Source organism: Heterodontus francisci, chromosome 26 (assembly GCF_036365525.1).
Source record: "Heterodontus francisci isolate sHetFra1 chromosome 26, sHetFra1.hap1, whole genome shotgun sequence".
Lineage (NCBI taxonomy): Eukaryota > Metazoa > Chordata > Chondrichthyes > Heterodontiformes > Heterodontidae > Heterodontus > Heterodontus francisci.
The window spans coordinates 15056609-15128697 of NC_090396.1; the positions used below are offsets into that span (position 1 = coordinate 15056609).

General features: G+C 40.4%; 3 protein-coding genes across 4 annotated transcripts in view; 2 read left to right on the top strand and 1 right to left on the bottom strand.

Annotated features, from left to right (window-relative positions):
- Nucleotides 1-27185: 27185 nt before the first annotated feature.
- LOC137384188 (BTB/POZ domain-containing protein KCTD2-like) lies at nt 27186-45118 on the bottom strand. The gene is made up of 6 exons (XM_068057828.1): nt 44876-45118; nt 42026-42134; nt 36125-36216; nt 30829-30924; nt 28034-28159; nt 27186-27719 (listed from the first exon to the last, which is right to left on the bottom strand). The coding sequence occupies exons 1-6, from the start codon at nt 45074-45076 to the stop codon at nt 27690-27692; spliced, it is 654 nt and encodes a 217-aa protein (XP_067913929.1). The 5' UTR covers nt 45077-45118; the 3' UTR covers nt 27186-27689.
- Nucleotides 45118-54561, top strand: atp5pd (ATP synthase peripheral stalk subunit d). The gene is made up of 6 exons (XM_068057829.1): nt 45118-45222; nt 50147-50277; nt 51296-51392; nt 53420-53491; nt 53609-53671; nt 54355-54561. Exons 2-6 carry the CDS (start codon nt 50156-50158, stop codon nt 54484-54486), a joined length of 486 nt encoding a protein of 161 aa, XP_067913930.1. The 5' UTR covers nt 45118-45222; nt 50147-50155; the 3' UTR covers nt 54487-54561.
- Nucleotides 54562-58594: 4033 nt separating this feature from the next.
- Nucleotides 58595-72089, top strand: part of LOC137384190 (WW domain-binding protein 2-like) — a 118444-nt gene continuing 104949 nt past the window's right edge. The window contains exon 1 of one of the 2 annotated variants that reach the window (XM_068057832.1): nt 58595-58657. In XM_068057832.1, coding sequence (XP_067913933.1) covers nt 58620-58657 — 38 coding nt within the window. In that variant the 5' untranslated portion in view covers nt 58595-58619. Of the gene's footprint in view, nt 58658-65466; nt 65485-72089 lie in introns of those variants that run through there. The other variant, XM_068057834.1, reaches the window with a different exon arrangement.

Genomic DNA, 72089 nt, shown 5'->3' on the forward strand with positions numbered 1-72089 from the left:
AGTAAATATCTGATTAATGTTCAGCCCAGCAATCACCGTAAATATCTGATTAATGTTCAGCCTAGCAATCACCGTAAATATCTGATTAATGTTCAGTCCAATAATCATATGAAATATCTGATTAATGTTCAGTCCAATAATCACCGTAAATATCTGATTAATGTTCAGTCCAATAATCATATTAAATATCTGATTAATGTTCAGTCCAATAATCACAGTAAATATCTGATTAATGTTCAGTCCAATAATCACCGTAAATATCTGATTAATGTTCAGTCCAATAATCATATTAAATATCTGATTAATGTTCAGTCCAATAATCACAGTAAATATCTGATTAATGTCCAGTCCAATAATCACAGTAAATATCTGATTAATGTTCAGCCCAGCAATCACCGTAAATATCTGATTAATGTTCAGCCTAGCAATCACCGTAAATATCTGATTAATGTTCAGTCCAATAATCATATGAAATATCTGATTAATGTTCAGTCCAATAATCACCGTAAATATCTGATTAATGTTCAGCCCAGCAATCACCGTAAATATCTGATTAATGTTCAGTCCAATAATCATATTAAATATCTGATTAATGTTCAGTCCAATAATCACAGTAAATATCTGATTAATGTTCAGCCCAGCAATCACCGTAAATATCTGATTAATGTTCAGTCCAATAATCATATTAAATATCTGATTAATGTTCAGTCCAATAATCACAGTAAATATCTGATTAATGTTCAGCCCAGCAATCACCGTAAATATCTGATTAATGTTCAGTCCAATAATCATATTAAATATCTGATTAATGTTCAGTCCAATAATCACAGTAAATATCTGATTAATGTTCAGCCCAATAATCACAGTAAATATCTGATTAATGTTCAGTCCAATAATCACATTAAATATCTGATTAATGTTCAGTCCAATAATCACAGTAAATATCTGATTAATGTTCAGTCCAATAATCACAGTAAATATCTGATTAATGTTCAGTCCAATAATCACATTAAATATCTGATTAATGTTCAGTCCAATAATCACAGTAAATATCTGATTAATGTTCAGTCCAATAATCATATTAAATATCTGATTAATGTTCAGTCCAATAATCACAGTAAATATCTGATTAATGTTCAGCCCAATAATCACAGCAAATATCTGATTAATGTTCAGCCCAATAATCACAGTAAATATCTGATTAATGTTCAGTCCAATAATCATATTAAATATCTGATTAATGTTCAGCCCAATAATCACAGTAAATATCTGATTAATGTTCAGTCCAATAATCACCGTAAATATCTGATTAATGTTCAGTCCAATAATCACATTAAATATCTGATTAATGTTCAGCCCAGCAATCACCGTAAATATCTGATTAATGTTCAGTCCAATAATCACATTAAATATCTGATTAATGTTCAGCCCAGCAATCACCGTAAATATCTGATTAATGTTCAGTCCAATAATCATATTAAATATCTGATTAATGTTCAGTTCAATAATCACCGTAAATATCTGATTAATGTTCAGTCCAATAATCATATTAAATATCTGATTAATGTTCAGTTCAATAATCACAGTAAATATCTGATTAATGTTCAGTTCAATAATCACAGTAAATATCTGATTAATGTTCAGTCCAATAATCACCGTAAATATCTGATTAATGTTCAGTCCAATAATCACATTAAATATCTGATTAATGTTCAGTCCAATAATCACATTAAATATCTGATTAATGTTCAGTCCAATAATCACAGTAAATATCTGATTAATGTTCAGTCCAATAATCACCGTAAATATCTGATTAATGTTCAGTCCAATAATCACAGTAAATATCTGATTAATGTTCAGTCCAATAATCACCGTAAATATCTGATTAATGTTCAGTCCAATAATCACCGTAAATATCTGATTAATGTTCAGTCCAATAATCACCGTAAATATCTGATTAATGTTCAGTCCAATAATCACCGTAAATATCTGATTAATGTTCAGTTCAATAATCACAGTAAATATCTGATTAATGTTCAGTCCAATAATCACATTAAATATCTGATTAATGTTCATCCCAATAATCACATTAAATATCTGATTAATGTTCATTTCAATAATCACAGTAAATATCTGATTAATGTTCAGTCCAATAATCACCGTAAATATCTGATTAATGTTCAGTCCAATAATCACATTAAATATCTGATTAATGTTCATCCCAATAATCACATTAAATATCTGATTAATGTTCAGTTCAATAATCACAGTAAATATCTGATTAATGTTCAGTCCAATAATCACCGTAAATATCTGATTAATGTTCAGTCCAATAATCACCGTAAATATCTGATTAATGTTCAGTTCAATAATCACAGTAAATATCTGATTAATGTTCAGTCCAATAATCACATTAAATATCTGATTAATGTTCAGCCCAATAATCACAGTAAATATCTGATTAATGTTCAGTCCAATAATCACCGTAAATATCTGATTAATGTTCAGTCCAATAATCACATTAAATATCTGATTAATGTTCATCCCAATAATCACATTAAATATCTGATTAATGTTCAGTCCAATAATCACCGTAAATATCTGATTAATGTTCAGTCCAATAATCATATTAAATATCTGATTAATGTTCAGTCCAATAATCACAGTAAATATCTGATTAATGTTCAGTCCAATAATCATATTAAATATCTGATTAATGTTCAGTTCAATAATCACCGTAAATATCTGATTAATGTTCAGTCCAATAATCATATTAAATATCTGATTAATGTTCAGTTCAATAATCACCGTAAATATCTGATTAATGTTCAGTTCAATAATCACCGTAAATATCTGATTAATGTTCAGTCCAATAATCATATTAAATATCTGATTAATGTTCAGTTCAATAATCACAGTAAATATCTGATTAATGTTCAGTTCAATAATCACAGTAAATATCTGATTAATGTTCAGTCCAATAATCACCGTAAATATCTGATTAATGTTCAGTCCAATAATCACATTAAATATCTGATTAATGTTCAGTCCAATAATCACCGTAAATATCTGATTAATGTTCAGTCCAATAATCACATTAAATATCTGATTAATGTTCAGTCCAATAATCACCGTAAATATCTGATTAATGTTCAGTCCAATAATCACATTAAATATCTGATTAATGTTCAGCCCAGCAATCACCGTAAATATCTGATTAATGTTCAGTCCAATAATCATATTAAATATCTGATTAATGTTCAGTTCAATAATCACCGTAAATATCTGATTAATGTTCAGTCCAATAATCATATTAAATATCTGATTAATGTTCAGTTCAATAATCACAGTAAATATCTGATTAATGTTCAGTTCAATAATCACAGTAAATATCTGATTAATGTTCAGTCCAATAATCACCGTAAATATCTGATTAATGTTCAGTCCAATAATCACATTAAATATCTGATTAATGTTCAGTCCAATAATCACATTAAATATCTGATTAATGTTCAGTCCAATAATCACAGTAAATATCTGATTAATGTTCAGTCCAATAATCACCGTAAATATCTGATTAATGTTCAGTCCAATAATCACATTAAATATCTGATTAATGTTCAGTCCAATAATCACCGTAAATATCTGATTAATGTTCAGTCCAATAATCACCGTAAATATCTGATTAATGTTCAGTCCAATAATCACCGTAAATATCTGATTAATGTTCAGTCCAATAATCACATTAAATATCTGATTAATGTTCAGTCCAATAATCACCGTAAATATCTGATTAATGTTCAGTCCAATAATCACCGTAAATATCTGATTAATGTTCAGTTCAATAATCACAGTAAATATCTGATTAATGTTCAGTCCAATAATCACATTAAATATCTGATTAATGTTCATCCCAATAATCACATTAAATATCTGATTAATGTTCAGTTCAATAATCACAGTAAATATCTGATTAATGTTCAGTCCAATAATCACCGTAAATATCTGATTAATGTTCAGTCCAATAATCACATTAAATATCTGATTAATGTTCATCCCAATAATCACATTAAATATCTGATTAATGTTCAGTTCAATAATCACAGTAAATATCTGATTAATGTTCAGTCCAATAATCACCGTAAATATCTGATTAATGTTCAGTCCAATAATCACAGTAAATATCTGATTAATGTTCAGTCCAATAATCACATTAAATATCTGATTAATGTTCATCCCAATAATCACATTAAATATCTGATTAATGTTCAGTTCAATAATCACAGTAAATATCTGATTAATGTTCAGTCCAATAATCACCGTAAATATCTGATTAATGTTCAGTCCAATAATCACATTAAATATCTGATTAATGTTCATCCCAATAATCACATTAAATATCTGATTTTTGTTCATCCCAATAATCACATTACATATCTGATTAATGTTCAGTTCAATAATCACAGTAAATATCTGATTAATGTTCAGTCCAATAATCACCGTAAATATCTGATTAATGTTCAGTCCAATAATCACATTAAATATCTGATTAATGTTCATCCCAATAATCACATTAAATATCTGATTAATGTTCAGTTCAATAATCACATTAAATATCTGATTAATGTTCAGTCCAATAATCACCGTAAATATCTGATTAATGTTCAGTCCAATAATCATATTAAATATCTGATTAATGTTCAGTTCAATAATCACAGTAAATATCTGATTAATGTTCAGTCCAATAATCACATTAAATATCTGATTAATGTTCAGTCCAATAATCACCTTAAATATCTGATTAATGTTCAGTCCAATAATCACATTAAATATCTGATTAATGTTCAGCCCAGCAATCACCGTAAATATCTGATTAATGTTCAGTCCAATAATCATATTAAATATCTGATTAATGTTCAGTTCAATAATCACCGTAAATATCTGATTAATGTTCAGTCCAATAATCATATTAAATATCTGATTAATGTTCAGTTCAATAATCACAGTAAATATCTGATTAATGTTCAGTTCAATAATCACAGTAAATATCTGATTAATGTTCAGTCCAATAATCACCGTAAATATCTGATTAATGTTCAGTCCAATAATCACATTAAATATCTGATTATTGTTCAGTCCAATAATCACATTAAATATCTGATTAATGTTCAGTCCAATAATCACAGTAAATATCTGATTAATGTTCAGTCCAATAATCACCGTAAATATCTGATTAATGTTCAGTCCAATAATCACCGTAAATATCTGATTAATGTTCAGTCCAATAATCACCGTAAATATCTGATTAATGTTCAGTCCAATAATCACCGTAAATATCTGATTAATGTTCAGTCCAATAATCACCGTAAATATCTGATTAATGTTCAGTCCAATAATCACCGTAAATATCTGATTAATGTTCAGTTCAATAATCACAGTAAATATCTGATTAATGTTCAGTCCAATAATCACATTATATATCTGATTAATGTTCATCCCAATAATCACATTAAATATCTGATTAATGTTCAGTTCAATAATCACAGTAAATATCTGATTAATGTTCAGTCCAATAATCACCGTAAATATCTGATTAATGTTCAGTCCAATAATCACATTAAATATCTGATTAATGTTCATCCCAATAATCACATTAAATATCTGATTAATGTTCAGTTCAATAATCACAGTAAATATCTGATTAATGTTCAGTCCAATAATCACCGTAAATATCTGATTAATGTTCAGTCCAATAATCACCGTAAATATCTGATTAATGTTCAGTCCAATAATCACATTAAATATCTGATTAATGTTCAGCCCAATAATCACAGTAAATATCTGATTAATGTTCAGTCCAATAATCACCGTAAATATCTGATTAATGTTCAGTCCAATAATCACATTAAATATCTGATTAATGTTCATCCCAATAATCACATTAAATATCTGATTAATGTTCAGTCCAATAATCACCGTAAATATCTGATTAATGTTCAGTCCAATAATCATATTAAATATCTGATTAATGTTCAGTCCAATAATCACAGTAAATATCTGATTAATGTTCAGTCCAATAATCATATTAAATATCTGATTAATGTTCAGTTCAATAATCACCGTAAATATCTGATTAATGTTCAGTCCAATAATCATATTAAATATCTGATTAATGTTCAGTTCAATAATCACCGTAAATATCTGATTAATGTTCAGTTCAATAATCACCGTAAATATCTGATTAATGTTCAGTCCAATAATCATATTAAATATCTGATTAATGTTCAGTTCAATAATCACAGTAAATATCTGATTAATGTTCAGCCCAATAATCACAGTAAATATCTGATTAATGTTCAGTCCAATAATCATATTAAATATCTGATTAATGTTCAGCCCAATAATCACAGTAAATATCTGATTAATGTTCAGTCCAATAATCACCGTAAATATCTGATTAATGTTCAGTCCAATAATCATATTAAATATCTGATTAATGTTCAGTCCAATAATCACAGTAAATATCTGATTAATGTCCAGTCCAATAATCACAGTAAATATCTGATTAATGTTCAGTCCAATAATCATATTAAATATCTGATTAATGTTCAGCCCAATAATCACAGTAAATATCTGATTAATGTTCAGTCCAATAATCACCGTAAATATCTGATTAATGTTCAGTCCAATAATCATATTAAATATCTGATTAATGTTCAGTCCAATAATCACAGTAAATATCTGATTAATGTCCAGTCCAATAATCACAGTAAATATCTGATTAATGTTCAGTCCAATAATCATATTAAATATCTGATTAATGTTCAGCCCAATAATCACAGTAAATATCTGATTAATGTTCAGTCCAATAATCACCGTAAATATCTGATTAATGTTCAGTCCAATAATCATATTAAATATCTGATTAATGTTCAGTCCAATAATCACAGTAAATATCTGATTAATGTTCAGCCCAATAATCACAGTAAATATCTGATTAATGTTCAGTCCAATAATCACCGTAAATATCTGATTAATGTTCAGTCCAATAATCATATTAAATATCTGATTAATGTTCAGTCCAATAATCACAGTAAATATCTGATTAATGTTCAGCCCAATAATCACAGTAAATATCTGATTAATGTTCAGTCCAATAATCACCGTAAATATCTGATTAATGTTCAGTCCAATAATCATATTAAATATCTGATTAATGTTCAGTCCAATAATCACAGTAAATATCTGATTAATGTTCAGCCCAATAATCACAGTAAATATCTGAATAATGTTCAGTCCAATAATCATATTAAATATCTGATTAATGTTCAGCCCAATAATCACAGTAAATATCTGATTAATGTTCAGTCCAATAATCATATTAAATATCTGATTAATGTTCAGCCCAGCAATCACCGTAAATATCTGATTAATGTTCAGCCTAGCAATCACCGTAAATATCTGATTAATGTTCAGTCCAATAATCATATTAAATATCTGATTAATGTTCAGTCCAATAATCACCGTAAATATCTGATTAATGTTCAGCCCAGCAATCACCGTAAATATCTGATTAATGTTCAGTCCAATAATCATATTAAATATCTGATTAATGTTCAGTCCAATAATCACAGTAAATATCTGATTAATGTTCAGCCCAGCAATCACCGTAAATATCTGATTAATGTTCAGTCCAATAATCATATTAAATATCTGATTAATGTTCAGTCCAATAATCACAGTAAATATCTGATTAATGTTCAGCCCAGCAATCACCGTAAATATCTGATTAATGTTCAGTCCAATAATCATATTAAATATCTGATTAATGTTCAGTCCAATAATCACAGTAAATATCTGATTAATGTTCAGCCCAATAATCACAGTAAATATCTGATTAATGTTCAGTCCAATAATCACATTAAATATCTGATTAATGTTCAGTCCAATAATCACAGTAAATATCTGATTAATGTTCAGTCCAATAATCACAGTAAATATCTGATTAATGTTCAGTCCAATAATCACATTAAATATCTGATTAATGTTCAGTCCAATAATCACAGTAAATATCTGATTAATGTTCAGTCCAATAATCATATTAAATATCTGATTAATGTTCAGTCCAATAATCACAGTAAATATCTGATTAATGTTCAGCCCAATAATCACAGCAAATATCTGATTAATGTTCAGCCCAATAATCACAGTAAATATCTGATTAATGTTCAGTCCAATAATCATATTAAATATCTGATTAATGTTCAGCCCAATAATCACAGTAAATATCTGATTAATGTTCAGTCCAATAATCACCGTAAATATCTGATTAATGTTCAGTCCAATAATCACATTAAATATCTGATTAATGTTCAGCCCAGCAATCACCGTAAATATCTGATTAATGTTCAGTCCAATAATCACATTAAATAGCTGATTAATGTTCAGCCCAGCAATCACCGTAAATATCTGATTAATGTTCAGTCCAATAATCATATTAAATATCTGATTAATGTTCAGTTCAATAATCACCGTAAATATCTGATTAATGTTCAGTCCAATAATCATATTAAATATCTGATTAATGTTCAGTTCAATAATCACAGTAAATATCTGATTAATGTTCAGTTCAATAATCACAGTAAATATCTGATTAATGTTCAGTCCAATAATCACCGTAAATATCTGATTAATGTTCAGTCCAATAATCACATTAAATATCTGATTAATGTTCAGTCCAATAATCACATTAAATATCTGATTAATGTTCAGTCCAATAATCACAGTAAATATCTGATTAATGTTCAGTCCAATAATCACCGTAAATATCTGATTAATGTTCAGTCCAATAATCACAGTAAATATCTGATTAATGTTCAGTCCAATAATCACCGTAAATATCTGATTAATGTTCAGTCCAATAATCACCGTAAATATCTGATTAATGTTCAGTCCAATAATCACCGTAAATATCTGATTAATGTTCAGTCCAATAATCACCGTAAATATCTGATTAATGTTCAGTTCAATAATCACAGTAAATATCTGATTAATGTTCAGTCCAATAATCACATTAAATATCTGATTAATGTTCATCCCAATAATCACATTAAATATCTGATTAATGTTCATTTCAATAATCACAGTAAATATCTGATTAATGTTCAGTCCAATAATCACCGTAAATATCTGATTAATGTTCAGTCCAATAATCACATTAAATATCTGATTAATGTTCATCCCAATAATCACATTAAATATCTGATTAATGTTCAGTTCAATAATCACAGTAAATATCTGATTAATGTTCAGTCCAATAATCACCGTAAATATCTGATTAATGTTCAGTTCAATAATCACAGTAAATATCTGATTAATGTTCAGTCCAATAATCACATTAAATATCTGATTAATGTTCAGCCCAATAATCACAGTAAATATCTGATTAATGTTCAGTCCAATAATCACCGTAAATATCTGATTAATGTTCAGTCCAATAATCACATTAAATATCTGATTAATGTTCATCCCAATAATCACATTAAATATCTGATTAATGTTCAGTCCAATAATCACCGTAAATATCTGATTAATGTTCAGTCCAATAATCATATTAAATATCTGATTAATGTTCAGTCCAATAATCACAGTAAATATCTGATTAATGTTCAGTCCAATAATCATATTAAATATCTGATTAATGTTCAGTTCAATAATCACCGTAAATATCTGATTAATGTTCAGTCCAATAATCATATTAAATATCTGATTAATGTTCAGTTCAATAATCACCGTAAATATCTGATTAATGTTCAGTTCAATAATCACCGTAAATATCTGATTAATGTTCAGTCCAATAATCATATTAAATATCTGATTAATGTTCAGTTCAATAATCACAGTAAATATCTGATTAATGTTCAGTTCAATAATCACAGTAAATATCTGATTAATGTTCAGTCCAATAATCACCGTAAATATCTGATTAATGTTCAGTCCAATAATCACATTAAATATCTGATTAATGTTCAGTCCAATAATCACCGTAAATATCTGATTAATGTTCAGTCCAATAATCACATTAAATATCTGATTAATGTTCAGTCCAATAATCACCGTAAATATCTGATTAATGTTCAGTCCAATAATCACATTAAATATCTGATTAATGTTCAGCCCAGCAATCACCGTAAATATCTGATTAATGTTCAGTCCAATAATCATATTAAATATCTGATTAATGTTCAGTTCAATAATCACCGTAAATATCTGATTAATGTTCAGTCCAATAATCATATTAAATATCTGATTAATGTTCAGTTCAATAATCACAGTAAATATCTGATTAATGTTCAGTTCAATAATCACAGTAAATATCTGATTAATGTTCAGTCCAATAATCACCGTAAATATCTGATTAATGTTCAGTCCAATAATCACATTAAATATCTGATTAATGTTCAGTCCAATAATCACATTAAATATCTGATTAATGTTCAGTCCAATAATCACAGTAAATATCTGATTAATGTTCAGTCCAATAATCACCGTAAATATCTGATTAATGTTCAGTCCAATAATCACATTAAATATCTGATTAATGTTCAGTCCAATAATCACCGTAAATATCTGATTAATGTTCAGTCCAATAATCACCGTAAATATCTGATTAATGTTCAGTCCAATAATCACCGTAAATATCTGATTAATGTTCAGTCCAATAATCACATTAAATATCTGATTAATGTTCAGTCCAATAATCACCGTAAATATCTGATTAATGTTCAGTCCAATAATCACCGTAAATATCTGATTAATGTTCAGTTCAATAATCACAGTAAATATCTGATTAATGTTCAGTCCAATAATCACATTAAATATCTGATTAATGTTCATCCCAATAATCACATTAAATATCTGATTAATGTTCAGTTCAATAATCACAGTAAATATCTGATTAATGTTCAGTCCAATAATCACCGTAAATATCTGATTAATGTTCAGTCCAATAATCACATTAAATATCTGATTAATGTTCATCCCAATAATCACATTAAATATCTGATTAATGTTCAGTTCAATAATCACAGTAAATATCTGATTAATGTTCAGTCCAATAATCACCGTAAATATCTGATTAATGTTCAGTCCAATAATCACAGTAAATATCTGATTAATGTTCAGTCCAATAATCACATTAAATATCTGATTAATGTTCATCCCAATAATCACATTAAATATCTGATTAATGTTCAGTTCAATAATCACAGTAAATATCTGATTAATGTTCAGTCCAATAATCACCGTAAATATCTGATTAATGTTCAGTCCAATAATCACATTAAATATCTGATTAATGTTCATCCCAATAATCACATTAAATATCTGATTTTTGTTCATCCCAATAATCACATTACATATCTGATTAATGTTCAGTTCAATAATCACAGTAAATATCTGATTAATGTTCAGTCCAATAATCACCGTAAATATCTGATTAATGTTCAGTCCAATAATCACATTAAATATCTGATTAATGTTCATCCCAATAATCACATTAAATATCTGATTAATGTTCAGTTCAATAATCACATTAAATATCTGATTAATGTTCAGTCCAATAATCACCGTAAATATCTGATTAATGTTCAGTCCAATAATCATATTAAATATCTGATTAATGTTCAGTTCAATAATCACAGTAAATATCTGATTAATGTTCAGTCCAATAATCACATTAAATATCTGATTAATGTTCAGTCCAATAATCACCTTAAATATCTGATTAATGTTCAGTCCAATAATCACATTAAATATCTGATTAATGTTCAGCCCAGCAATCACCGTAAATATCTGATTAATGTTCAGTCCAATAATCATATTAAATATCTGATTAATGTTCAGTTCAATAATCACCGTAAATATCTGATTAATGTTCAGTCCAATAATCATATTAAATATCTGATTAATGTTCAGTTCAATAATCACAGTAAATATCTGATTAATGTTCAGTTCAATAATCACAGTAAATATCTGATTAATGTTCAGTCCAATAATCACCGTAAATATCTGATTAATGTTCAGTCCAATAATCACATTAAATATCTGATTATTGTTCAGTCCAATAATCACATTAAATATCTGATTAATGTTCAGTCCAATAATCACAGTAAATATCTGATTAATGTTCAGTCCAATAATCACCGTAAATATCTGATTAATGTTCAGTCCAATAATCACCGTAAATATCTGATTAATGTTCAGTCCAATAATCACCGTAAATATCTGATTAATGTTCAGTCCAATAATCACCGTAAATATCTGATTAATGTTCAGTCCAATAATCACCGTAAATATCTGATTAATGTTCAGTCCAATAATCACCGTAAATATCTGATTAATGTTCAGTTCAATAATCACAGTAAATATCTGATTAATGTTCAGTCCAATAATCACATTATATATCTGATTAATGTTCATCCCAATAATCACATTAAATATCTGATTAATGTTCAGTTCAATAATCACAGTAAATATCTGATTAATGTTCAGTCCAATAATCACCGTAAATATCTGATTAATGTTCAGTCCAATAATCACATTAAATATCTGATTAATGTTCATCCCAATAATCACATTAAATATCTGATTAATGTTCAGTTCAATAATCACAGTAAATATCTGATTAATGTTCAGTCCAATAATCACCGTAAATATCTGATTAATGTTCAGTCCAATAATCACCGTAAATATCTGATTAATGTTCAGTTCAATAATCACAGTAAATATCTGATTAATGTTCAGTCCAATAATCACATTAAATATCTGATTAATGTTCAGCCCAATAATCACAGTAAATATCTGATTAATGTTCAGTCCAATAATCACCGTAAATATCTGATTAATGTTCAGTCCAATAATCACATTAAATATCTGATTAATGTTCATCCCAATAATCACATTAAATATCTGATTAATGTTCAGTCCAATAATCACCGTAAATATCTGATTAATGTTCAGTCCAATAATCATATTAAATATCTGATTAATGTTCAGTCCAATAATCACAGTAAATATCTGATTAATGTTCAGTCCAATAATCATATTAAATATCTGATTAATGTTCAGTTCAATAATCACCGTAAATATCTGATTAATGTTCAGTCCAATAATCATATTAAATATCTGATTAATGTTCAGTTCAATAATCACCGTAAATATCTGATTAATGTTCAGTTCAATAATCACCGTAAATATCTGATTAATGTTCAGTCCAATAATCATATTAAATATCTGATTAATGTTCAGTTCAATAATCACAGTAAATATCTGATTAATGTTCAGTTCAATAATCACAGTAAATATCTGATTAATGTTCAGTCCAATAATCACCGTAAATATCTGATTAATGTTCAGTCCAATAATCACATTAAATATCTGATTAATGTTCAGTCCAATAATCACCGTAAATATCTGATTAATGTTCAGTCCAATAATCACATTAAATATCTGATTAATGTTCAGTCCAATAATCACCGTAAATATCTGATTAATGTTCAGTCCAATAATCACATTAAATATCTGATTAATGTTCAGCCCAGCAATCACCGTAAATATCTGATTAATGTTCAGTCCAATAATCATATTAAATATCTGATTAATGTTCAGTTCAATAATCACCGTAAATATCTGATTAATGTTCAGTCCAATAATCATATTAAATATCTGATTAATGTTCAGTTCAATAATCACAGTAAATATCTGATTAATGTTCAGTTCAATAATCACAGTAAATATCTGATTAATGTTCAGTCCAATAATCACCGTAAATATCTGATTAATGTTCAGTCCAATAATCACATTAAATATCTGATTAATGTTCAGTCCAATAATCACATTAAATATCTGATTAATGTTCAGTCCAATAATCACAGTAAATATCTGATTAATGTTCAGTCCAATAATCACCGTAAATATCTGATTAATGTTCAGTCCAATAATCACATTAAATATCTGATTAATGTTCAGTCCAATAATCACCGTAAATATCTGATTAATGTTCAGTCCAATAATCACCGTAAATATCTGATTAATGTTCAGTCCAATAATCACATTAAATATCTGATTAATGTTCAGTCCAATAATCACCGTAAATATCTGATTAATGTTCAGTCCAATAATCACCGTAAATATCTGATTAATGTTCAGTTCAATAATCACAGTAAATATCTGATTAATGTTCAGTCCAATAATCACATTAAATATCTGATTAATGTTCAGTTCAATAATCACAGTAAATATCTGATTAATGTTCAGTCCAATAATCACCGTAAATATCTGATTAATGTTCAGTCCAATAATCACATTAAATATCTGATTAATGTTCATCCCAATAATCACATTAAATATCTGATTAATGTTCAGTTCAATAATCACAGTAAATATCTGATTAATGTTCAGTCCAATAATCACCGTAAATATCTGATTAATGTTCAGTCCAATAATCACAGTAAATATCTGATTAATGTTCAGTCCAATAATCACATTAAATATCTGATTAATGTTCATCCCAATAATCACATTAAATATCTGATTAATGTTCATCCCAATAATCACATTACATATCTGATTAATGTTCAGTTCAATAATCACAGTAAATATCTGATTAATGTTCAGTCCAATAATCACCGTAAATATCTGATTAATGTTCAGTCCAATAATCACATTAAATATCTGATTAATGTTCATCCCAATAATCACATTAAATATCTGATTAATGTTCAGTTCAATAATCACATTAAATATCTGATTAATGTTCAGTCCAATAATCACCGTAAATATCTGATTAATGTTCAGTCCAATAATCATATTAAATATCTGATTAATGTTCAGTTCAATAATCACAGTAAATATCTGATTAATGTTCAGCCCAGCAATCACCGTAAATATCTGATTAATGTTCAGTCCAATAATCATATTAAATATCTGATTAATGTTCAGTTCAATAATCACCGTAAATATCTGATTAATGTTCAGTCCAATAATCATATTAAATATCTGATTAATGTTCAGTTCAATAATCACAGTAAATATCTGATTAATGTTCAGCCCAGCAATCACCGTAAATATCTGATTAATGTTCAGTCCAATAATCATATTAAATATCTGATTAATGTTCAGTTCAATAATCACAGTAAATATCTGATTAATGTTCAGTCCAATAATCACCGTAAATATCTGATTAATGTTCAGTCCAATAATCACATTAAATATCTGATTAATGTTCAGTCCAATAATCACCGTAAATATCTGATTAATGTTCAGTCCAATAATCACATTAAATATCTGATTAATGTTCAGCCCAGCAATCACCGTAAATATCTGATTAATGTTCAGTCCAATACTCATATTAAATATCTGATTAATGTTCAGTTCAATAATCACCGTAAATATCTGATTAATGTTCATTCCAATAATCATATTAAATATCTGATTAATGTTCAGTTCAATAATCACAGTAAATATCTGATTAATGTTCAGTTCAATAATCACAGTAAATATCTGATTAATGTTCAGTCCAATAATCACATTAAATATCTGATTAATGTTCAGTCCAATAATCACATTAAATATCTGATTAATGTTCAGTCCAATAATCACCGTAAATATCTGATTAATGTTCAGTCCAATAATCACAGTAAATATCTGATTAATGTTCAGTCCAATAATCACCGTAAATATCTGATTAATGTTCAGTCCAATAATCACCGTAAATATCTGATTAATGTTCAGTCCAATAATCACCGTAAATATCTGATTAATGTTCAGTCCAATAATCACCGTAAATATCTGATTAATGTTCAGTCCAATAATCACATTAAATATCTGATTAATGTTCAGTCCAATAATCACCGTAAATATCTGATTAATGTTCAGTCCAATAATCACCGTAAATATCTGATTAATGTTCAGTTCAATAATCACAGTAAATATCTGATTAATGTTCAGTCCAATAATCACATTAAATATCTGATTAATGTTCATCCCAATAATCACATTAAATATCTGATTAATGTTCAGTTCAATAATCACAGTAAATATCTGATTAATGTTCAGTCCAATAATCACCGTAAATATCTGATTAATGTTCAGTCCAATAATCACATTAAATATCTGATTAATGTTCATCCCAATAATCACATTAAATATCTGATTAATGTTCAGTTCAATAATCACAGTAAATATCTGATTAATGTTCAGTCCAATAATCACCGTAAATATCTGATTAATGTTCAGTCCAATAATCACCGTAAATATCTGATTAATGTTCAGTTCAATAATCACCGTAAATATCTGATTAATGTTCAGTCCAATAATCACATTAAATATCTGATTAATGTTCATCCCAATAATCACATTAAATATCTGATTAATGTTCAGTTCAATAATCACAGTAAATATCTGATTAATGTTCAGTCCAATAATCACCGTAAATATCTGATTAATGTTCAGTCCAATAATCACATTAAATATCTGATTAATGTTCATCCCAATAATCACATTAAATATCTGATTAATGTTCATCCCAATAATCACATTACATATCTGATTAATGTTCAGTTCAATAATCACAGTAAATATCTGATTAATGTTCAGTCCAATAATCACCGTAAATATCTGATTAATGTTCAGTCCAATAATCACATTAAATATCTGATTAATGTTCATCCCAATAATCACATTAAATATCTGATTAATGTTCAGTTCAATAATCACATTAAATATCTGATTAATGTTCAGTCCAATAATCACCGTAAATATCTGATTAATGTTCAGTCCAATAATCATATTAAATATCTGATTAATGTTCAGTTCAATAATCACAGTAAATATCTGATTAATGTTCAGCCCAGCAATCACCGTAAATATCTGATTAATGTTCAGTCCAATAATCATATTAAATATCTGATTAATGTTCAGTTCAATAATCACCGTAAATATCTGATTAATGTTCAGTCCAATAATCACATTAAATATCTGATTAATGTTCAGTTCAATAATCACAGTAAATATCTGATTAATGTTCAGCCCAGCAATCACCGTAAATATCTGATTAATGTTCAGCCCATCAATCACCGTAAATATCTGATTAATGTTCAGTCCAATAATCATATTAAATATCTGATTAATGTTCAGTTCAATAATCACAGTAAATATCTGATTAATGTTCAGCCCAGCAATCACCGTAAATATCTGATTAATGTTCAGTCCAATAATCATATTAAATATCTGATTAATGTTCAGTCCAATAATCACAGTAAATATCTGATTAATGTTCAGTCCAATAATCATATTAAATATCTGATTAATGTTCAGCCCAGCAATCACCGTAAATATCTGATTAATGATCAGTCCAATAATCATATTAAATATCTGATTAATGTTCAGTCCAATAATCAACGTAAATATCTGATTAATGTTCAGTCCAATAATCATATTAAATATCTGATTAATGTTCAGTCCAATAATCACCGTAAATATCTGATTAATGTTCAGTCCAATAATCATATTAAATATCTGATTAATGTTCAGCCCAGCAATCACCGTAAATATCTGATTAATGATCACTGTAAATAAAAACAGAACATGCTGAAATACTCAGCAGGTCAGGCAGCATCTGTGGAGAGAGAAGCAGAGTTAATGGGATGGATTTTAAGAGCCCGCCGCCAATCTTAGCTAGGACCCAAGCACTGATCCTTGTGATACCCCACTTGTCACAGCCTGCCAATCCAAAAATGTGCCATTTATCCCTACTCTCTGTTTTCTGTCTGTTAACCCGTTCTCAATCCATGCCAGTATATTCCCCCCTATCCCATGTGCTCTAATTTTGTTTACTAACCTCTTTGGTGGGAGCTTTTTAAAAGCTTTCTGAAAATCTAAATATACCACATCCACCAATTCCCCCTTATCAATTCTGCTAGTTACATCCTCAAAAAGGTCCAACAGGTTTGTTAAACATGATTTCCCTTTCATAAATCCATGTTTACTCTGCCCAATCCTACCATTATTTTCTAAGTGTCCTGTTATCACATCCTTTATTATAGATTCGAGCATTTTCCCTACGACTGATGTTAGACTAACAGGTCTGTAGTTCCCTGTTTTCTCTCTCCTTCCTTTCTTAAATAGTGGGGTTACATTTGCCACCTTTCAATCTGCAGGAACCATTCCAGAGTCTATAAAAGTTTGAAAGATGAGCACCAATGCATTTACTATCTCTACTGCCACCTCTTTCAACACTCTGGGATGCAGATCATCAGGTCCAGGGGATATATTTACTTTAATTCCCATTAATATCTCTAGCACTTTTTTTTACAAATGTTAATATCTTGCACTTCCTCATTTACACTTGTCCCTGATTCTCCATTATTTCTGGGAGGCTTTTAGTATTTTCCTCCATGAAGACAGATACAAAATATTTGTTTAGTTTTTCTGCCATTTCCTTATTCCCCACTATAAATTCTCCTAACTCCACTTGAAATAGACTCAGCCTGTCTACTGTCATCCCTTTTAACACAGTTTTCCAATCCATCATAGCCAATTTGCCCCTCATACCTGCATAGTTTAATTTGCTTAGATTTAAGACCCTAATTTTGACTGAACTACATCACTTTCAAACTTAATGTAAAATTCTATCATATTCTGGTCACTCTTTCCTAAAGGCTCCTTAACAACAAGATTATTAATTATCCCTTTTTCATTGCACAATACTAGATCTAAAATAGCCCATTCCCTAGTTGGTTCCTCAATGTTCTGCTCTAGAAAACCATCTTGCATACATTCCAAGAATTCGTCCCCCACAACATTAGCACTAATAAAGTTTACCCAGTCTATATGTAGATTGAAAGCCCCCATGATTACTGTATTACCCTTGTTACATGAAAATCTAATTTCCTGATTTGTACTGTGATTTACATTACCACAGCTGTTTGGTGGCCTATAACCAACTCCCATCAATGTTTTCTGCTCCTTGCTGTTTCTTAGTTCCACCCAAACGGATTCTATGTCTTGATCTTTAGAATATAGGTCATCTCTCACTACAGTACTAATGCCCTGTTTGCTTAACAGCTATCCCACCACCTTTTCCCAGTTTCCTGTCCTTCCTGAATGCCACATACCCTTGGATATTCAGGTCCTAGTTTTGGTTTCCTTGTAGTCACTTCTCTGTAATGGCTATCAGGTCATGCATATGAATTTCTATTTGAACTGACAATTCATCTGTTTTATTGTGAATGCTGCAGGCATTCAGATAGAAAGCCCTTAATTCGTATTTTTTTACTGTTTTTTTGTAAACTCTGGCCCTATCTGCTGACACACTCTGAAGTTTGCAATCACTGTCCCTTCCTGCCATACTCTGATCATTACCTTTATTGCTACCTTGATCTATGGCCTTGTCATTTCCCTTTAATTTACTCAGTCTTCCCCTACAAGATTCCTTCCTCCGTCTATTTAGTTTAAAGCGCTCTCTACTTCTCTATAGCTGGGGGAAAGGAAATTATGATGCGATTAGGCAAGATTTAGGATGCGTAGGATGGGGAAGGAAACTACAGGGGATGGGCACAATCGAAATGTGGAGCTTATTCAAGGAGCAGCTACTGCGTGTCCTTGATAAGTATGTACCTGTCAGGCAGGGAGGAAGTTGTCGAGCGAGGGAGCCGTGGTTTACTAAAGAAGTTGAAGAGCTTGTCAAGAGGAAGAAGAAGGCTTATGTTAGGATGAGACGTGACGGCTCAGTTAGGGCGCTTGAGAGTTACAAGCTAGCCAGGAAGGATCTAAAGGGAGAGATAAGAAGAGCAAGGAGAGGACACGAGAAGTCATTGGCGGATAGGATCAAAGAAAACCCTAAGGCTTTCTATAGGTATATCAGGAATAAAAGAATGACTAGAGATAGGTTAGGGCCAATCAAGGATAGTAGTGGGAAGTTGTGTGTGGAATCGGAGGAGATAGGGGAAATGTTAAATGAATATTTTTCGTCAGTATTTACAGTGGAGAAAGAAAATGTTGTCGAGGAGAATACTGAGATACAGACTACTAGGCTAGATGGGATTGAGGTTCACAAGGAGGAGGTGTTAGCAATTTTGGAAAGTGTGAAAATTGCTAAGTCCCCTGGGCCAGATGGGATTTATCCTAGGATTCTCTGGGAAGCCAGGGAGGAGATTGCAGAGCCTTTGTCCTTGATTTTTATGTCGTCATTGTCGACAGGAATAGTGCCGGAAGACTGGAGGATAGCAAATGTTGTCCCCTTGTTCAAGAAGGGGAGTAGAGACAGCCCTGGTAATTATAGACCTGTGAGCCTTACTTCGGTTGTGGGTAAAATGTTGGAAAAGGTTATAAGAGATAGGATTTATAATCATCTTGAAAAGAATAAGTTCATTAGAGATAGTCAGCACGGTTTTGTGAAGGGTAGGTCGTGCCTCACAAACCTTATTGAGTTTTTTGACAAGGTGACCAAACAGGTGGATGAGGGTAAAGCCGTGGATGTGGTCTATATGGATTTCAGTAAGGCGTTTGATAAAGTTCCCCACGGTAGGCTATTGCAGAAAATACAGAAGTATGGGATTGAAGGTGAATTAGTGCTTTGGATCAGAAATTGGCTCGCTGAAAGAAGACAAAGGGTGGTGGTTGATGGTAAATGTTCATCCTGGAGTATAGTTTCTAGTGGTGTACCGCAAGGATCTGTTTTGGGGCCACTGCTGTTTGTCATTTTTATAAATGACCTGGATGAGGGTGTAGAAGGGTGGGTTAGTAAATTTGCGGATGACACGAAGGTTGGTGGAGTTGTGGATAGTGCTGAAGGATGTTGTAGGTTACAGAGGGACATAGATAGGCTGCAGAGCTGGGCTGAGAGATGGCAAATGGAGTTTAATGCGGAAAAGTGTGAGGTGATTCACTTCGGAAGGAGTAACAGGATTGCAGAATACTGGGCTAATGGGAAGATTCTTGGTAGTGTAGATGAGCAGAGAGATCTTGGTGTCCAGGTACATAAATCCCTGAAAGTTGCCACCCAGGTTAATAGAGCTGTTAAGAAGGCATATGGTGTGTTAGCTTTTATTAGTAGGGGGATCGAGTTTAGGAGCCATGAGGTCATGCTGCAGCTGTACAGAACTCTGGTGCGGCCGCACCTGGAGTATTGCGTGCAGTTCTGGTCACCGCATTATAGGAAGGATGTGGAAGCTTTGGAAAAGGTGCAGAGGAGATTTACTAGGATGTTGCCTGGTATGGAGGGAAGGTCTTACGAGGAAAGGCTGAGGGACTTGAGGTTGTTTTCGTTAGAGAGGAGGAGAAGAGGTGACTTAATAGAGACAGATAAGATAATCAGAGGGCTGGACAGGGTGGACAGTGAGAGCCTTTTTCCTCGGATGGTGATGGCAAACACGAGGGGACATAGCTTTAAGTTGAGGGGTGATAGATATAGGACAGATGTCAGAGGTAGTTTCTTTACACAGAGAGTAGTAGGGGCGTGGAACGCCCTGCCTGCAACAGCAGTAGACTCGCCAACTTTAAGGGCATTTAAGTGGTCATTGGATAGACATATGGATGAAAATTGAATAGTGTAGGTCAGATGGTTTCACAGGTCGGCGCAACATCGAGGGCTGAAGGGCCTGTACTGCGCTGTAATGTTCTATGTTCTATGTTCTAAGACGACTCGGTTGAACACTGATCCCAGCATGGTTCAGGTGAAGTCTGTCCCAACAGTACAGCCTCCACTTTCCCCAGTATTGGTGCCAGTGTCCCATGAACTGGAACCCCCTTCTCCCACACCAATATTTGAGCCACACATTCATCTCTCTAATCTTATTTACCCCACACAAATTTGCACATGGCTCAGGTAATAATCCAGAGATTATTACCTTTGAGGTTCTGCTTTTTAATTTAGTGCCTGACTCTAAATGCAGAACCCTTTTCCTAGTCCTATCCATGTCATTGGTACCTACATGGACCATGATGACTGGATCCTCCCCCTCCCACTGGAAGTTCATCTCCAGCCCTGAGCAGATGTCCCGAACCCTGGCAGCGGGCAGGCAACACAGCTTTCTGGACTCTCGTTCTCGGCTGCAGAGAACAGTGTCTATCCCAGGCTATACTGTCCCCCACTGCCACTACATTCCTTTCAACTTGTCCTGACTTGAATGGCTTCCTGTACCATGGTGCCATGGTCAGTCTGATCATCCAGATTACAGCCCTCGCTTTTGTCCATACAAGCTACAAGAACCTCAAACTCGTTACTCAATTGCAAGGGCTGAGACTGCTCCACTCCTATCTTTGTGATCCCCTTACCTTCCTGGCTCGCAGTCACACCCTCCTGTGCCTCACCACTGACCAAATCAGATTACCCTATCCTAAGGGATGTGACTGCCTTTTGGAACAAAGTGTCCAGGTAACTTCCCCACCCCCTCCCCCACCCGATGCATCGCAATGTCTGCAGCTCAGCCTCTGGCTTATCTACTCTGAGCCAAAGCTCCTCAAGCCACAGACGCTTACCACAGACGTGGTTGCCATGAAGTACCGTGGCGTCCAGGAGCTCCAACATACTGCAGCCATGACTTATCGTCTGTCCTGTCATCTTTATTGTTTTAATTAAATTAAATTTATTTTTCTTAATTAATTTATAGTTCGCCTCTTCACCGAACTCCCTCACTCACTAAACTCCTTTCTTCACACTCTGTGCTGACAAGCAGCACTCAGAGACCCTTGAATTTATACACTGAAAAACAATGATGAGTCAGCTTTGCTATAGCACTGCTGGAGCTCAGAAACCAGTTTAAGCTAGCTACCTAATTAACTAGCTACAGCTAGTCTCAGACAGCTTGTATACCCCTATTTAAAACTGGAAGAAACTTAACTTGCCTCTTAACTTAAACAGCAATTTTAGTTAATTGCTAAATGTAAACAAAAACTAGACTTCAGAGAGAGATTAACCCTTAAAATCCTGTCACTTTCCAAACTCCTTTCTTTACATTTGGTGCAGAGAAGCAGTGCTCAGTCATCTTTTGCCCAAAACTTTCAATCTGTGTCCCCTAGTCCTTGTACCATTTGTTAATGGGAACAGTTTTTCCTTGTCTGACTTATCTAAGACTGACATAATCTTGTACACTTCTATTAAATCTCCTCTGGTCTTAAGAGACCAAACCCAGCTTTTCCAACCTAACCTTGTAACTAAAATCCTCCATCCCTGGAACCATTCTGGTAAATCTCCTCTGCACCGTCTCAAGGACCCTCACATCTTTCCTGATATGTAGTGACCAGAACAGGTCACAATACCCCAGTTGGGGCCTAACCAGAGCTTTATAAAGGTTCAGCATAAATTCCCTGCTTTGGTACTCAATGACTCTATTTTTGAAGCCCCAGATCCCTTATGCTTTACTAATCACTTTCTCAATATGTCCTGCCACCTTCAAAGATCGATGCACATGCACCCCCATGTCCCTCTGTTCCTGCACACTCTTTAGAACTGTGCCATTAAATATATATTGCCTCTCCCTACTCCTTCTGCCAAAATACACCACCTCACACTCGCCTGTATTAAATTCCATCTGACACCTCTCTGCCCATTCTGCTAGTCTATCTATGGCCTGTTGCAGGTGGTTCGTATCATCCTCACTGTTTGCTGCACCTCCAAGTTTGGTGTTGTCAGTAAATTTTGAGATTCTACTCTTTATTCCAAGATCCAAGGCATTTATATATATATTAAAAAAGCATGGTACCAGCACTGACCGTTAGAAAACTCCACTGTCTACCATCCTCCAGTCTGAAAAGCAACAATTAACTATGACTCGCTATTTTCTATCCTTAAGCCAATTTCTTATCCAATTGGACACCGACCCTCCTATTCCATGAGCCTCAATTTGGTTAACCAGCCTTTTATGTGATACCTTATTAAATGCTTTCTTAAAATCCATATAAACAACATCCACTGTATTCCCTTCATCAATCTTCTCTGTTACTTCATCAAAAAATTCAATTAGATTAGTCAAGCATGATCTGCCTTTTACAAATCCTTTGTCACCTCCCTTTCTTTCTGCTAGGACACGGGTCCCATTCCAGTTCAGGTGGAGCCCATCCCATTGGTACAGTTCCTTTCTGTCCCAGAACTGGTGCCAGTGTCCCATGCAAAGGAACCTGTTTCCCACACCAACCCTTTAGCCATGTGTTTATTCTCCTGATCTGTCTGCTCCTATGCTAATTTGCACGTGGCTCAGGCAATAATCCAAAGATTATTACCCTCAAGGTCCTGCTTTTTAATTTAGAGTTTAACTCCTGATGCATTTTTAGTTGGACCTTTTCTCGACTCCTACCTATGTCGCTTTGTTCCAACATGACCACGACAACTGGATTTACCCCCTCCCTTTACAAGTTCCACTCCAGCCGCTGTGAGATATCCCTTACCCCGGCACTGGGTAGGCAACACACCCTTCGGGATTCTTGTTCTCGGTTGCAGAGAACGCTATCTAACCCCCTAATTATAATGTCCCCTATGACAACCACATCTCTATTGTTTGGATTCTAGCAAGGCTTTTGACAAGGTCCCATATGGCAGACTGGTTAAAAAAAATAAAATCCCATGGGATCCAGGGAAATGCAGCAAGGTGGATACAAAATTGGCTCAGTGGCAGGAAACAAAGGGTAATTGTTGACGGGTGTTTTAGTGACTGGAGGGCTGTTTCCAGTGGCATTCTGCAGGGCTCAGTACTGGGTCCCCTGCTTTTTGTGGTGTATATTAACAATTTGGACGTAAATGTAGGGGGCATGATCAAGAAGTTTGCGAACGACACAAAGATTGGCTGTGTGGTAGATAGTGAGGAGGATAGCTGTAGGCTGCAGGAAGATACTGATGGTCTGGTCAGATAGGCAGAAAAGCGGCAAATGGAATTCAACTTGGAGAAGTGTGAGGTAATGCATTTGGGGAGGTCAAACAAGGCCAAGGAATACACGATAAATGGGAAAATACAGAGAAGTGTAGAGGAAGTGAGGGACCATGGAGTGAATGTCCTGAAACAGGTCAATAAGGTGGTTAAGAAGGCATATGAAATCCTTTCCTTTATTAGCCGAGGTATAGAATACAAAAGTAGGGAAGTCATGCTGGAACTGTATAACTCATTGGTTAGGCCACAACTTGAGTACTGTGTGCAGTTCTGGTCACCTCATCACAGAAAGAATGTAATTGCACTGGAGAGGGTACAGAGGAGATTTATGAGGATGTCGCCAGGATTGGAAAAATGCAGCTATGAGGAAAGATTGGATAGGCTGGGGTTGTTCTCCTTGGAACAGAGAAGGCTGAGAGGAGATCTGATTGAAATGTACAAAATTTTGAGGGGCCTGGATAGAGTGAAGGTGAAAGGTCTATTCACCTTAGCAGAGAGGTCAGTGACGGGGGGGCATAGATTTAAAGTGATTGGTAGAAAAATTAGAGGGGAGATGAGGAAAATCTTTTTTACCCAGAGGGTGATGATGGTCTGGAACTCACTGCCTGAAAGGGTAGTTGAGGCAGACACCCTCAACTCATTCAAAAGGATATGCACCTCAAATGCCGTAAGCTGCAGGGCTACAGACCAAATGCTGGAAGGTGGAATTAGAACAGGTGGATTGTTTTTTGTCCGTCACAGACGCGATGGGCCAATTGGCCTCTTTCTGTGCCTTAAACTTTCTATGATTTCTATTCTGCTCATCCACCAGCCCTTTCCCCCGCCAGACAGCCTTCTGAGCCACAGTGTCTTGGTCTGCATTGCAGGTGTCCTCCCTGCAGTCTTTCTCCTTGTCCTCACAGCTAGTAAATACATTGTACCTGTTGGACAGGACCAGTGTCTGCGGGAGCTCCTTCTCAACCTCTCATTAAAACCCGGCTACCCAGCTCCATAACAGCCACACCCTCCCTTCCTGAACCTGTTATTTTCCTTTGGGGTGTGACTGTATTCTGGATAAAACTGTCCAGAAATTCCTCCCCCTCCGTTATGTGTCAGTCTTTCCAACTTGCACTCATCTCCTGCAGACATGTTTGCTTGGGGCAGTCTTGCTGTCCACTAACTCCCACATTTTGCAATCCAGACACACAGCCTGGCCTTTAATATCTTTATTCAATGATTATTTGTAGTTATATTAAGTAGTTTAACTAGTTAAGCTATAAACTTAATTCAGTACTTACTATTTCCCAGTCCTGGTTTAAATTATAATCCTAGTTTAGAGGAAAAAAAAATTAAAACTCACCAATCACCTACCTGCTTACCTAATGCCTCTAGTTTCAGCTCAAGTCTCACTGTCTTGGAGAAAACCAGATCAGCACCTCTTCCATCACTCACAAAGCTCACCAAGTTAAATACTCTCGAAACAGTACTCCATTGAGCTGATCTCTATGCGACGTACTGACTTGTTCGTTGCCTGTGTGGAACAGTTGGGTTGCTGTGCGGCTGTGCAGCTTAGAGGGAACATCGCCCACCAGTACTGTACCTCAGTGACATACCGTCAGAGAACATGCACCCACCAGTCCTGTAGCCCAGTGTTATACAGTGACAGACCTCTATGCACCGGTACTGTACCCGTGTATAGTGATAGACCTTTACGGTACCTCAGTATTATAGTGACAAGAGCTGTACCCACCAATACTGTACCCATTACAGTGACAGACCTGTATCCATCAGTACTGTACCTGTTATAGTGACAGACCAGTACCCACCAGTGTTCTACAGTGACAGACCTGTACCCACCAGTACTGTATCCATTATAGTGACAGAGCTGTACCCACCAGTACTGTACCCATGTTATACTGTGACATACCTGCACCCACCAGTACTGTACCTGTGTTATACAGTGACAGACTTGTACCCACCATATTGTACCCCAGTGTTATACAGTGACAGACCAGTGCCCTTGTTATACAGTGACAGACCTGTACCCACCTGTGTTATAACAAGAACAGACCTGTACTGTACTTCAGTGTTATACGCAGTTCCATTTAACTTCATCAACAAAACCCAAATTTGGAAGAACACGACAGTTCGAATTGGCAGAATTTGATAATTCTGTACATACAGCCTAACAGTTCAGTGACAATACTGAGTGGTTTAATCATCACATCATTGTGAGATAAAAAGTACAGTGACCCAATGCAAGAGGAAAAAAAACATCAACAAGAATTGTGGAATAAGTGTTTACTCAATAATTACAATACAGCATCCTTTCCCTCCCCTCAAAACCCACCTTAAGGTCATTGAGTGAAATCCATGCACACAATGCTCCATCGGAAGAACAGACAGGAATTCTCACAAAGCAGACACAATGAAATGACTGTGGCTCTGCTTCCTAGTTGCCAAGGAATGAGCAACATCACAGGTCCATTAAAGGCAATTAAATGCATTGGTTGAATATATATATATTACACAACAACAAAACGACATGGGGAGATTTGGCCGCTTTTACAATTAATTCTTGAGAGAAGTGCTGTGAGCCTCTCATAGGCTTCAAGCGAAAGGCAGACAGGTTGAGTTCTTCAGTAAAGTGAGCTCACTGATCAGGGAGGCCCTTGCGAACTGAAAGCATCGAGGCTGGTGTCAGACTATGGCAAAGGTTTGGTGTCCCCAGCAAGTGAAGGATTCCTCTTCAAGGTACGGAATGTAAACAGCAATTCCGATCCAGTAAGGTCACATTCTGGAGCCTCGCTCTTGCAGAATCTATGTTTCCAAAAAAAATATCGGGAGACAAGTTCATTAGAAGTTTTTAAGGAGTAGGAAAAAGTTGGTAGGTCAAACAAACCCAACTGTTTCGGTAGATTTCAAACCCACTGTGTCAAAATAACCCCCGATCCCTTCTCGCCAGGGGTGCGTCAGTCTCCATATTCGTATGTTCCACATTCTAACCAGTAACAACAAAACGCAAAGAATATCTCAAACTGCCTCAACTTGACTGCATGAGGTTGGCACGTCTTGCGACGGTGAGAGCAAGCGAGTGAGAGAGAACAAGAGGTGAATGGAGGGCAGAGTGGTACCTTGGCTTTTTCACTGGGCTCTATGACAATTCCATTCGTTGAGTTATTCAGCTCCCTGGAGACAACGCAGAGGAATTCAGCCTGATCTTCGTTGCCATAGTTGTAGGAGGATCCGATGCTAATGAGCTGAGAGAGAACCACAGAATTTAAATTAGAGAGGGAGAGAGAGTGATCAAGATCACACCTTACAGAATGACATTTATCTGGAATACTCCGCATCACTACAAGTGTGCGGACAAACACTGACTACTTGTGCAAGCAAAAAATGCCAGGTTTCTCACTAAATCAGTGCCCAACATATTGAAGACAAAATAAGGAAATAACTTAATCTTCTCATTTAAAGCTTCACAAAAATGCACACTTGTTGCAGTTTTAATTAACAGTAAGATAGATTTTAATGCCTTTATCTTTCTGAAATTGACTCACTGGCCCTCCCCCCGCCCCCCCCCCCACAACGCAATGTAAAACAAAAATTGTAATGTGACCTAAAGGCCTGCTCAGGTCAGGAAAAAGAACCCTACCTGAACCCGACTGATCCATAGCAGACCTGAGCCCGACCCGACCATCCCTTTACTTACCTTTCGACTGGGAAGCTCCAGCGCATGCGTGATGACGTCACAGTAACGTCACTCACTCACTGCGCTGACTCAGTTTTGTCCTGGACTCCCAGCTTTGGTAAGTTTTTCAATTTCAATACTTACCAGCAGAGCACTTACCGTGTGTGTCCGGCCCGACCCAGACCTGACCCGAGCCCAAAAGCCGGACCCGGAAGAGGGTCCCGACCCGACCTGAACCCAACACATGTCGTCAGGTCCCGTCGGCTCCGGGTCAGGTAGCAGGCCTTCAATGTGGCTCCCCATGTGGAAAGGTTGGACAACTCTGGTTTATATGAACAATGGTTATAGGGGCCTACAGGATGACATGGACACCTCCTATCCTAACTAACATTGGGATGTAGAGGGATACAGGACAACTCCTAGGTAACTAATATTGGGATGTAGAGGGATACAGGACAATTCCCATCCTCCCTAAAATCAGGATGTAGAGGGATACAGGACAACTCCTACCTACCTAATATTGGGATGTAGAGGGATACAGGACAATTCCCATCCTCCCTAAAATCAGGATGTAGAGGGATACAGGACAACTTCCATCCTACCTAATATTGGCATGTAGAGGGATACAGGACAACTCCCATCCTACCTAATATTGGGATGTAGAGGGATACAGGCCAACTCCCATCCTACCTAATATTGGGATGTAGAGGGATACAGGACAATTCCCATCCTCCCTAAAATCAGGATGTAGAGGGATACAGGACAACTCCCATCCTACCTAATATTGGGATGTAGAGGGATCCAGGACAATTCCCATCCTCCCTAAAATCAGGATGTAGAGGGATACAGGACAACTCCCATCCTACCTAATATTGGGATGTAGAGGGATACAGGACAACTCCCATCCTACCTAATATTGGGATGTAGAGGGATACAGGACAACTCCCATCCTACCTAAAATCAGGATGCAGAGGGATACAGGACAACTCCTAGGTACCTAATATTGGGATGTGGAGGGATACAGGACAATTCCCATCCTCCCTAAAATCAGGATGTAGAGGGATACAGGACAACTTCCATCCTACCTAATATTGGGATGTAGAGGGATACAGGACAATTCCCATCCTCCCTAAAATCAGGATGTAGAGGGATACAGGACAACTTCCATCCTACCTAATATTGGCATGTAGAGGGATACAGGACAACTTCCATCCTACCTAATATTGGGATGTAGAGGGATACAGGACAACTTCCATCCTACCTAATATTGGGATGTAGAGGGATACAGGACAACTTCCATCCTACCTACTATTGGGATATAGAGGGATACAGGACAACTCCTAGGTACCTAATATTGGGATGTGGAGGGATACAGGACAATTCCCATCCTCCCTAAAATCAGGATGTAGAGGGATACAGGACAACTTCCATCCTACCTAATATTGGCATGTAGAGGGATATAGGACAATTCCCATCCTCCCTAAAATCAGGATGTAGAGGGATACAGGACAACTTCCATCCTACCTAATATTGGCATGTAGAGGGATACAGGACAACTTCCATCCTACCTAATATTGGGATATAGAGGGATACAGGACAACTTCCATCCTACCTAATGTTGGGATGTAGAGGGATACAGGACAACTTCCATCCGACCTACTATTGGGATATAGAGGGATACAGGACAACTCCCATCCTACCTAATATCGGGATATTGAGGGATACAGGCCAACTCCCATCCTACCTAACATCGGAATGTAGAGAGCCACAGAAGCAGACCTCCCCAACAGTTCCAACAAACCTAGGCAAAACTTTGTCTCTTGTACACTCAACTGCCTCTTTCACCAAATAACATACCCTATTTCCACTTGAATTTGCCAACTGTTCACCTTGCACTGTATCCCTGAGCAGTCTGTTGCACACATTCCCCACCCTCCGCGTCAAGTACTTAATTCTGACTGATTATCTTCTCTCCTCTGTGATTAAGCCCCTGGTTAGGCTTTATGTTTATCTCCACTTCTTACTATTTAAATCTATCTATTTCCCTCAGAATCCCGACACCTCGGTAACAGGCCCCTCAGTGTAGATATCGGCTGTGACTCCAATTCCTAGTTTTCGTTTAGTTGCCTTCAATGTACCCTTGGAACTGTGGTTGTACGGTCTGCTTATGGTTTCAACGAGCTACACGGCCAATACTGCAGATCCCTAGTAAACAGTGACAGAAAATTGAGATGGTACCTGCTCAAATTTCCAACCATCTGACATTGTAGAAACCATCTGGGTAAGTTCCTCCTCCTGACACTGCAGGACACGGTAAACGTGTTTAACTGGACCCTGTAGAGTGGACGTCACACTATTAAATACACTTGCATGGTAGTTCTCATTAATGCTCAAAGCAGTCAGACACTAACACTATGATCTTTCCTCATCAGTGCATTGGGCAAGTGTACATCTTAGTTCTTACTATGAGGCAGGATATGACAGAACCACCAGACCAGAAGGTTCCAACTCTGACCTCTGGTCTGTGCTGAGTTAGCTGATCTCATGCTGGGTTACTAAAAATTCACTCTCAGGATGTGGTTGTTGTTGACAAGGTCAACATTTGTTACCCATTTCTAGTTTCCCTTGAGAAGGTGGTGGTGAATTGCCTTCTTGAATCGCTGCAGTCCGTGAGTGTAGGTATACCCACAGTGCTGTTAGGGAAGGGGTTCCAGGATTTTGACCCAGTGACAATGAAGGAATGGTAATATATTTCCAAGTCAGTACAGTGAGAGACTTGGAAAGGAACTTGCAGGTGGTCCCATTTGTCTGCTGCCATTATCCTTCTAGGAGGTAGAGGTTGAGAGTTTTGAAGGTGCTGTCAAAGGAGCCTTGGTGAGTTGCTGCAGCGCATCTTGTAGATGGCAAGCACTGCTGCCAATGTGCACCGGTGGTGGAGGGAGTGAATGTTTAAGGTGGTGGATGGGCCGTGGATTGCTTTGTCCTGGATGGTTTTGAGCTCATGCAGTGTTATTACAGCTGCACTCATTTAGGCAAGTGGAGAGTATTCCATCAGATTCTGGCTTGAGCTTTGTAGGTGGCTTTGGAGATTCAGGAGGTGAGTTACTCACTGCAGAATTCCCAGTCTCTGATCTACCCCAGGAGCCACAGTATTTATGTGGCTGGTTCAATAGAGTTTCTGGTCAATTGTAATCTTCCCCTACCCCACCCCAAGAATCTCGATGGTGGGGAATATGGCAATGGTAATGCGAATGAATGTCAAGGGAAGATAGGTAGACTCTCTCTTGTTGGAGATGGTCATTGCCTGGCACTTGTATGGCACAAATGTTACTTGCCAGAGCTCAGGGCCTGGGCAGCTAAAGCTACGGTTGCCAATACTTGATCGATTAAAATTGGGGATGCACATAAGGCCAGATTTGGAGGAACACACAGATTCCAGAGGGTTGTCGGGCTGGAGCAGGTTACAGAGATAGGGAGGGGCATGGGAATGGAGGGATTTGAAAACAAAGCTGAGAATTTTAAAATTGAGGCATTGCTGGACCAGGAGCTAATGTGGTCAGCGAGCACAGGAGTGATGGGTGAACAGGACTTGATGTGCATTAGGACATGGGCAGCAGAGTTTTGGATGACCTCAAATTTATGGACGGTAGAAATGGGAGGCAGCCAGGTGTGTGTTGGAATGGTCAAGTCTCGAGGTAGCAAAGGCATGGATGAGGTTATCAGCAGCAGACGAGATGAGGAAGGGGCAAAGTCATGAGATGCTGTGGAGTGGAAATAGATGATCTTAGTGCTGGAATTCTCTCCCTCCTCTAAGATGCTCTTTAAAGCTCTTTGACCAAGTTTTTGGTCATCTGCCGTAATTTATTTGGCTCAGCGTCAAATTTTGTTTGAGGAATTTCTTTACTCAGAGGGTGGTGAATCTGTGGAATTCTCTACTCCAGAGGGCTGTGGAAGCTCAATCATTGAGAATGTTCAAGACAGAAATCGATAGATTTCTGAACAGAGGTAGATAATCAGCCATGATCTGTTTGAATGGCGGAGCAGGCTCGATGGGCTAAATGGCCTACTCCTGCTCCTATTTCCTATTATCCTATTTCCTATAACACTCCTGAGAGTCGCCTTGGGATGTTTGACTATGTTAAAGGGGCTATATGGAGCGGCACAGTGGCGCAGTGGTTAGCACCACAGCCTCACAGCTCCAGCGACCCGGGTTCAATTCTGGGTACTGCCTGTGTGGAGTTTGCAAGTTCTCCCTGTGTCTGCGTGGGTTTCCTCCGGGTGCTCCGGTTTCCTCCCACATGCCAAAGACTTGCAGGTTGATAGGTTAATTGGCTATTGTAAATTGCCCCTAGTATAGGTAGGTGGTAGGGAAATATAGGGACAGGTAGGGATGTGGTAGGAATGTGGAATTAGTGTAGGATTAGTATAAATGGGTGGTTGATGGTCGGCACAGAATCGGTGGGCCGAAGGGCCTGTTTCAGTGCTGTATCTCTAAATATAAATACAAGATGTTGCTGTTGCAACTCATCACCCCAAGCCTGCACGCAGCATCTGGAGAATTGCGAATGAAACTGAGCACTGTACAATCATCAGCAAACATCTCCATCTGAATTTGAGATAGAGGGAAGGTCATTGAAAAAGCAGCTGAAGGTCAGTAAGTTGAGCCTGGGATGAGGCCCTTAGGAATTCCTGCAGCGATGGCCTGGGACTGAGATGATTGGCCTCCAACAATCACAACAATTTTCCTTTGCACTAGGCATGACTAGAACAGTGGTGATTTTTCTCCCTGATGCTACTGACTTTAGTTTTACTAGGACTCCTTGATGTCACACTTGTCAAATGCTACCTTAATGTCAAGAAGCTGTTAAATGGACACTTGAGTAATAATGATCTAATTGGACATAGTCAACATAGATTTATGAATGGGAAAACATGCTTGAGGAACCTGTTGCAGTTTTTTGAGGATGTTACTAACAGAAATGATGAAGGGGAATCGGTTGACATAGTATACTTTGATTTTCAGAAAGCTTTCGATAAAGTCCCCCACAGGAGGTTGGTTAGCAAAATTAAAGCACATGGGATAGGAGGTAATATACTGGCATGGATTAAGGATTGGTTAACAGGCAGAAAACAGACAGTAGGAATAAACGGGCCATTCTCTTTAGCAGACTGTGACTAGTGGGGTACTGCAAGGATCAGTACTTGGGCCCCAGCTGTACACAATATATATCAATGATTTGGATACGGGGACCAAATGTAATATTTCCAAGTTCACGAATGACACCAAACTAGGTGGGAAGATGCAAAGCGGCTTCGAGGGGATTTGGACAGACTTAGTGAGTGGGCAAGAACGTGTCAGACGGAATATAATGTGGAAAAATGTGAGGTTATCCACTTTGGTAGGAGGAACAGATGTGCAGAGTATTTCTTAAATGGTAAGAGATTAGAAACTGTAGATGTACAAAGGGACCTGGGTGTCTTCATCAATAAGTCACTGAAAGGTAACATGCAGGTGCAGCAAGCAATTAGGAAAGCTAATGGTATGTTAGCCTCTATTGCAAGAGGATTTGAGTAGAGGAATAGCGAAGTCTTGCTTCAATTGTATGGAACCTTGGTTAGACCGCACCTGGAGTACCGTATGCAGTTTTAGTCCCTTTACCTTAGGAAGGATATTATTGCCATAGAGGGAGTGCAATGAAGGTTCACCAGACTTGTTCCCGGGATGGTGGGACTGACCTATGAAGAGAGATTGTGGAAACTGGGCCTGTATTCTCTAGAGTTTCAAAGAATGAGAGGTGATCTCATTGAAACCTACAAAATACTTAAAGGGATAGACAGGGTAGATGCAGCTAAGATATGGTTGGGGAGTCTAGAACCAGGGGACACAATTTCAAAATAAGGGGGAAGCCACTTAGGACCGAGATGAGGAGAAATTTCTTTACTCAGAGGGTTGTGAATCTTTGTAATTCGCTATCCCCGGGAGCTGCAGAAGCTCAGTCATTGAGTCTGTTTAAAACAGAGATTGACAGATTTCTAAATACAAGTGACATAAAGGGATATGGGGATAGTGTGGGAAAAAGGCATTGAAGTGGATGATCAACCATGGTCGTATTAAATGGCAGAGCAGGCTCGATGGGCTGAATGGCCTAATCCTGCTCCTATGTTTATTTTATTTATTTATTTAGAGATACAGCACTGAAACAGGCCCTTCGGCCCACCGAGTCTGTGCCAACCAAGAACCACCCATTTATACTAACCCTACAGTAATCCCATATTCCCTACCACCTACCTACACTAGGGGCAATTTACAATGGCCAATTTACCTATCACCTGCAAGTCTTTGGCGGTGGGAGGAAACCGGAGCACCCGGCGAAAACCCACACAGTCACAGGGAGAACTTGCAAACTCAGCACAGGCAGTACCCAGAATTGAACCCGGGTCCCTGGAGCTGTGAGGCTGCGGTGCTAACCACTGCGCCACTGTGTTTCTATGTTCCTAAGGGCAGTTACCCTCATCTCAGCTACAAAATTCAGCTCTGTGTCCATATTTGGACCAAGGCTGTGATGAGGTCTGGAACTCCAACCAGGAGGTGGGGAAATAAAAGCAAAATACTGCAGATGCTGGAAATCTGAAATAAAAACAAGAAATGCTGGAAATACTCAGCAGGTCTGGTAGCATCTGTGGAGAGAGAAGCAGAGTTAACGTTTCAGGTCAGTGACCTTTCATCAGAGCTGGCAAAGGTTAGAAATGTAATAGGTTTTTAAGCAAATAAAGTGGGGGTGGGGTAAGAGATAACAAAAGGGGTGTTGATAGGACAATGTCACAGAGAATAAATGACAAGGTCAAGGAGCAAAGGCAAATGGTATGTTAATGGTGTGCTGCAAGACAAAGTGTTAGTGCAGAACAGGGTGTTAATTGACAGAAAAATGAACAGTCCCAAAGCACAAACATGAAAAAGTGGGCAAGCACAAGGTAAAAGAAAAAAAAATGATGAAACAAACTAAATTAAAATTAAAAAGTAACTGAAAATAAAAAGGAGGGCCCGTCATGCTCTGAAATTATTAAACTCAATGTTCAGCCGGCAAGCTGTAGCGTGCTTAATCGGTAAATGAAATGCTGTTCCTTGAGCTTGAGTGGGGTTACTAGCTTTCTGGTAGCAGGTTGATGTTTTGTTTGGTCTATGGTTAGAGTTGCCACCTTTTGGTGAACCTGGTCAGGGATTGTGCATAAGGGAGGCTGTGTTTTTATTGGCACATCCCAAACAGCCTCCGAAAGGTTATAGAACATGCTGACTGCACATTTAGTGCTGAATTCACACGAACACTTACAATTTAAAAAGATTATTTTTAGAACCTCCGTTCTCCAACCACACTTCACTGTCCTAGGGACAGTAACGTGTGTCAAACACTCAGGTAATCCCCATGTTTGCACTCTGCCATTGTGTGGTGTAAATGCAGACTGGTTTTCAGAGAGTTGTCAGAAACCCAGGCTTTAGGTACCTGGTTCTGATGAAATAAATGGCCAAACAGCTCACCTGTGAGGTCCTGTTCTCCAGGTCCCGAATGCGTTCTTTGACCAACCGAACAAGTAACGCAATATTATAGAATTCCGCCTCCTCCAGCACTCCTGGAAAAATACAGCAGGGATTAGAAAGTAGTCAGACAGGGCCTGCCTCCACCAGCAATAGGTTCACAAGCCCAGTGACCACTCAGCATCAGTTCAAGCACTGCCTCAAACAGAAAATTCTACCAACAAGGCAGTTTTTCCCAGCTCCATCCGCCAGACACTTTGACAACTGAATGGCATGCACAGCACAGAGATGTCCAAAGTACAGCCCTTTGGTCTCCTGAATTTTCTCAGCTCTGGATCTGATCCTTGAACCACAGGCAAGGGGTCAGCTCTACTTGGGCTTATATTTTGCATTCCCTGGCTTGTCCTGTTTGAAATTTGTGGGTCACAGACTGTTGTTGCCTCACTAATAGGGAAGCCTTAAACTAGAACACCAAGAGTGTCAGGAACTTGCAATCGATGCAAAGTCATGGGAATGTGGATTTAAACTTTAGAGCACAGGCTTTCCCCATTTTGCAATATTTTCCATTCATTTAAGTTAATGAACAAAGCATTGCAAGCTGGAGCAGGAAACCCCGGCCTATACCTGGTTCCACGCTACACATCTACCCAGCCACAAAGACAGTAAGATTGGATATTCTTGCATTTACTTCCCATTTTACTCTGCTCAGCCTGGTTGGGTACCTGCAATGCAGGCACAGACTCTTCATCTGAACTTCATAATTTAAAAAACTGCAGTAATGTGGGCTCAAAAAAAGGAAAGGTCTCGAAGGGAAGGTTCCTCCTTAATTTAAAGAATGCCAGTCACTCATTAAAGGTGACTGTTTTGAACAGCATGCTTTGAATTCTTAGTCATTACAGATACATTTATGGATCATGGAGGTTTTGAAGTAGCAAATTCAGCTTCAGCTCTTTATGTTGTTTAGGTGTAATCAATATCCAACCCTCACTCCGTGTCCATTACCCAACCTCATCATAGAATCATAGAATGCCTACAACACAGAAGGTGGCCATTTGGACTGTCGTGTCTGTGCTGGCTCTCTGCAAGATCAACTCACCTAGTCCTCGGCCTTTCCTCGTATCCCTCCAAATTGTTTCTCTTCAGATAATTATCCAATTCTTTTCTGAAGGCCCCAATTGATTGTGCCTCCACCACACTCTCAGGCAGTGCATTCAATATCCTAACCACTCGCTGCGTAAAGGAAGATTTTCCTCATATCACCTTTGGTTCCTTTGCCAATTACCTTAAAATGCTTTCCTTCGGCCAATGGGAACAGTTTCTCTCTATCTACTCTGACTAGACCCCTCATGATTTTGAACACCACTATCAAACCTCCTCTTACCCAAGGAGAACTTTTTCTCCTTCATCTTACTCTCTACCTCTTTAGTTATCCAGGGAGCTTTGGATTTGTTTACCCTACCTTTCCCCCTTGTGGCCAATACCCAACCTCACTCAATACTCACTACCCAACCTCAGTATCCAATACCCAACCTCGCTCAATACCCAAACTCACTCACCTCCCAGCTTTCTCATTCAACAGGGACAGGGCTCTAATCCAGGTACTTGGAAGACTTCACGTTTGCTTCAGGTTGCTGCAGCGATCCTGGCCTCTCCCCATGCATCGCATCTGATGCAAATGTAATTTCAGCTGCTCCAAATCATCTTCTGCAGCAGTCAAGGCAATGTGTCATCAGGCCCACTGACATCAGACACTTAGAAAACCTAAATCAAGCCCCACATGTCAATAGTAAAACTACTGCTTATAATGGAAGCTATTGACACCTCAACTGATGTGTATTGGATAAGGGTTTTCTACATGATTTTTCAATTTGGGCAGATATTTCAGCTAAATCTGTAACACACTAAGCCACAGCTGGCCATGGTGTTTTGAATGACACTTCTAGGGCACTTGCTTTTTCTATGTTACTTATGCAACAAAGTCTTGACCTCATCAACAAACCAAATACTTGCTAAGTATTTTGTGTGCGTATCAAGGCGAGGTTGTTAGTGCTGGGTGACGCAGCACTTTTCATTTCATGCACCCAGTGTCAGCATCATTGGAGCAGAAGCAGCTCATTGGTCTACTAAACCCATAAATTTTGTTCAGTGTGTCAGCCCTATGCTAATCATAATCTCGTGCCTTTTCTCTTAACACTGAACATAACCTTAAATGTCCAACACTCCTCCCTCTACCTACACCAGATTAGCAGGCCATTTGCTGATTGTAGGATGCTGGAATGTGCTGTTAAATGTTCCACCTCCAGTATTAACTGCGGCTCAGTGTTAGCACTCTAGCCTCTGTGTTAGAAGATTATAGGTTCAAGTCTCACTCTAGAGACTTGAACCATAATCCAGACTGACACTCCAGCATAGTACTGAGGGAGCACTACAACATCAGAGATGCTGTCTTTTGGATGTTAAACCAAGGCCCCATCTGTCCTGTCAGGTGGACGTAGAAGATTGAATCCTGACCAATATTTATCCCTCGATCAACATCACTAAAACAGATTATTTGGTCATTATCACATTGTTTCTGGGAGCTCGCTCGAGTCGCTCTGAACAGGCTCCAGAAGCTGGCCGAGCGCGTCTACCCTGAGGCACAGTGTGGCTTTCGTGCAGAGAGATCGACTATTGACATGCTGTTCTCCCTTCGTCAGATACAGGAGAAATGCCGTGAACAACAGATGCCCCTCTACATTGCTTTCATTGATCTCACCAAAGCCTTTGACCTCGTCAGCAGACGTGGTCTCTTCAGACTACTAGAAAAGATCGGATGTCCACCAAAGCTACTAAGTATCACCTCATTCCATGACAATATGAAAGGCACAATTCAACATGGTGGCTCCTCATCAGAGCCCTTTCCTATCCTGAGTGGTGTGAAACAGGGCTGTGTTCTCGCACCCACACTTTTTGGGATTTTCTTCTCCCTGCTGCTTTCACATGCGTTCAAATCCTCTGAAGAAGGAATTTTCCTCCACACAAGATCAGGGGGCAGGTTGTTCAACCTTGCCCGTCTAAGAGCGAAGTCCAAAGTACGGAAAGTCCTCATCAGAGAACTCCTCTTTGCTGACGATGCTGCTTTAACATCTCACACTGAAGAATGCCTGCAGAGTCTCATCGACAGGTTTGCGTCTGCCTGCAATGAATTTGGCCTAACCATCAGCCTCAAGAAAACGAACATCATGGGGCAGGATGTCAGAAATGCTCCATCCATCAATATTGGCGACCACGCTCTGGAAGTGGTTCAAGAGTTCACCTACCTAGGCTCAACTATCACCAGTAACCTGTCTCTAAATGCAGAAATCAACAAGCGCATGGGTAAGGCTTCCACTGCTATGTCCAGACTGGCCAAGAGAGTGTGGGAAAATGGCGCACTGACACGGAACACAAAAGTCCGAGTGTATCAGGCCTGTGTCCTCAGTACCTTGCTCTACGGCAGCGAGGCCTGGACAACGTATGCCAGCCAAGAGCGACGTCTCAATTCATTCCATCTTCGCTGCCTTCGGAGAATACTTGGCATCAGGTGGCAGGACTATATCTCCAACACAGAAGTCCTTGAAGCGGCCAACACCCCCAGCTTATACACACTACTGAGTCAGCGGCGCTTGAGATGGCTTGGCCATGTGAGCCGCATGGAAGATGGCAGGATCCCCAAAGACACATTGTACAGCGAGCTCGCCACTGGTATCAGACCCACCGGCCGTCCATGTCTCCGTTATAAAGACGTCTGCAAACGCGACATGAAATCGTGTGACATTGATCACAAGTCGTGGGAGTCAGTTGCCAGCATTCGCCAGAGCTGGCGGGCAGCCATAAAGACAGGGCTAAATTGTGGCGAGTCGAAGAGACTTAGTAGTTGGCAGGAAAAAAGACAGAGGCGCAAGGGGAGAGCCAACTGTGCAACAGCCCCAACAAACAAATTTCTCTGCAGCACCTGTGGAAGAGCCTGTCACTCCAGAATTGGCCTTTATAGCCACTCCAGGCGCTGCTTCACAAACCACTGACCACCTCCAGGCGCGTATCCATTGTGTCTCGAGATAAGGAGGCCCAAAAGAACATTGTTTCTGGGAGCTTGCTGTGCACAAACAAGCTGCCGCATTTCCCTACAACTGTCTGCACTTCTAAACTACTTTGTTGTTTGTAAAGCTCTTTGGGATGTCCCGAGGTTGTGAAAGGAGCTATATAAATGCAACTTCTTAGTCGCTAAACACTAATTTAGGACCTAAAAATTCAGCCTGGCTCAGAATCTAATTATAATAATTTAGTCACCTCAATGAGCTAGCCCACAATAGGCTAATGTTCCAATCTACGTCAGGGTCAACGGTCTAACAAAGTATCCACCTGAATGTTCTCACCAATGTCTGGGTTACTATGGTTCGGAGGGGCCGGGCTGTGCGCCAAAAACTGAAAGGAGCGAGCAGCCATGGTGAAACAGAAACTGGTCATGTGGGAGTAGCACTCCCTCTCCAGGGCAAGAACCTAGTCATCAAGTGCGAGGCACTCTCCGTGTTGCTGTACGTGGCGCAGGTTGGCTCATACCCCACCCCTGCGCAGTGGGCATCATCCGAGCCAAATTCCACTTTATCTGGAGATCGAAAATGGACCATGTCCGCAGGGACACTATATTCAAACTTCTAGATAAGGGGGGGGAAAAACGTACCCAATGTCACCCTCAACCTGATGGCCAGCTTTGTCTGCGGCTGCATCAAGCTATAGGTAGACCCCTTGTACGCAAACACCAAGTGTCACTACGTGCTGCAGTTCTATCTGCCCCCAGTGTTGCAAAGGATGGGTCTGGCCACGTTGCTGCGGAATGCTCCATTCAGTTGGACCGTGCCATACCACCTATCACTCGTGGAAAAGTCTATGCAGCAAGCACCTTTGATCACAAGTCCATCAGGTAGTGGTCTGCACGTAACATCCGCGAAGCCCTGCTGGAAAAACTGATGGTGCATCCTGTCGGATGGTTCCCTGAGCAGACTATCAAACTCATTTGGCAGAATGTCTCATCAACAGAACTTTCAAACAAGCACCAAGATGCAGCTTGACTGGTGGTAAGAAGGGCCCTCCCCGTGAGATCCTTCCTGCACACCTGGAGTCCCACCGCCTCCACATGCTGCCCACGAGGCAGCTGTGGTGGGGAAGAGACCGTCATGCACCTCCTCCTGGAATATGCCTTTGCAAAGCAGGTCTGGAAAGAGATGCAGTAGTTTGTGTCGAGGTTCATCCCAAGCAGCTCTGTAACACAGGAGTCTGCGCTCTACGGGCTGTTCTCAGGGACGCACACCGAGATAAACATCAACTGCTGATGGAGAACCATCAACTTGGTGAAAGACACACTTTGGTCTGCCCGTAACTTGCTGGTTTTCCATCGCAAAGAGTTGTCCACAACCGAGTGTTGCAGACTGGCACATTTCAAGGTCCAGGACTACGTGCTGAGGGACGCACTAAAGCTTGGGGCAGCCACAACAAAGGCTCAATGGGGAAAGGTCACTGTGTAAGGTCCCCCACCATAGTATACAGAGGGTCTCGAACCCATGTAAAACCCCTTGGGTGTATGCACCAGAGAATGTTTTTGATATGTAATGCCAACGTACATTGTATATAAAATGGAATGGCAGGAGTTGTGAAGCACCTCAAGTTCTGTATCAAAAGAAACTGAACTTTATTGCACTCTGAAATGTCCAATTTGAATTGTTTCGTAATGTATTTTTTAACAAATTTTATGAATAATGTATATTTTTGGGGAAAAAATGTCTGGGTGACTTTCCTTGCCCATGTCCAGTCTACCCCCTTGTTAATGTTTTACTGTCAGTTTCTGACAGTGTGTGGCAGGTTATATTTCAGCAGGTTTTTAGCTCTCACCCTCCTCTGCCAAGTCCTTGTTAATGATCAATTTGCCATGTCGCAGGTAGTTGAGGATCGGGCCAAAGTAACTCGGGTCTCTGTCTATAAGATAGGCACCAGTTTCATCCTGTAAAACACGGAGAGAAAATGGAACACAGAATTAACCACAATATGAAAGGACCTCACACGATCCAAAGCCGAGCTTTGAATGTGGTGCAGTGGGGAACGAGCGAACTGTGAAAAACACCAAGTGCAGAATTATAAGAACATAAGAAATAGAAGCAGGAGTAGACCCTCGAGCCTGCGCCACCATTCAATATGATCATGGCTGATCTTCTGCCTCAACTCCACTTTCCCACTCGCTCCCCATATCCTGAGATTCCCCGAGAGATCAAAAATCTGTCTATCTCAGTCTTGAATATACCCAACCGCTGAGCATCCACAAACCTCTGCGGTAGAGAACGCCAAAGATCCACAACCTCTACAGTGAAGAAATTTCTCCTCCTCAAAGTCCTAAATGATCGACCCCTTAACCTGAGGCTGTGGCTCCATGTTCTAGATACCCCAGCCAGAGGAAACAATCTCTATGTCTACCATACCAAGCCCCTTCAGAATCTTGAATGTTCCAATGTGATCACCTCTCATTCTTCTAAATTCCCGAGATTCTAAGCTCAATTTACTCAGCCTTTCATCCCGACAACCCTCTCATCCCAGGAACCAATCTAGTGAACCCTTGCTGTACCTTCTCCAATGCAAGTATATTGTTCCTTAAATATGGAGATCAAAACAACACACAGTACTCCAGGCATTGTCTCACCAAAGCCCTATACAATTGTAGTAACACTTCCTTATTCTTGTATTCGAAGCCCCTTGCAATAAAGGCCAACATGTCATTTGCCTTCCTAATTGCTGACTGTACCTGCCTGCTAACTTTCTGCGTTTCTTGTAAAGGTATACCCAAGTCCCTCTGAATATCAACATTTACAAGTTTCATGCCTTTTAAAGAATATTCTCTTTATGTGCAGATCCTGGAGGAAAGTTTGCAGACCAGGAAGATCTCTCTCTTTTGCGCAGGGCATTCATCGTCCCGCTGACCAAGATGGGCAATTTCTGCCTACTTAAGAACTGGTGCCTAGTCTCTCTCTCTCTCCATCCTCAGCAATGGACTACAAGATATTTTCCAGGACCATGTCTACTTGCCTTGGTACCAAAGTTCCATCTAAGCTGTGCAGCCACGCGGCTACCCAGCAACCCTGAAGTTCCTGTGTAAGGGAAATTAATGGGGCTGTCTCTGCACAGGCCTAGCATGGAGGTTGCCCTCTTGGCTTACGCTGAAGATATCCTCCTCAAGGTCACGGATCCCATTGACTTGCAGAGGATGCGCAAGCGTCAGCAGGTCTATTTCACCGTGATCAACAGGGAGGAATGTTCTGGTCTCCTGGTGGGTCGGTGGCGGCTCAACTCCCTGCCAGAGGAATTCGGGCCTTTTGCCTGGAGCACCACCCACCTTCTCTAACTGGGAGTTTGCTGAGGATGCCTGGCCAGTGAACTGACAAGAGCTGAAGGCCAAGGTCACCGCTCACCTAGGGCACTGGACAGGACTCCTCCGAGTGCTGTCCTACAGGGGTTGAGCAATGGTCATAATCCAACTGGTGACCACTGTGCTGTGGTACTGGATACTCACTTTGGTCCCTCCCCTGAGTTTGACCCCAAGGTAGCGAGGAAGCTCAATGACCTCTGGGACAAAAGGCAGCAGTGGGTCTCTGTTACAGCGCTGAGTCTCCCGCTTAGGGAGGATGTTCAGGCGTTGGTATGCTTTCACACCCAGGCTGCGACTTTCCACCTTCAGAAGCTGCAGAGATACCTGTACGTTGAAGATCTTCCCCGATGGTATGTATTTCTTCCACCTGCATGGCCTCAATTATGATATGCTTTATAAACATTTATAAACCTGGGGGGGGGGGGGGTCTCAGTGCATCCTTGCTTGAGCTGCCTGCCTTTTACTGGGAACTGATCAGGGTCTGGTACATAATTACCTCCAGTCACAGCTCTCCCCCATCAGGAGCAGCAGCTATCCTCAAGGAGTCCCTGCTAAGGAATCCAGACCCCTACAAATGTGGACTCAGGTGGCTGATGGAGAGCAGGCTTCGGTTGGCAAGGTAACCAAAGTCAGGGACGTACTGGATGGCGGAAGAGTGGGCTAGATGCTGCCAGAGGAACTGTGTCCTGGCGCAGCACCCAGTTCATGGCAAGGACATTCAGGTGCTAAAAGTGGCACTCTGCACCGACTCCAATTCAATCGTGTGGACTATTCCCATCCGAGCTGACCCTGCTCAGACAGAATTTCTCAACTTACCAGATCCCGAAAACTCCCTGGGGAGCTGGTGCCTCACAACTTGAGCCATCGCTCAGAAATCCCCTCCACACCATTCCATTCTGCGTGCAGGGGATTTCTGTACGGGCTGTGTCTGCACTCTCCACTTCCTCACCCATGTCGCAGCCTGTCATCTTGCCATCCGGAAGAGGCGGGGGTCCCCAGTGGAGGACTCTCTATGTGAATCTCCTTCCTTTTCCATGGGGGTTTTACTGTGAAGGGGCTTACACAGGGCAGTCGTAGACAACAAATATTTAAACAGATTCACAGACTCCCGTGCCACCTGCAATTTCTACCGCCTGGAGGAGTCCGTGTTTTATTTCTACATGGAGTGTGAGATCTGGCAGCCCCTTGTCCACTATTTTTGATCAGGAGGGATTACTGATCACCACAGAAACGGGAGGGATATTGATCACCAGGACAGGAAGAATGATTGATCATCACGGAAACGGGAGAGATAATGGATCACCATTGAAACGGGTGACCATCATTACCTTATCGGAGTCCAGGTCCGGGTCCTCCTGGCACAGGCGGCACAGGAAAGATTTGGGATCCCTGCACAGAGTTTGTTTGGTGCTGACAAAATACGTTCCACCCACATTCAGACGGACCCATTTGTTGGCGGGTTTCTCACCAGACCCGGGAGCGCTCGCGCCATTCCCGCTTGGAAGCCCCGAGTTTTGCAGCTCCGCCATCACACCGCCATTTCCGGAAATGCCGGGTTAACCTTATACATCAGATCTGCTTCCGGGGTTAGGGTGATGTATTTCCGCTTCCGCATCGCCATCTTGCCGTCCTTGGTGGATTTAGGAATCGCTTTGCAACTGCTGGCAGGGCACAGGTGAGAGGGTTTCCTGCGGGGTCTTAGCGATTTACAATCTATATTAATGATTTAGATTTAGAGACAGAGAGTAATGTATCTAAGTTTGCTGACGATACAAAGTTAGGTGGTAATGTAACCTGTGAGGAGGACGAATATAGACAGGTCAAGTAAGTGGTGAACAGGGTGTCAGATGGAGTGCAATGTGGGGAAGTGTAAGGTTATTCATTGGTAGTCAGAACAGAAAACCAGAATTTTTTTAAAAGGCCGGAAACTTGTAAATGCTGATGATCAGAGGGACTTTTATGAGGAACACAAAGTTAGAGGGGGTGACTGTGGGATGGGGAGGGGAGGGGGATGGGAAGAAAAAGGGAGAGGAGGGGGATGGGAAGAAAAAGAGAGGGGAGGGACAGGTGAGCATAACTGTCCTTGACATCAAGGCTGCATTTGGTCAAAATGTGGCTTCAAGGAGTCCTAGTAAAATTGAAGTCAGTGTGAATCAGGGGGAAAACTTCACTAGTTGGAGTTGTACTTAGTACAAAGGAAGATGTGATTATTGGAGGCTAATCATCTCAGTCCCAGGACATCACTGCTGGAGTTCCTCAGGACAGTGTCCGAAGCCCAACCATATTCAGCTGCTTCATCAATGACCTTTCCTCCATCCTAAGGTCCGAAGTGGGGATGTTCGCTGATAATTGCAGTGTTCAGTACCATTTGTGACTCCTCAGATACTGATGCAGTCGTGCCCATGTGTAGCAAGACCTGGACAACATTCAGGCTTGTGATGAATCGTGGCAAGTAACATTTGTACCACACAAGTGTCAGGCAATGACCATCTCCAACAAAAAATCCAACCACTCCCCCTTGAACACCCGAATAGGCAGATAGGCCCTTGGTTTAATGTCTCATCTGAAAGGTGGCACCTCTGGCAGTGCAGTACCCTCACTGCTGCGCTGGAATGTCAGCTTAGATTTTTTCATTCAAGTCCTGGAGTGAAATTTAAATTGGCACTCCATCCACAAACAATCAAGCGGGCTGCTTTGTCGTGGATGATGTTGAGCTTCTTGAGTGTTGTTGGAGCTGCACCCATCCAGGCAAGTGGAGAGTATTCCATCACACTCCTGACTTGTGCCTCGTAGTTGGTGGACAGGCTTTGGGGAGTCAGGTGGTGAGTTACTTGCAGCAGGATTCCTAGCCTCTGACCTGCTCTTGTAGCCATAGTATTTATAAGGCTATTCCAGTTCAGTTTCAGGTCAATGGTAGCCCCTAGAATGTTGATAGTGGGGGATTCAGCGATAGTAATGCCATTGAATGTCATGGGGAGATGGTTAGATTCTCTCTTGTTGGAGATGGTCATTGCCTGGCACCTGTGTGGCACAAATGTTCCTTGCCACTTATCAGCCCAAGCCTGGATATTGTCTAGGTCTTGCTGCATTTCTGCACGGACTGCTTCAGTATCTGAGGAGTTGTGAACGGTGCTGAACATTGTGCAATCATCAGCGAACATCCCCACTTCTGACCTTATGATTGAAGGAAGGTCATTGATGAAGCAGCTGAAGATGGTTGGGCCTAGGACACTACCCTGAGGAACTCCTGCAGTGATGCCCTGGAGCTGAGATGATTGACCTCCAACAACCACAACCATCTTCCTTTGTGCTAGGTACGACTCCAACCAGCGGAGAGTTTTGCCCCTGATTCCCATTGACTCCAGTTTTGCTAGGGTCAAGGACAGAATCTATTTGGTTACAGCTAAGACACAATAGAGGTACCATTACATTGTTGGGTGTATTGTATAGGTCACCAACTAGTGGGAAAGATATAGAGGAACAGATTTGCAAGGAAATTACAGATAGGTGTAAGGATTATAGAGTGGTTATAATGGGGGACTTTAATTCTCCTAATATAGACTGGGATAGTAATAATGTAAAGGGGCAAGAGATTCTATAGAGTTTATTCAGAATTTTCTGCATCAGTATGTTTCCAGTCCAATGAGGAAGGAGGCATTTTTGGATCTGGTTCTGGTGAATCCAGTGGGTCAAGTGAATCAGGTGTCATGAGGGAAACATTTAGGGGACAGTGACCACAGCATCATAATTTTAATTTAGCCATGGAAAAGGAGAAGGTGCAATCCAGACTAAAAATAATTAATTGTTAAATGCCAACTTCAATGAGGTGAGTGTGGATCTGGCCCAAGTAAATTGGAATCAAAGATTGGCAGGCAAAACTGCACAATGGACTGCCTTTAAATCGATGATATTTTGGGGGAAAGGTAGGGCAAAAGAAATAGTTTCCTGGATGATGAAAGAGAGAGTAAGATTAAGCAGAAAAAGGATGCATATGACCAATGTCAGGTGGATAAATAGAATTGAGAACCAGGGTGAATATAGAAGATTCAGAGCGGAGGCGAAAAAACAAATGAGAGAAGCAATGCGCTTGAACTGGTGTACATGGATTTCCAAAAGGCATTTGATAAAGTGGCATCATAGCAGGCTTGCAGCAAAGTCAAAACCTATGGAATAAAAAGGACAGTAGCAGCAGGGATATAAAATTGGCTGAGTGCCAGGAAGCAGAGTAATGAGGAATGAATGTTTTATTAGACCAGAGGAAGGCATATAGTGGGGTTCCCCAAGGGTTGAGTGTTAGGACCACTGTTTTTCCTGATATATATTAATGACTTGGACTTGGGTGTACAGAGCATAATTTAAAAATTTGCAAATTACACAAAATGTGAAAGTATTGTGAGCTGTGAGGAGAATCGTAATAAACTTCAAGAGGATGTACTCAGGCTGGTGGATTGGGAAGACAAGTGGCAGGTGAAATTTAATGCAGAGAAGCGTGAAGTGATTCATTTTGGTAAGAAGAAAGAGGAAAGACAATATAAATTGAAGGATACAATTTTAAAGGGGGTGTGATAGCAGAGGGACCTGTGAGTATATGTGTACAAATCATTGAAGGTTGCAGGGCAGGTAGAGGCAGTGGTTAATAAAGCATATAAGACCCTGGGCTTTATAAGTAGGGGCATAGAGTACAAAAACAAGAAAGTTATGATAAACCTGTATAAAACACTGACTTGGCCTCAACTGGAATATTGTATCCAGTTCTGGGCACCATACTTAAAGTAGGGTATTAAGGCATTAGAGAGGGTACAGGAAAATTCATGAGAACAGTTCTAAGGATGAGGAACTTCATTTAGTTGGATAGGTTGGAGAAGCTGGGGTTGTTCTGCTGGGAGAAGAGAAGATTAAGAGGAGATTTGATAGAGGTGTTCAAAATCATGAGGGGTCTGGACAGAGTAAGTAGAGAAATTGTTCCCATTGACAGAAGGATTGTGAATAAAAGGATACTGATTTAAGGTGATTTGCAAAAGAAGCAACAGCGACCTGAGGAAAACACTTCTTACACAGCAAGTGGTTAGGGCCTGGAATGCATTGCCTGAAAGTGTGGTGGAGGCAGATTCAATCATGGCTTTTAAAAGAGAATTGAACAATTATCTGAAGAGAAAAAATTGGCAGGGATGTAGGAAACAGGCGGTGGAGTGGGACTAGGTGAGTAGTTCTTGCAGAGAGTTGGCACAGACACGATGGGCCGAATGGCTGCCTTCTGTGCTGTAACTATTCTATGACATTCAAGAGCATTACTATTGCTGAATTCCCCATCAACAACCTGGGGTTTACCATTGGCCAGAAGCTTAACTGGAGCAGCCATTAAAATACAAGAGCAAGTCAGAGGCTGGGAATTTTGTGTTGAGTAACTCACTCGATGACTCCCCAAAATCTGTCCACCAACAACAAGGCACAGGTCAGGAGTATAATGAATATCTCCATTTGCCTGGTTCAGTGCAGCTCCAATAACACTCAAGACGTTCGACACCATACAAGACAAAGCAGCCCCTTGATTGGCACCAATCCACCACCTTAAACATTCACTCCCTTCACCACTGACACACAGTGGCAGCAGTGTGTACCATCTACAAGACGCATTGCAGTAACTCGCCAAGCCTCCTTCGACAGCACCTTCAAAACCCACAACCTCTTCCACCTAGAAGGACAAGGGTAACAGACGCATGGGAACACCAACACCTGCAAGTTCGTCTCCAAGCCTCACACCATCCTGACTTGGAACTATATCGCTGTTCCTTCACTCGCTGGGTCAAAATCCAAGAACTCTCTCCCTAACAGCACTGTGGGTGTACCTACACCCCAAGGACTGGAGCGGTTCAAGAAGGCCACCACCTTCCCAACAAATGGGCAATAAATGCTGGCCTTACCAGCAATGCTCACATCCTATGAAAGAATAGAAAAAAAGCAAGGAGATGGGGTGGCTGGGTGGGGAATGAGGTTTGTTCAATGGGTGATCTTTATATTCACCTAAAAGTATTGCTGGTATAGAGGAAGCCCTGGATCACCATCAAAGGACTTAAATATGTATGAAAGATTAAATTTAAACCCGTATTCGGGAGAATGTCTTTACTCCAACAGTGAGATATTTGGAATAACCTGCAGGATAGGGGAGTAGAGGCAGTGCCATGATACTGGAGGGATGGGCTCTGATTGGACAATTCAGAGAATCGTACAGCACAGAAAGAGACCATTAGCCCATCGAGCCATGCTAGAGGGTAGGCTGTGATTTGAGAACGACTACAAATTTTAAGATGAACACAGGTGCCTGTATTTTGATGCGTTTGTGAGCTGCATTACTGTTACTGGTCTCATTAACAGTTCCCAATATTGCTGGCTCTGATGTGGCAATTAGAGAGACGAGAAGTGCAATTTCACTGATAAGTACATGGGGAAGGCAGAGAAAATGAGCAATCAATGCTCCAAACATTGTCACCTTGAAAGGAAGCCATAAGCTATACTATTAGCACAGCAGTGCTTGTGCTTGGATGTACCATTGTGGCTCTGATTTTCCTGGTCTCAGTCTCTCAGATATTCTGTTTTTCTAGACGGCGAAGATGTCAAGTCGACGAATTGCCATGAAAGCTGTCGACTGGTTGGCGTTTGGCGAGCGGGTCCCACCCAACCAGAGAGCTATGTTTAATGCACTGAAAACCCGAAGTGATGCTCTATCCAGCAGGTCAGTGTCCCCCATCTCAGTACTGGTTACCAAGTACATTCCCAGTACAGAAATGTGGTCTGATGTAAATCAATAGCAGGCGAGTGTCCTCAGTCTGAAATGCCGACAAAGATCCCTTAGTACTTCCCCCACCACCCCCCCCCCCCCCCCCCCCCCACCAAATATTGTTTGTGCTCATTGGCATCAATGTTGAGGATGGAACATTTTCCATTTCAGGCACCCAGCGTCAGCATCAATCACTGCCAGGACAGGTGCAGCATAGGTTAGATACATAGAATATGCAGCACAGAAACAGGCCATTCGGCCCAGCCATTCCATGCTAGTGTTAATGCTCACCTGAGCTGCCTCTTATCCTTCCTCATTTTACAGCACAACCCCCTATTCCTTTCTCACTCATCTGCTTATCTAGCTTCCCCTTAAATATATCTATAGTATTTACCTCAACTACTCTCTATGGATGTGAGTTCCACCTTCTCATCATGCACTGGTAAAGAAGTTTCTTATGAATTCCCTACTTAATTATATTGATGGCCCTAGTTTTGCTGGAAACACTAAATAAAGCTCCATCTACACTGCCCCATCATACTCGCCTGGGGCAGGTACAGCACAGGTTAGATACAGAATAAATCTGCTATGCAATCCCATCAAATCCTTGCAGGGTATGTATTGCAGTGGATGATGTGACATGAGAAAGCGCTTTACTGTTTTTGAACCGCTGCTGAATCTGAGCTAAATGCTGACACTGTGCTTAAAATGTAAAGTGTACCATTCCCAGCCCTAATATCACCAATGTAAGAACAGAAAAAACTCAACACCTAGTATGTTTGGCAGCATCTGTGGGGAGAGAAATAGAGTTAACGTTTCAGGCTGATATTGCCTCCTCTTGAGCACAAAATTCAAGCAAAAAAGCAATAAATTTCCTCCTCGTGAGCATGGCTCTTTAAAGGTGGGGTAAAGAGGGGTATCTGTTTGGGGGTCCCTGCTTGGTGGTCACAGCCTGCTGTTTGTTTTCCCACAGGTTGACGTCACTTGCAGAGAAACCTCCAGCCATTGACTGGGGCTATTACCAGAAAGTGATTATGAAGGCTGGTATGGTGGATGAGTTTGAAAAGAAGGTGATGGAGTAGTTCTGTGTCTGTTTGGACAGCTGGAGGCTCTTTAAACCTGAATATCTTGAATGCTTTTAAAAGGGATAGCTGCTTGAAAAGAACAATATTAGAAGGTATGGGGTGTGAAGAGAGTGGGATCAGATTAGGTGGGGTATGGAGAGTAAGTAGGATTTGACTAGTATATACAATGGGATGGAAAGTGAGCAGGAGGGTAGGATTAGACGAGGTGTGATATTGAAGGGTATGGGGAGTGAGAGAAAGAGTGGGTTTAGACAGGGTGGCATATTAAAAGGGTCTGGGGAGTTAGCAAGAGATTGGGATTAGACTTGATGGCTCGTGTAGAGAAAAATACCAGCCCAATAGCTGGTTTCTGGGCTGGAATATTTTCTACTCTGGTATTTGTTGTGGTGAGCCCTGTTTCTCCATCGCTTAAGGAAGAAAAAAAATCAAACCAACTGAATGGTGATGAATCACCTCTTCAGATGGATTCTTTCATCATTTTGGGGCGGTGCAGTGGTTAGCACCGCAGCCTCACAGCTCCAGGGACCCGGGTTCGATTCTGGTACTGCCTGTGCGGAGTTTGCAAGTTCTCCCTGTGACCGCGTGGGTTTTCGCTGGGTGCTCCGGTTTCCTCCCACAGCCAAAAGACTTGCAGGTGATGGGTAAATTGGCTGTTGTAAATTGCCCCTAGTTTAGGTAGGCGGTAGGGAATATGGGATTACTGTAGGGTTAGTATAAATGGGTGGTTGTTGGTCGGCACAGACTCGGTGAGCCGAAGGGCCTGTTTCAGTGCTGTATCTCTAAATAAATAAATAAAAATAAAATCTCCCAGTGATTTGCAAAGTGTGATTTTTACCTTTTATTGGAGGAGTGCATTTGCACAGGTTCAGTTCTGTGGGTGCCAGGCACTTGTGCCTCCCAATTGGTTGGCTATTCGAACACACTGAGCATCACAGCCCAGGACAATCCTGTTCTTGGCTGATGTCCCCAAATATTTGCATGCCAGCTGGAGTCTCTGTATGGTGACCAGCAATGGAGCTCCAGCTAGGTTTTCTGCTGTCTAACCTAGGGAGCCAAGGCATTCCAACACTGAGACCAGTTAACTCGGCACAGGTGGGAATTGAAACTGGCGTCTTGAGGTGTGAATGATGTGTTTATGCACTGCACCATCAAACAGTTTTGATGAAATGGGGCCTTAACCTGTTCCCAAGGTATTTGCTGCAGAGAACCAGCCATAGCCTACTCGTACCTTACAGATATATGAAAATAATGTTTTGGTCCATCATGACTGCCCCACACACATACCTAGAGTATCTTGACGAGATCCTTCCTACACCCTGACCTGCACCCTCCCCACCAGCTGTGCAATCTCCTGGAAGAGGCAAAAAAAAAACAAGGGCCAAAAAGTGATGGAAAAACCTGGAAATTCCTCTCTGACCCCCTCAGGCAAACAAAACCCAAACAGGGCATCACACTGACTGTCCATACGTTAACCACTAATCCACTCGCCTTCTATATGATGCAATCTCGTCCCCAGTCAGGAACTTGCCCAGCTCCCTCTTGAAGGCTTGGAGCAAGTCAGCACCAACCACACCAGCCAACATTCCAGTGGTTTATTGCTGTATTTAGATGCATTTATGGAGAAGCTAGACAAACACCTGAGAGAAATGAATAGAAGGATCTGTTGATGGAGTTAGATGATGAAAGATGGTAGGAGCTTTGTGTGGAGTATAAACAGCAGCATAGACTTGTTGGGCTGAATGGCCTGCTTCTGTGATCTAGGGTCTATGTAACATTCCTACTCTTGTGTAGTTTAAGTGCATGTCCACTGAATTTCAATACAGCTGAGAGGTAGGGCAAGGAAGTGGGACACCAGCTATCTTCCCCCAATACACTTCTAGATATCTGTATCATATTTCTCAGTGCAGCAGTATGTAATTGTAATACAAGTCGTCTGTTTAATAAGACGGGGATGGGTTGCAGGAAGAGTTGTGACTGATGTTTTCATTTTATATTTTCTCTTGTCCAAACAGTATAATGCTTTGAAGATTCCGGAACCCATTGACACACAGATCGAGAAGATTAATGCTCAGGAACAAGAGGCTGTGAGTTACGAGCCTTTTTTATTGTATTGGGGACGGATCTATCGTGTCGTACAGTCAAATCAACTCCTGTAATACACTGGGTCTACATTCAATTAACAGTTACTTTTTATTCAACAGAACAAGAGTGCTCAGTCCTATGCCCAGGCTTCTAAGGAGCGCATTTCCAAATGTGAGAAGGAGGTAATGCAACTGCGTGTCTACCTGTGTGTCTCGCGGGCGCTGGCCCTAGCAGGGGCATGGGTCCCAGGGGCATGGGTTCCAGGGACACAGGTTGTTCTGATATATTAGGGGTGTAGCCATTGTTCAGTGAGTGCCAGCAAGCTGCTGAAGTGTGGGGGGGATTTATTGCAGCATTTGACCATGTCCTCATTTGCTAGTTACATGTGTATTTCCCAGCAGGGTCACTGGATGACACCAGCCCTGGTTGTTTTTATCTCCTTTACCAAGACCTGGGTCACCAACGCAAATTTTTACCTTCTGAGACCTGCGAAGCCAGCACAGCCTGTGAATTGAACCGTGGCCCTTCTGGTCTTTCGGGCACCATTACATGTTGGCTTTACCACTGACACCCTGGAGAACTTAACCAGGTTTGATTGGATTAGCGTGTAACCATCACAGCTAAACCCAATCCTGATTGTGTCCCCGCCCAACCTTTATGCTGCTGGGAAAAGTACAAAGTAGACACAACCAGAATCCTCTGAGGTCAGGACTAGTGAGCATATTGGAGGGCGAAGTCTACAAGGAGGTTTTATGTGGGTGAGGGAGGGTGTGGGTGTCGATTCCCAGAGGGAAGACATACCATTTGGTTATCAGTGTGCTGTTGTACATTTTCTCATTCATTCTGCTCACTTGCTGTTTTCCAGCTGGCGAAATTCAAAAGCATGGTTCCATTTGACCAGATGACCTTGGAGGATCTGAACGATGCTTTCCCTGAAACCAAACTGGACACGGTGAAGTATCCCTTCTGGCCGCACAAGCCCATCAGTGAGCTGTAACCATCGCCTGCTGCAGCCTGTGCTCTCTACAAAGTATCTTTATCTCTTGTAAAATAAAGCTATGTTCAGTGTTGAGTGAGTGCTGCCATCTGTGATCTCCTTCTAATGGTGTGTTACCAGGTGCTATGCAACCAGCAACTTGTCCACTCAACCTAAATGAAGCAAATATTACACGGGGGGGGCAGGTGTCTCTCCCATCACTGTTTATTTTCCCTTCTCATCCTCTCTTGAAGATGCTGACCCAGGTTAGAGTACAGATCCACAGGAGCTGGATGTTCCCCATTATCTCATCTAGTGGCCATTAGAGTCTAGAGGGTGTTAACAAGCTGTTCAGGGATGGGGGTATCACAGCTGATCACCTGATGCCCACTCTCCTGATATCACTCTGTAGAAGTTGGTTTCCCTCCTCTTCTGTCTGTTACCAATTGACATCAACAGTTTCCTTCTCCAATTTCAGCTAGAATAGTGTGCTGGCTTCATGTTTTCTATTCTGCTTGTATCTTGTACTCTGGGAGGTCTGAGTTTTGTTACTCCGTCTCTTTAACACCGGGATTCAGCCAACATCACTTTAAAAAAAAAAGAATCGCATTATCTGGTTGTTATTTCGTTGCTGTTTGTGGGAGCATGTGCACAAATTTGCTGCCAGGTTTCCTACATTACAACAGTGATGGCACTTCAAAAAGTACTTATTTGGCTGTAAAGCACTTGGAACATCCTGAGGTGATGAAAGGAATTATATAAATAAAGTCTTTCTCTGCTTATGCATAAAAAGCCCAATTACTGGAAAAGAGGAGATACAGTGCAATACTTGTATGACTGCCTAATTCAAGATTGCACACCCATGTTGATGTCAGTGGGACCAACCCTTCTAATATGACTTTTAGAATGTGTCTCCACCCTGCCAAGGGCTGGTATGTGTGTGTTTTAATCTCTCTGTGTGATCTGGGATCCTCTTTCGACTTTGAGTTAATATTTGTTGCAGTAGAGGAGTTGTTCAGTTCAGTCACGGATGTAAAAAAAAAACCTTCAGCTCCAACTGCCAAACCTGTAAGTGTCCAGAAGTTTTTATTTGCAGTTGGCCATTTTTGTTTTGTAAGTTTTTCTCTCCTGCTTCTCAGCCAAGTGGTCAGTCTTTCTCTGTTAGACAGTGGATGCTGACAGGCTATTTGACCAAGGGGGCCTTAACAGGCAGATCTGACATTGCACTATTCCGGTGATCAGGAGTGAAATTCCTGGCTGATTTTTTTTCTACACCTCCCTGGTTTAGGGATCAGTTGTAAACATCTCTATCACTACCCTAACTCAAACCAGCCCACTCTGCAGAAGCTGCAGATTGAACTTGGGATCTTACGGTTTGTCTTGCTGTTGTTCAGTTACTTGAGGCACTAGGGGACAGCTTTATATGAGCATTTCAAAAGATTTGACCCTGTAATAACTGGTTTAATTAAATAAGGTTGTTCCCCCTTTACCCAGACAGTCTCAGCTAGAATGAAATGCAAAATGGTGCTCCAAATCTAAATCATTCCCCAGCATCCTTGCTGCAAAATTGTAGCAAGTGTTCGGTTAGCTCCCACTTCACCAAACCGGCTTGTGCTAGGAAGGAACCAAAAAAGTTGAGAAAATTTGCCCACTCAATAAAGAGCAAATTGTGGTGTCCCAGTAATATATTTATTTATTTAGAGATACAGCACTGAAACAGGCCCTTCGGCCCACCGAGTCTGTGCTGACCAACAACCACCCATTTATACTAACCCTACAGTAATCCCATATTCCCTACCACCTACCTACACTAGGGTCAATTTACAATGGCCAATTTACCTATCACAGGGAGAACTTGCAAACTCCGCACAGGCAGTACCCAGAATCGAACCCGGGTCCCTGGAGCTGTGAGGCTGCGGTGCTAACCACTGTGCAGCCCCAAAATAATGAAAGAATCCATCTGAAGAGGTGATTCATCACCATTCAGTTGGTTTGATTTTTTTTTCTTCCTTAAGCGATGGAGAAACAGGGCTCACCGCAACAAATACCAGAGTAGAAAATATTCCAGCCCAGAAACCAGCTATTGGGCTGGTATTTTTCTCTACACGAGCCATCAAGTCTAATCCCAATCTCTTGCTAACTCCCCAGACCCTTTTAATATGCCACCCTGTCTAAACCCACTCTTTCTCTCACTCCCCATACCCTTCAATATCACACCTCGTCTAATCCTACCCTCCTGCTCACTTTCCATCCCATTGTATATACTAGTCAAATCCTACTTACTCTCCATACCCTTTCATATCCCACCTAATCTGATCCCACTCTCTTCACACCCCATACCTTCTAATATTGTTCTTTTCAAGCAGCTATCCCTTTTAATTCCCTTTTAAAAGAATTCAAGATATTCAGGTTTAAAGAGCCTCCAGGTGTCCAAACAGACGCAGAACTACTCCCATCACCTTCTTTTCAAACTCATCCACCATACCAGCCTTCATAATCACTTTCTGGTAATAGCCCCAGTCAATGGCTGGAGGTTTCTCTGCAAGTGATGTCAACCTTTGGGAAAACAAACAGCAGGCTAGTAATTCAGTGATTGAGGTCAAATCCCAGCAGAGCAATTTTAGAATTGGAATTCAGATTGAAATATCTGGAAAATAAAAAGATGGTGTCAGTTGAATTGATCATGAAGCTGTTGGATTGTCATAAAGACCCAACTTGTTTACTGATGTGCTTTAGGGAGGGAAATCTGTTCTGTGACTCCAATGTCCTAACCAATGTGATTGACTCTTAATTGCCTTCTGAAACTGCCTAGAAAACCAATCAGTTGTATCATGCGCCATGCCACTTTCTCAGGGCAGCTGGGACTGGGCAATAAATGTGACAATGCCAGCAGTGCCAACATTCTGAGAATGAATAAAATGGCATTAATGTCTTGGAGAACAGAAGCATATGCTTTAAATAGTTTCCTATTCTGTCCTACCCCAGCTGTTTAAAATGAACTGTCAAATTTTTGAGGCCCTGGATCATCCTAAAGAGGGAGCTGCTCCAAACCTTGAAGCTCCTGGGTAGGTGTGTCATAGGACCTTGTGAGGAGTTTAGAGGCCACACTTCAGTCTCTTCTGGTTCTTGGCCCATGGTGTCAAATTGGCAATATTACTCAGAAAAGCCACAGGATGGTTGTTGTAGGGTCGGGAATAATGTTCCACTGCTGTATTTGGGGTAGAGCAGAAGTGGGATGTTCTGTGGTTGGAACTAACACACCTTGGTGAGACGGTGAAGGGGGAACTTTAACTCATGCTATACCTGACCTGGGAGTGTTTGATGGGACAGTGTACATGGAGCTTCACTCAATATGTAACCAGTGTCTTGCCTGTCCTGGGAGTGCTTGGGACAAAAATGCTAGAGGTGCCATGAGGAAAGATTTCTTTTTCACGGTGAGTTATGATGATCTGGAATGTACTGTCTGAGGGTAGTGGAAGCAGATTCAATAGTAACTTTCAAAAGAGAATTGGTAAATACTTAAAAGGGAGAAAATTGTAGAGCGATGGCGAAAGAGCTGGTGACTGGGACTAACTCAAAGAGCGGACACAGGCATGATGGGTGGAATGGCTTCCTGTACTGTATCATTCTATATAATTAATAGCAATTATAAATAAGAAAATTAATGTGTCAGTAATATAACAAATATAATAAATAGAAATAAACCCCAGCTGGGCCCAGTTGAGTGCATGCTGAGCCTAGGAACTCACAGGGAGCTTTACCCTAACCTGTGCTGTACCTGCCCTAGGAGTGTTTGATGAGGACGCTGAATACATGGATTGGGAAGTGTTCAGTAATAGATAAGTACAAAATGTAAAAACAGCTGAGTTTTTTTAAACTCTTGATGCTTCTTCTGGGAGGAATAAGGTTTGTGATGACCCCTTAAGCCTCTTATTCAATTGATCCATCCTCAACCAAGGGTTGAGGAAAATGTGAGCAGTTATTGCCCTGTTGTGGTGTGGGGTAAGGGTATTGCTTGTTAATGAGCCGAGCTGGTCAGTGTCCCTTTAAGAAGCTGGATCAGCGGGTGAGTGTCCCTTTAAAAGGGGCGGGGCAGCATCATTCCCGCTGTCGATCCGTTTCCAGATGCTTCTCTCCATCAGTCTGGCGGGGAGATGGCGATCAACAGGCCGGGGGAGCTCGTCAGCGACAGGTACCAGGGCCCGGCCCGGGCTGGGAAGGAGGCCAGGCTAGGCCTAGGATGCAGGCATTCAACTGCCGCAGGCTGGGGTTGTTTTTTAATTTGTTAATTATGTCTTTTATATTACATGTTTTTCAATTATATTGCTGATTATATTTATGAATTATAATATCGAATGATACAATACAGCGGAGGCCATTCTGCCCATCATGCCTCTGCTAGCTCTTTGAAAGAGTCCAATTAATCCCACTCCCCAGCTTTTTCTTCATTGCCCTGTAATTTGCTCTCTCCAAGTATTCAATTCTCTTTTGAAAGTTATTATTGAATTTGCTTCCACTGCCCTTTCAGGCAGCACATCATAACTCGCTGTGTTGGGAAAAAAAAAACTTTTTCCTCATGGCGCTTCTGGCTTTTTTGTCAATTACCTTAAGTCTGTGTCTTTTTCCTGCCAGTGGAAACTGTAACCAAGGAAAAACCATCAAAACCCTTCATTATTGAATGTCAACTGTGGTTCAGTTGGTATCACTCAGACCTGTAAGTCAGAATGTTGTGGTTCAAGTCCCACTCTAGAGATTTGAGCAGATAATCTAATCTAATGCTCCAGTGCATTATTGAGGAGTATCCTCTTTCAGATGAGGCGTTAAGGCCGAGCCCCCTCAGGTGGTTGTAAACAATTGCATGGTACTGGTTTGAGGGAGGGTAGAGGAGTTCTCTTGGGTGTCCAGGCTGATATTTATCTTTCAATCTGTAGTGATGTTGATTATTTTGTCATCACATTGATGTTTGTGGGAGCTTGCTGGATGCAAATTGACTGCTGCGTTTCCTACATTACCACATTGACAACACTTCAAAAAGTACTTCATTGGCTATAAAGCGCTTTCAGTCATAGTCATGGAGAGTAATTTATGGCATAGAAGGAGGCTATTTGACTCAGCTAATCCATCTGGCTGTCTGTGGAGCAATCCAGTCAGTTCCACTCCCCCGCTTGATTTCCCCATAGCCCTGCAGTTTATTCCCTTCAAGGGCCCATCCAGTTTCCTTTTGAAATAGTTGATTGTCTCCACTTACACTGCCTTCGTAGGCACGTCATTACCACTCACTGCAGAAAAGAAAGTTCTTCCTCACGTTCCCCCTGCATCTCTTGCCCAAAACCCTTAATCTGTCTCCTAGTCCTTGTGCCATCAGTTAATTTATCTAAGTCTGTCTTATACACCTCTATCAAATCTTCCCTCAATCTCCTTTGCTCCAGGGAGAAAAATCCCAGCTTTTCCAACCTAACCTTGCAGTTAAAATCCCTCATCCCTGGAACCATTCTAGTAAATCTCCTCTTCACCCTCTCAAGGACTCTCACATCCTTCCTAAAGTGTGGTGACCAAAACTCCAGTTGGGGGCTAACCAGAGCTTGGTAAAGGTTCAGCATAACTTCCCTGCTTTTGTACTCTATGAAGCCCAAATTCCCAAATGCTTTGCTAACCACTCTCTCAATATGTCCTGCCACCTTCAAAGATTGATGTCCATGCACCCCCAGGTCCCTCTGTTCCTGCACACTTTACAACTGTGCCATGAAGTCTATATTGCCTCTCCCTATTCCTTTCTGCCAAAATACATCACCTCACTTGTCTGTATTAAATTCCATCTGCCACTTGTCTGCCCATTCTGCTAGCCTATCAATGTCCTGTTGCAGGCAGTTCATATCATCCTCACCGTTTGCCACCATATCATTGGCAAATTTTGAAATTCTACTCTTTATTCCAAGATCCATGTTATTTATATATAGCAAAAAAAAGCAGTGGTCCCAGCACTGACCCTTGGAGAACACTACTGTCTACCATCCTCCAGTTGAAAAAAAACCATTTACCACAACTCACTGTTTTCTGTCTTTAAGCCCATTTTTAAAATCCAATTGGACACTGACCCTTCTATTCCATGAGCCCCAATTTTGTTAACCAGCCTGTTATGTGGTAGTTTATCAAAAGCTTTCTTAAAATCCATATAGACAACATTTACTGCATTTCCTTCATCAACGTTCTCTGTTACTTCATCAAAAATTCAATTAGATTAGTCAAGCATGATCCATGCTGGTTCTCCTTAATTAACTCAAACCTCTCCAAGTGCCTGTTGACCCACCCCCCCGATTATTGTTTCCAAAACCTTACCTACCACTGATGTTAAAGTAACTGGCCTGTAACTTTGGGATGCCCTGAGGAAAAAAAAAGAAAGACTTGCATTTATATGGCACTTTTTACAATCACCAACCATCTCAAAGTGCTTTACAATCAATGAAGTACTTTTTGAAGTTAAGTCACTGTTGTAGGAAAGGTTGTGAAAGGTGTTATAGAAATGCAAGTCTTTCTTTTTGAACACCTCAAGTAAATCTTAACTTGCTGTGTTCTAAGGAGAACAGTCCCAGCTTCTGCAACTGGAGTCCCTCATCCCTGGTACCATTCTAGTAAATCTGTTCTATGCCTTCTCCAAGGCCTTGATGACCCTCTTCCTACAGTGTAGTGCCCAGAATTGAACACAGTACTCCAGCTGAGGCCTAAGCAGTGTTTTCCGAAGGTTTAGTATAACTTTCTTGCTTTTGTACCCTATGCCTTTATATTTATAAAGCTAATTATCCCATATGCCAATTAACAGCCTTCTCAACTTATTTTGCCACCTTTTAAAGATTTGTGTATGTACACCCCAGGTGTCTGTTCCTGCAGCCGCTTTCAAGTTATACCATTTAGTTTATATTGCCTCTCTTGACATTTTGGTACAAAGGATATCACTTTACACTTCTCTGCATTAAAATCCATCGGCCATTTGTTTGCCAATTTCACCAGTCCATGTCCTGAAGACTGTTACTATCTTCATTGACACCAAGTCACAGAGTTGTTACAGCACAGGAGGAGGCCATTCGGCCTGTCGTGTCGGCACTGGCTCTCCAAAAGAGCAATTTACGTAGCGCTACTTGCTGGCCTTTTCCCTGTCGCCCTGCACATTCTTCCTTTTCGGATAACGATCCAATTACCCTTTGAATGCCTCAATTGAACATGCCTCCACCAGACTCTCAGGCAGTGCATTCCAGATCCTAACCACTTGCTGCGTGAAAAGGTTTTTCCTTTATGTTGTTATTGCTGCTTTTGCTAATTACCTTAAATCTGTGCCCTCTTGTTCTCAATCCCTCCACCAATGGGAACAGTTTTTCCCTATTTACCCTATCTAGACCCCTCCATGATTTTGAATACGTCTATCAAATCTCCTCTCAACCTTCTCCAAAGAAAACGGCCCCAACTTTTCCAATCTATCCGTGTGACTGAAGTTCCTGATCCCTGGAACCATTCACGTGAACTTTTTTCTGCGCACTCTCCAATACCTTCACATCTTTTCTAAAGGTGGATCCCAGAACTGGACGCAGTACTCCAGTTGAGGCCAAACCTATGTTTTATATAAGTTTAACATAACTTCCTTGCTTTTGTACTTTATGCCCCTATTAATGAAGCCTAGGCTGCTGTATGCTCTATTAACTGCTCTCTCAACCTGTCCTGCCACCTTCAATAATTTATACACATATACTGCCATATACAACCAGATCCCTCTGCTTCTGCACTCCCTTTAGAATTGCACCCTTTATTTTATATTACTGAATACCCAATATACATCGCAAAGAGCAGTAGCCTAACTAGCCCCTGGGGGACACCACTGTATACTTCCCTCTAGTTTGAATAATAACTGTTCGCCAATACTCTATGCTTGCTGTCCCTTAATAAATTTTGTATGCACGTTGCCACTGTCCCTTTAATCCCATAAACTTTAATTTTGTTAACAAGCTTATTATGTGGCAGTCTGTCAAAAGCCTTTTGAAAGTCCATTTTCACATCAACCGCACTACACCTATCAACCCTCTGTTACCTCATCAAAGAACTCGACCACATTAGTCAAACACAATTTGCCTTTAACACATCTGTGCTGACTTTCATTTATTAGTCCATACTTTCCCAAATGCTGATGAATTTTGACCTGTATTATTGTCTGTAAAAGTTTCCTCAACACTGACATTAGGCTGACTGGCCTATAGTAGTGGGTTTATCCTCTCCCCTCTTCGAACAGGGGTGTAACATTTGCAGTCCTCTGGCACCACCCCCATATCCAAGGAGAATTGGAGGATTCTGGCCAGAGCAGCCACAATTTCCACTGTTACTTCCCTCAGCAACCTAGGATGTATCCCATCCAGACCAGGTGACTTTTTCACTTTGAGTACTTCCAATCTTTTAAGGAGTTCGGCCTGGATTTCATGTTGGTAATGATAACGATGTTAACAGTGCTCACCATCAATGTTCCCTCTGAGATGCGCGTGTGTGCAGCCGTGCAGCAGTCTGGAATGTGCCATGCCTTGTAATAAACAAGCTGCTCACAAAAGGGAACACGAGCAGTGGGCCGCAACATTGCAAGTACCTGGGGGAAAAAATGAAATAAATTATAGCTGTGATTGGAGGAGCAGCAGAAGGTGAGGGAGATGTCCAGAAGTGAGAAGGACTGGAGGCAAGGAGCCAGACAAGGCCTCGGAGGCCCTGGAGAGACTGAGCTTCAGAAGGTAAGAATGCTCCAGATTCATTGGCCAAGGGTTGTGGGAGTTGGAAAAATTCCCTGGTAGCTGGTGGGGGAGGGGAGGGGAGGGGCTGAACAAGATGGGGCCCACAGAGCATCTGGTTGGCAGCCTTGGATTCGAGCGAGACTTGGTGCGCTCCCCATTCAGAAGCTGTCAATGCTCCAGGACTCAGCCTGGAGCCAAATGACCCGGAAAGCCCCATAGCGACTAAAGGTCACAAACCCAATGGGCACGGCCAGATTAACACACAGTCTGGGATGAAGTTGATCGATGGATTTAGTCTCAATGAGAACGGAATGCTTTTTCAATGGGCAGGTTTATGATGCAGATTGGGTTATTGATCATATATTGGTCTATTAACATATAACTTTATCATTGACTGAGCCACATATACCAGCCTGGAACCTACCTAGGTTAATGGATAATGGATGAGAGCCCAGATTATATAAGTTTTATTTCACTGCTCGGCAAGATGAATGGATCTTTAAGGTTGCTTGATCTAATCTCAAACTTTCAAGCTGTGTGCCTCCTCCTGCTCACTTTGCTTCTTATCTACTCCCTGAAATGGCAAGCTTTTATGTCAGGAAAGGGGAACGAACAGTCGGGTGTGGGATTCATGAGAAGAGGTAGAATGGAACATGTGTGAGGAGAAAGGTGGATTGACAAGTGAGAGCATTACAATGTGATCTGTTAAAGGAGAGGTGGATTGGAACCAACGAGATGTGGAGGTGGAATGGGACCTTTTTGAAGAGCATGTTTGTGAAGGAATACAGCTATAATAAGGGGTTGCATGGTTTAAAAAGTTATTTTCCTATGAATTAGGGATTAAAAAATTAAAAGCAGAGCTACATCTGCCTGGAAGGGTGGAAGGAGCCCATACCAAGACATGTTCAAGGATGCCAACATCCTGTGGCATATTAACTTTATCTCCTCACACAAAGGCAGTTTCTGAAAAACAGGAACTTGCTTCTGAAAAGCAAAACATACTTTAGTAAAGTACTGATAGTACAAATCTTCTAAATAATCATTGAAATTTACCACAACCTAACAATGGATAATGTTATTTTCTACGGATGCAGTTAACTTACCTGTTAGCTGAATCCGGGAAACGGAGTTAGAATCTTAAACACTGTTGTGTAGTTAGTAAGCACATCATTAAGTGCAACCTTCACTATTCTGTTAGCTTTAGGGATATTGACCAACATCTGTGCTTACAGCTTCCTGCTGGCTCGGCCTTTTCCTTAGAAATTAAATAGTGTGGATTTCAACTAGAAATTGACAGCTATGTAGCCTTATTTGGGACATAGAAGGAGACAAACTTACTTGCAAGAGAGGTAACACCCCCATACGTTTAAAAAAAAAAACTAGCTATGCAGCTTAGAAACAGTATAAGTATTGGAACCACACAGTGGATCTTTAGAATCATTGGATTCATTCCAGCCTTTCTCATCGTAAAGGTACAAGCTATCTGGTGCGGCAATGATAGTTCCCCTTATTTGGGTTCAAGCTATCTCGTTAAACTCTGTAGCTATCTACTCGGGGATTTAAGGTAGATGCTGCTTTCAATTTTGATGGATATCTTAAATATTTTACTGTAACATTATTTAGGCTTAAAACTTGGATTCTCTACTAGGAATAAGATTATACTTTCTTTTCCTAGAACTATTAATGTTGCGATTGTTTTACTCATCAAAATGTGAATTGGTTTGTCATGCAGGCCCCCACCTGCTAAGTATGAGGCATTTTAATCTCGCCACATGGAAATTAAATTTCAAACTGTTGTTGAAATGTAGAAAGGACTTGCATATTAATAGACAGGGTTTGGAAGGACAAAGCAGCCATTCCCTGACACATTCAACCCACAATGGACTTTTGATCACCAGGTGTTGAAGGTTGGGGTGCTCGCATTCCAGGTTGACTGCTAAGATGCCGAATACACAAACGGACATGGTCAAACCAGCTAGTCACATGACGAACCTGCTGGGCAAAGTGAGTTTTTTGAATCTGTACAAACAGTTTGGGCAGAAAGCAGAATGCTCCTGGACTGTGAAGATCTCTCCTGTCTGCCTGCTCCCATCTCTTTCTGACGAGCCTCTGAATCCACTGAAGACACATGAACCCCAAGAGAGAAAAGTCTCCTGCAGCAAACAAGGTTTAAGAAGCATACTGGGCCCCAACGAAAAGCAAGATCTACCTACAATCGAGGACTGTACAGTGAACTCGAAGAACTATAACAAAAACTCTGCAGGTATTGCCTCAAACTTTTTCACTTTATTTTTCTTCTCTTTTCTGTCTCTATTTGCATGTATCTATCGCGTATGCATGCTACCATGGGCGCGTCATGTATCCGTAGGTGTCAACCGAATTAGAGTTTAATAAATTTCAACTTTTCTTCTTTAAACGTAAGCAAGCCTGTTTGTGCTGGTTTCTTTGCCTTATAATTGGAAAGCGGTGAACAAGGTTTCACCAAGGGGGAGCTAAAAAAAACACTGTTTAAAATTAAACTCTGTTACAGTAAGACCAGGTGAAGGCTGAAGGAGAACTCTAGACTTCTTTCTCACCTGATCGTAACAGGTTCTTTAATAAACTTCTATATAATTTTGAAAATATATTGTCTCGTATATAGTCTTCTGTATCTCAGCTTGAGAACCCAACACTGCAAACTCTTTAGTGGGCAGGTACGTTATTGAGGTGAGATGCCCGGACCCTTATAATACCCTGGTTGTTTTAATCTGGCTAAAACTTGTTTAAAAAGGCTATCTGGAGGATGGTAATATCTTCGGCTGGTTCCTTTCCTTTGGGAGAGTTAGATCAGTTCTTCAGATCCATTCAAGTGTCCGTGAGATCTGTCTTTCGCAACCTTAAGTGAGACTGATCATCTGGGGAGTAAGCCTGATTTGGAATGGTCCCAAAATGGGGCTGGAATTATAATCAGGAGAATGGGACTAGTGGGAGGAGAGCAATATTCCCTCTAACAAGCGTGCATGTTCGCACATTGAAATAAAGAGGCTGCTGACAACATTGTGAAAGTTCAGAATGTAACCATTCATGGACAAAAATATGCTCAGAGGCTTTTGTATCCCGCCCAATACAAAGGAAATGTAGAGGGAGCAATGCTTACCGTTTATTATGAAGTAAATTGGGCAGCCACTTTTGGCATTCGCACATACACATTTAAAGGTGGAAGTTGGAAGTTGCTGTAAGAGATGCCACATTTCTGCACAGAGTGCACTGTAGCAGTCCTTGCTGATAGACTTCATTAAAAGACGTGCAACAGTGTGAATTTGGGGTACTACCCACTAGTTCCCCATTAAAGGTACCATTAAAAAGTTGGGGCTGTTGCATTCAGGGGTGAGTGAATTTTTAACAGCAAACCAAACAACCTCTCTGGCCCTGAATATAATTTTACAAGTGTGGAGTCTCAGTGCCTCAGAATTTAATTAGTGTTGGAGATTTTTGAAAAAAATTGTATTTTTAATGTATATAATAAAAACAAGAAATGCTGGAGATACTCAGCAGGTCTGGCAGCATCTGTGGAGAGAGAGAAGCAGAGTTAATGTTTCAAGTCTGACCTTTCATCAGAACTGGCAAAAGTTAGAAAAGAATTAGGTTTTAAGCAAGTGAAGGGGTGGGGGAGAGAATAAATGCTCTGCATGCCGCTGGCACTCTGGTGTGCCTGTGCAGACCCCTTTTTCTTCATTCATGGAATATGGATGTCACTGGCAAGACCAACATTTATTGTCCAACCTAATTATTCTTGAAAAGGTGGTGGTGAGCTGCCTCCTTGAACAGCTGCAGTCCATGTGTTGTAGATGCACCCACAAGGCTATTAGGGAGGAGTTTCAGGATTTTGACACTGATAATGAAGGAACAGCCATATAATTCCAAGTCAGGATGGTGTGTGGCTTGAACGGGAGCTTGCAGGCAGTGAGTATTCCATTACATTCATGACTTGTGCCTTGTAGATGGTATAGGTTTTGGGGAAACAGGAAGTGAGTTACTCGCCACAGAATTCCCAGCTTCTGACCTGCTCTGGTAGCCACGGTATTTAGGTGGCTGGTCAATTCCTGCAGTGATGACCTGGTGTTGAGATGATTGGCTTCCAACAACCACAACCATCTTCCTTTGCGCTAGGTATGACTCCAACCAGTGGAGAGTTTTCGAGCTGATTCCCACTGACTTCAGTTTTGCCAAGGCTCCTTGATGCCACATTCGGTCATATGCTGCATTGATGGCCTGGATGTCGGAAGTGTATCCCACATCTCGGACCCCAGTTTTAAGCCTAAAAAATGGGCATTATACAGCCCCATTTCTCCACCTCTGATTGATTCTTGAGATGTGAAGGGGTTGGGTGAAATACTAGGATCTACTTGTCTTAGATAATATATAACATAGAATTATTATAGCATAGAAACTGCCATTTGGCCCAACCTGTTCATGCCGATGTTTATGCTGTTCTCCACCTTCTTTCATCCTACTTCACCTTTATTTAACTTTTTAGCTCTTACGTTTATGTGGCTTCCTTTTAAATGTGTTTATGCTATTTGCCTCAACTCCACTTGGTACCAAGTTGCACATTTTCAACCATTGTTTGAGTAAAAACAATTCTCCCGAATTCCTTTATTGGATTTATTAGTGACTACCTTTATAGTTATGGCTTCCAGTTGTGGACTTGTCACCAATTTCTCTATATTAAATTTAAAAACAGTTTTGTTGTTGGGTTGCAGACCCTCCGATTGAGTTTCCCTTGTGGGCCAGAGGGTCTTTTAAACATTGTGGAATTTATATTCACAGCCTGGAGCTTGGTTTCTGGTACTTGAACAGGTCTCAGCCCACAGCCTACCTTGATGTTCACCTGGTTTAGTTAAACCCTAAAGGAAAATCTCGAGTTTTATATCTACCCAAGATCAATACAGCAATGCTTTGCAATATGATTAATGGCTAATGCTGGGTCAATTGAAATTTTCAAGGTGGCTAGATTTTTGTTAGGTAATGATATTAAGAGATATGGAACAAAGGGGTGACTGGAATTGAGATATAGATCAGGCCATAATCTAACTGGTGGCACAGACTAGAGGGGCTGATTGGCCTATTGCTATTCCGAGGAGAAGTGCTATCTAATGCTGAAACCAAGGCACCCACTACAGAGTTTTTAAATATTTATATATGTTTTCTGTGCCCTTCTGTGTCTTCAAACTGTCTACTGCATTAACAGTGTTTACCTGAAACAATTGTCCAGTATAGACTCGACTGGAAGACTGGTTCATGCTGATAAGTTGCAACATCTTAGAAATAGCTTGGCCCCAAACCCCAAACAGCTGAATGCTGGACTACGTAGTTTTTAAATGGGCTGACAAATTCTAAATCGTAAACAAAGTTTAAAAAAAAAAAATGTTCTTGGGATGTGAGTGTTGCTGGCATTTATTGCCCATCCTTAATTGCCCTGGAGCAGATGGTGGAGAGCCACCTTGAACCCCTGCAGTCCATTGGTGTAGGTATACCCACAGTGCTGTTGGGAAGGGAGTTCCTGGTTTTTGACCCAGTGACAGTGAAGCAAGGCTTTTGACAAGGTCCTACATGGCAGACTGGTTTAAAAAAAATTCCAGGGAAATGCAGCAGGATGGATACAAGAGTGGCAGGAAACAAAGGGTAATTGTTGACTGGTGTTTTTGCAACTGGAGGGCTGTTTCCAGTAGTGTTTTGCAGGGTCCCCTGCTTTTTTGTGGTGTACATATTAACGATTTAGATGTGAATGTAGGGGGAATGATCAAGTTTGCAGCCAACACAAAGATTGGCCGTGTGGTGGATAGCTGCGGGAAGATATTGATGGTCTGGTCAGAAGGACAGAAAAGTGGCAAATGGAATTCAACCTGAGAAATGAGAGGTGATGCATTTAGGGAGGTCAAACAAGGCAAAGGAATACACGATTAATGGGAAGATACTGAGAGGTGTAGAGGAAGTGAGGGACCTTGGAGTGAATGCCCACAGATCCCTGAAGATAGCAGGACAGGTTGATAAGGTGGTTAAGAAGGCATATGGAATCCTTTCCTTTATTAGCTGAGGTATAGAATATAAGAACAGGGAGGTTATGCTCAAACTGTATAACTCATTGGTTAGGCCACAACTTGAGTACTGTGTGCAGTTCTGGTCACCTCATTACGGAATGGATGTAATTGCACTAGAGAGGGTACAGAGGAGATTTACGAGGATGTTGCCAGGACTGGAGAAAAATGCAGCAATGAGGAAAGATTGGATAGGTTGGGGTTGTTCTCCTTGGAACAGAGAAGGCTGAGGGGAGATCTGATTGAAATGTACAAAATGTTGAGGGGCCTGGATAGAGTGGAGGCGAAGGGTCTATTTACCTTCGCAGAGAGGTCAGTGACTCGGGGGTATAGATTTAAAGTGATTGGTAGAAAAATTAGAGGGGAGATGAGGAAAAGTTTTTTTCACCCAGAGGCTGCCTGAAAGGGTAGTTGAGGCAGAAACACTCAACTCATCCAAAAGGAGTCTGGATGTGCATCTCAAGTGCCGCAATCTGCAGGGCTATGGACCATGCTGTAAGGTGGGATTGGAATGGGTGGATCGTTTTTCGGCTGATACAGACACAATGGGCCAAGTGGCCTTTTTCTGTGCCTTAAATTTTGTATGTTTTTATGAAGGATTGGCAATATACTTCTAAGTCAGGATGATGTGTGATGAGAGGGGAACTTGCAGGAGGTAGCATTCCCATGCATCTGCTGCCCTTGTTCTTCTAGGTGGTAGAGGTCACAGGTTTGGAAGATGCTGTCAAAGGAGCCTTGGCAAGTTGAATCATATAAGTGGTATGCACTGCTGCCACTGTGCATTGGTAGTTAAGGGAGTGAATGTTGAAGGTGGTGGATGGGGTGCCAGTCAAGCTGGCTGCTTTATCCTTGATGGTGTCAAGCTTCTTGAGTGAAGCTGCACTCATCTAGGCAAGTGGAGCATATTCCATCACACTTCTGACTTGTGTCTTGTAGATGGTGGGTTTGGGAAGTCAGATGAGATGCTCGCTGCAGAATACCCAGCCTCTGACCTATTTTAGCCACAGTATTTATGTAGCTGGTCCAGTTCAGTTTCTGGTCAATGTATTTTAAATATTTTAAGTAGAATGTCTGTTTCCCTGCACTCGCCCCTCCCCCAACCAGATATGTGCCTTGTGATCTGCAACCGTTGATAGTTATTTAAGGGGTAGACTTCTTCAATCTTCATTAGCAGAAAATGCATCGAAAGTTGAAACAAAATTCCTTCAATAGTCTGTAAAGGGCAGCACTGAGCCCTGCACATCAGTAGGTTCCAGGCTCAATTCCCAGTGTGTACTGGTCTTAGGGTGCTATAATAGTCCTCAGAGCTGCTGGGCTGAAATGGGGCATTGGCTAATTCAGCTAGTGCTCTTGCTTCTGTTCCTGCATAGAATTAAAGAAAAGAAAAATAACTTGTATTTCTATAACTTTTACAACCTGAGGATGTCCCAAAGTGACTTTACAGCCAAAGAAATAGTTTTGAAGTGTTACTGTTGGAATGTAGGAAATGCAGCAGCTAATTTGCACACAGCAAACTCCTACAAACAGAACTGAGATATGATCAAATAATCTATTTCAATGATGTTGGTTGAGGGGTAAATATTGGCCAGGACACCAGGGAGAATTCCCCCTCTTCTCTTCTTTGAAACAGTGTCCACTAAGAAACCAGACCGGGTCTTGGTTTATCATTTCATCTGCAAGACAGCACCTCCTGATGGTGCACTATTCCCTGAGTACAGAACTGAAGTGCCAGCCTAGATTATGTGCTTAAGTCTCTGGAATGGGGCTTGAACTCACAACCTTCAGACTCTGAGGCAGGGGTACTACCACTGAGCCAACACAGGCCAGCCTAATATAGAATTTACAACATAAAAACAGACTATTGGGCAAGAAGGAGCTGGAGCGGAGCCGGGCTAGCAACCACTGCTGCTGTCTGTAGGATCAGAGCCTGTGTTCAGAAAGAAAAATCATGGTGTGACATCACAGAGAAGCAGGTAGTTGGTTGGTGAGTATTTCCTTTTTATCTTATCTAAAATAGGGAATAAACTGGTGCATCCTTTTTTTTTTAAAAGAAAGCTTTATTACTAGCAAGTTGTATTAAGGTTTATCAGCATTAATAAATCTTATTAATAGTAGTAAGGTGTATTAGTATTGGTTAAAATTTATTAGCAGTAGCAAGGTTATTAACTAATAGACAGATGAATGACAGGGCTGCTCCAACTTCTAGAGTGCACATCCTGTGTTATGTGAGAACTCCAGGAGGTATTCTTCAACCGGTATTCAGTTCTCAATACTGTGGAAAGTGATGGCTCATCTGGGGAGTGCAGCCAGAGCCAAGTCCATGGCACTGCAGCTGGCTCAGCTGCACAGTGGGGTGCACAAGAAATACTGGAAGAGCAATAGTGATAGGAGATTCGATAGGGGAACAGACAGACATTTCCAGTCGTAAATCCAGGATGGTATGTTGCCTCCTTGGTGCCAGGGTCAAAGATTTCACTGACTGCAGAGTACTCTGAGTGGAAAAGGTGAACAGCCAACAGTCGTGGTCCACGTTGGTACCAACGACTTAGGTAGGAAGAGAGGTGTGGTCCTGCAGAAAGAGTTTAGTGAGTTAGGTAAGAAATTGGCAAGCAGGACCTCAAAAGTAATTTCTCAATTACTCCCAGTACCACACGCAAATGAGTATAGAAATAGGAGGATAGTGCAGATGAATGCGTAGCTGGAGAGATGGTGCAGGAGGGAGGGCTTTAGATTCCTGGGACACTGGGACCAATTCTGGAGAAGGTGGGACCTGTACAGGCCGTACAAGTTG

Coding starts and splice junctions, on each gene's coding strand:
- LOC137384188 (XM_068057828.1), bottom strand. CDS start 45,076: ATGGCGGAGCTGCAAAACTCGGGGCTTCCAAGCGGGAATGGCGCGAGC. Junction 42,135..44,875: donor CGGACCTGGACTCCGATAAG/GTAATGATGGTC, acceptor CGTGTTTTACAG/GATGAAACTGGTGCCTATCT. Junction 36,217..42,025: donor CAAGGACTTGGCAGAGGAGG/GTGAGAGCTAAA, acceptor GTATTTTTCCAG/GAGTGCTGGAGGAGGCGGAA.
- atp5pd (XM_068057829.1), top strand. CDS start 50,156: ATGTCAAGTCGACGAATTGCCATGAAAGCTGTCGACTGGTTGGCGTTT. Junction 53,492..53,608: donor ATGCTCAGGAACAAGAGGCT/GTGAGTTACGAG, acceptor TTTATTCAACAG/AACAAGAGTGCTCAGTCCTA. Junction 53,672..54,354: donor TTTCCAAATGTGAGAAGGAG/GTAATGCAACTG, acceptor GCTGTTTTCCAG/CTGGCGAAATTCAAAAGCAT.